Below are 72,089 nucleotides of genomic sequence, written 5' to 3' on the forward strand. Positions count from 1 at the left end.
TGGATTTCCATAGGCTGAATATGATCCTGCTTTACTCTGCTGATGCCATGATGATTTTTTTGGCTTTTCTTTTATACATTTTTACTGCTTCTGTATTCTTAGTGCTTTTTGCCTACATTCTTGGACTTGTTTGTTAAGCTAGGAGACCAAACATTTTAGAAGCTTCATAGTTAGGGATCAATGTGCCCCAGACCCCAAGGTCCTCTCCAGAACACACTTTTTAAACTAAGATAGAACCATCCAGGGGAGGGTTCCTTGGGGAGGGGGGCTCATTTGAGCCTCTCATTGGGGAATTTTTAATAGATATGCTAATTAGTAAGACCTATAATGTTATACCCGATCTTTTGGGGGGATGCATTGCAGTGGGCATTGAGGTGCATTCGACCTGAACGTAGTGAACCTAAAGGTGCTTAAAATAAATACCAAGTTAAAACCCCTTTTTCCCTTCTAACCGTGTTTGACTCTTGATTTTAAGACAGGAAAAGGCATCATGCCTGTGCTTGGTGCACACCGAGCACAGCAGAACCCAGCTAGGGGGAAATACAGGCTGTGAGAAGGATGGGAGGCGGGGAGACAGGCTGTAATAAATCCCCGACTACCATTTCTACAAGTCCTTGCTTGCAGATGCAGTAAAATTGAAGTGCTCATCCATAAATGAGCAACTAGAAGCAAAACCAACATAAACATTCCTGCACAACTAATCAATAAACTCGTATGTCTTCATTAGCAAGGTAGCATTTTGTGTTATTGATATTAAAGATCTACTTTCTGTGTTGGGTCTCACTGCAATTGCTATTGATGAATAAAACTCCCGTGGGCTGAAATTGTTGTCTTTTAAAAACTATAATCTTGATTGGATGGCTTTATTTTCCTTGCATTGCTTCTCACCACATCTCCTATTAAGCCAATAGTGTTGAGAATGTATCAGTTCACAAGTCTCAGTTGTGACTCACACTGGACTCTGCCTGGATGAGACAGTAGCAGAATGCTGAAGCTATATTGGGATATGTGTTTCACTTAGGGCTATTTAAAGAATGGATTTTGATTTGTGTCATTCCTACTTTAAATATTACTTGTTCAATAACATGTTCAGTAGTAATTAGATAATTTAATGTCTACTGACAGGTCTTTTGTGACTGAGACCCAATTTTAGCTCTGCATACCAAGGAGCTTGCCAAGGAAAAGTAACCCTTTTACTTACTAAGGAAGGATAATGGGTAACTTCTGGAATTAAGTGAAAAATTGAATCCAGCTTCCTGTGTGCACTTTAGGTCCCACACTGGGATTACAGAACTAGCTCTGAACTGCTTGGCTGCTGACAATAAAGATTTTATGTGTGTCATGTTGAATTTTCAAAAAAAGTTCTTGAATCAAAAGGTCAGTTTTACACTGAGTCCGGCTGTTTGTTTAGGAATTTAAGTGCTTTGCACTGGCTTGTCTTCTCTGTACCACTCAAGTTTAACTCGTCATTTTGGAGCAAAAATTGATAATATTCCAGTTTAAGGAAAGGAGAGAAAGAAAATAAGGTCATATGCAAACAGAATTTCAAAGTGTTAGCTTACTTTCCATCATGAAGAATTTACCCACTGAAGAGCTCTTATTGGCCAAGTTCTTTCTTGCCAATGACTTCAATACAAGAGAAATTTTATAAACACAGGAATAATTTCATTTAGTTGTATTACTATATATTAATATCTATCCATACACCTGTGTATATTTGATCGATGCAGAGTTGGTATCCTTAGCAATGAAGGTGCTTCTGCCCTTGGAATGAGACAGCAAATGAAAATAAATACGCTTTTTCATGTATTCAACATTTTAAAATATTTATAGGCTGTCTTCTGTGGCACATAACCTATTACAGTATAGGTCATCTTCTCTGTGGAGTGTTTCATCCTGAGAACTGCTTGACTGTGCCATGTAATCACTGGGAGCAGACATGTGAGGCCCCTGCTAAAGGGAAATGCCATCATTTCTAATCTGTGCGTATAAATGGATCATGCAAGTCTTAAGACTTGTGTGAATATCCACTTCAAAAAGTTTTAAAAGTCTGTATTAAAAGCTTCTTCATTTTAACACGGCATTCTCCCTCAGAGACTTTCTGCAATGGTTCATTAATCAAGAAAAGCTTCATTAATCAAGATATAGTCTGAATTTTAGAAAACATGTTTAAATTAAATACTCAGTCCTGACAGAATGTATTTTCTAATGTATTTAGCTAGAACCGTGTGAAACTCTCAGTCAAGAAGTCATCTGATCTTCATTCAGCCTTCTAACAGGATGTCTAACTTTGATTTTTATGTTCTTTTGGTGTGAGACAGATTTAAAATGTTTTTATTTGTAAATGATTTTTTTTTTTTAATATGAAACTCCCGTGTGTACTGATTGGAGAATTTTTTCTTTGAAATTCTGCTGTCTGAATTCCACAAGAAAATAACCAGGAAGCCCTGTGATGTGATATTGTAACCAGACTCTCACTTAACTACTCATTTGTCTTTTAACTTGGTCGTGGGAATAGTAATTTAGTAACCTAATTCAATGCATTTGTTGCCTTTAGAGATCAATGCTGCTCCAAGCAAAGTCAATAACAAAACTTAATTGATTTTCCTGGGACCAGGTCAGCCCTTTTACACAAGTGAGACCTTATAGCATCATAATTTTTCTGGACAATTGCTGAAATATTAACCTGTGTTTTTGTCCTAGCACAGACCATGATACCCTGTGTAAAAGGAAGTTCGGAAGGCAGCTGACTTCTCCAAAGAGCTGTGGCAGGTCAAAAACACAGCCAGGATTTCCAATCTACTGAACCACAGAGCATAGGGGGGCTCCACTCTGAACATGTGGCATGAAGAGGTAGATTATCAATATGTTATTAATATACTTGATAATTATTCCTTTCCACTACTTAAATGACTATTTTTTCTTTCCCAGGCATAGATAAAGACTCAAGTTTTTGGAAGAAATCAAATCTGTTATAAACCAAGTATTTTTGGGAGGCAGTGTAATTTAGTACAAGAACCACCACCCTTTTTGCCAAGAAGTAGGAATTATTGTACTGTCTGTGTTGTTGAACGCACTGTACATCCAGGGTCTTGCTGGACTCAATATGATAAAGAAATGAGGGTTTGTTTAAGGTATCTGTGCCATGACCTCCTGGTATTCAGCTCTAGATCAGTGGTAGGATTTGACAATAGCAACAACTGTTCTAAACCACATCTGTTTTGTCCCTAAAAGCATTTGGGAGCCTTTAATCTTTAGACAGAAGGTCATAGGTAGAGATGCACAGGAGTCAGTAAGGAAACTGCTGGAGGATGCTAGGAAAAATTCAAACAGATGAAGGTACATGGCAGATAGCTTAAGGTAACAGGAGATACCTGTTATCCCAACGTACAGCACCAAAGATGAAAAGAACTACCAGTAAAACATATTTTCAGATGGTCTCTACCTCTGAGATTGAGGGGAAAATCTGAATGTAGTAATTAAAAACTTTAAAGAAAGAATATGCAAAATACAGAGAAATGCAAGTCTGGGAGCTAAGTCAATGGGAATGTAGACAGAATGAGATTTGTCTACTGCCTGGCAGCTTTTCTCTGAACTGCCTCAGCTCTGTTTAGGTGTCTGGGAAATGATTCCTAAGAAATTTTGAGGCTTCAGATCAGGGTCTTACAGAATGAGCAGCAAAACACAACCTCTGCATCTACAAACAAGCCTAGGTTTGATAAGCTATAAAAGCACTGTAGCCCCCAAAGGTCTCTTATGTTGTTTCAGTTTAATCAGGCTATTAAAGGAAGACAAACCTGTTCTTGACATTTTTGAATATGCAGTGTACTGTGTTTTTTTGTGTGAAGAAAGTTCATATCTTCACCCTGTCTTCATCAGTTTTTTGTGTGTGAAGGTAAACTGTTTGAAATTATGCTTTGTTTTATACAAATCAGTTGAGCCCAGTAAAATATTTCTCCTACATACTATTCTAAATACAAAGGCCTTGCTGAAGTACAGCTGAATATTTTGAGAACTAATTTATTAAGAGCAGAACCAGTAATTTTTTTACTGGGGAATCCTACAGCTTTATCACATTGTTCTATGTTAAAGTAATGATGCATCAAGTTCCCCATTAGTTAGTGAGGAAGAAACCCTCAGGGCAATTGAAATAAAACAACTTAATGTATAGAGTACCTGGCAAAAAATTACAAGGCTAGACAAGAAGAATGTGGCTATGCTGGAGGTCTGTAACCGCAGTCTCCAGGAGCCCGGACCCCTGGCCATACCACAGCAGTTCTTTTGGACACTTCTTCCTTGCTGCGGAAAAAGGATTTGTAAATTTATATTTGAAAACCTCTGCACAAGACAGCTTTGTCAATGTATTTCAGCATGGGATATTGAAATAAATCATGAAATTCTCAATTAAACTTTGATGTGCAAACCCCTTGTTTCATAATAATTAAAAAAAGAAGTTGTTTATTAAGCAGGTTGCTTGGGAATAAATAAATAAATAAATGTCAGGAGGTATTCTGGAAAGATTTCTCTACATTGAAACCGGCAGATTTTACAAAGCTAGTTATGTACCTGAATATCAAAGTTTGTTCAAAAAAAATTTTTGTAAAGACCTTTAGTAGGTCTTTCTGTTGGTTTATATTTGCTCCCCTAAGTAATGGAGGTAAGTTTTCACAAGCCAGATTTTCACTGTAACGATTAAACTTATTTTTTTGTTGCTGAAAATAAATAGATTGCTTTATGTGTGAATCAGAGAACAAGTTCCAGTGAAATTATATAATATCTTTTTCTCAGGTTTTATGCCTAAAACATAATTAGAAAATGTGTCTGCTAATTATGGATTATAATAAATGGAATATTGCTGGAATTTACTTGTGAAATTTCAAATTTGTCAGATTTTTAAAGAGCAAATTTGTGCTGCTAATTGATTATATGAGTTATTTTACTTGTGTCAGTGGGCAAGAGAGAGAAATGGGACATTATATGGAGAAACATAGCACAAGAATACAGATATTTTCTACACTGAAATCATAGAGCAACACATAGAACATAAATAAAAGGAATGAAAGAAAGAGTAAGTTTGAGTACCCTGATGCTTTACATCCTATACAGGTCAAAACTGGGCTCAGGTCTTTTCTGTGAGGTTCCCAAAAATTATGATACTTCGCATGAGGTGGCATTACTGGTGATTTATCTTTTCATTAACACACAGATACCTAGCAGGGTGTGTTTGTCTCCCACATACCCTGCTGGGTATCTGTGTGTTATTCTTCATTGCAATTAAAGTTATGTTTGTAGAGCTGGTATTTCTAGAACTATATATGTTTTATCTATATATAGTATAGAACTAGCAGATAAGTGCAAAAAACCTGAAGGTTCAATTATTTTTCCTTGCCTTATTCCTTTAACTTCTGAAGACAGAGAAGCTGACTGACTATTGCAAATTACTCAGGAGTGGTAGATTGAAGTGGCAATTACTCTTACACCCTTGACTGGAATTCTCACTCCTGCCTCTTTACGGCAACTTCTTCATGTGTTTCTTTCATTGTTAATTCACAGCATGAAAATTCACATCGAGAAATGTTCTACTGCAGTTTTGGAAGTGCAACATTTCTGTGCTGATACATCAGTTATTTTAATGTTCCTTATTTAATTAAATTATTATTATCAATATTGCTTTCTGTCTGAGGCAACATTAGAGCCTCTATTAACGTACGCATTAATATGCATGCCTGAAATATGCTGTCAGATGTTGCCTAAAGTTATTTACTTCTTAAATCCTAGGGATTGAAGTTCAGGCAATAGTTCTGTCTAAGCAGCAAGCTACAAACTTCTGTCAAGAGTAGTAGAACCTACCTGGGATGATATTCTCCTTCATGGGGTCTGGGGTTGAAATTAAAAATACCACTAAAATCAGAAGGAGCAACAATGTGTAGGTGACAGTATTTTTCAATTCTGCTGTTCTCTCAATGAGATCCTTAATGCCAGTAATGAATTATATGGAGAAAAGTACGGATCAGAAAGTCTCTAAATTCAGGTGTTTGTATGATTGCTGTTATTTCACCAGGATCTGTGGTTTAAATACCAGAACAGTAGCAGATGTCATAGCATCTTTAAATTTTACAACTTTGTTTATAATTCCACTCTGTTAAAGTTTTAATGCTTTGAAGTGCGTCATACAAGTGCACGTGGCATAACTATTGCTAGAATCACTTGAAGGGGATTTGAGGAATTCTCTTCTTAGCAATTTCCTACAGGCAGCTTTTCAAATTCACTTTATTGACTCCAAACTATTTCAGTTTCTACTTGTATAATTTTACAAGAAATATGACAAATGTAACTGTTTTCCCCATGTTTTATGTCTCTAATGAGGAGCAAAAGGTCAAGGACTTTGGGATGGAGGGGGAAACCAATTACTCTTGCTACTGTGCTTTGGAATACTGCTGGCAACTTGCACTCATTTTCTACCAGCAGGATTACAGGACAGTTAATTTCCTTAGAAAGTTTATGAGGCTCAAAGGATTGGGGTTTGTATTTTTTTTTCAATGCTTGCTATTCTTGCTTGAAAGAGACTGAGAAATATTCCCTCTTTATATATGCATGACATATATCATAAAAAACAAAAGCTTTTTAGAATATCTACAACTTGAAGGTTAGATTATTTTTTAAAGTCATTAGGTGCTCTAAGCTGCAGATAGATGTCTGACTGATTTTCAAAAGCATTTATATGCCTACCTTATCTGAAGAGTTGATATGCCTAGCCTATGAGGTATTTGTTAAAATCCTAATTGACTATCTGCTTCTTAGGCACATTAATTAAAAATCTGGCTCTAAATGTCATTAAGGGCTATGAAGAAAGGCATTCACTGGAAAATAAATAGTCAGAAGGAAAACCAGGTCAGTGTCATTAGCAAACTTGATAAATTCTTCTCATGTTTGATTTTGCACAGCTGACTTGAAGGCTGGATGCTGAGGGAATCACGGACTGGCTTGGGTTGGAAGGGAACTTTAAAGTCCCCTAGTCCCCTCCCCCGCTATGGGCAGAGACACCTTTCACTAGACCAGGTTGCTCAAAGGCCTGTGATGTAAGAAAAAAGGTGGGTAAGAGCTTTCTTTCCCCATAAAATAACAGATTGGATTTTCCCAGTGCAAGGAGCAAGGTCAGAGGGCAGGGACCTGCTTTTTGAAATATCAGACCTAGCTCCTGTTTAAGTAAAGCTTGTCAGCTCTCACTGTGACATCGGCAAGGCTGTGCAGTGTGTGAGGGTCACTTGAGCTGTTTCAGTTTGTGACCAGGGATGTAGGGCCAGGTAATCAATGTTTGTGCCCAAGCAGCCACATTGTTAAATATCCTAACTGCAGGAAGTCCTCAGACACAGCCCATGGTGCTCCACAGTGTCAAGGGGGGACACAGGGACAAAGACTGGCCAGGACACAGCTGCTCCATGGGTCCCACTGCACAGCACAGGCCAGGCCTCAGTGGGGCTCTTGTCCCACAGGGAGGATTCAGGATCCACTGCTCCTCACCTGATGTCCCACTCAGGTGGAAGTCATGCTTCAGTGACTAGTGAAATGCATCTGTGGGCTTCTGGAACATGCTTTAAACATCCCCTGCTGGCCTCGGAACCTGAGACTAACTCAGAGAGTTTTAAAGATCATTTAGGGAAAAATGTAGTGAAGGATTTTAGCCAGTAGTGAGCACACCTGTTACAGAAAATTGAACCTTCAGCTGGGGTCTACTCCATGGGTCATGGTGGAGAAGAGAAAGGTTTGAGACACTTCAATCTTTCTTCCCCTAATGACTAAAGACTGCAGAGATCTGTCTGAGGTCTGCAGCCCTGTAACCTGTACAGCCTGAAAAGGGATATGCCTGATATGCCAGGTGGCGTTTAAAACACACAGTCCCATCAGACTGGAACAGAGCTGCTTAATGCACTGCTAATTCTTCTCTTCCATTGCTGAGTTCTCTCCTTCTATCACATGTCATCCAAAGTCTATGGCTTGTCTGAAAACTGATACACTTAAATGTCAAAACCATCTGAGGATTTACACAGTCCCTCTGCCCTTTGGCTATTTCTTTCTTATTTTTTTTTCCTCTCACTTGGATCACTCTGTGCTTAACTAAACTACTACTCATAGTCCTAGGAATAGAAATTGGTGGTCCAGACTTTAATATGCCTGTTGCTTTACATGCTCCCAATTTGAATATGTGATTTATATGAATCTGTTCTAAATATTGTGTTCTGTACTCACCTAACCTTTTTCTAACTTTAACAGAACCAAAAATAATTTAAAGCATTTGAAAACAAGCATTTAGAAAAATCACTAGGTGAATGTGGCTATTTAAGTACCGCACCGACTAATTCAGGCAAGAGTGGTTTCTTTCTGAAATAGCCTAGTACTTTGGGTAGAAATTTTGTCTGCAGGGGAGACCGTTACATGAGATGCATGCTGTGCAAAACTTTAAGCCATGATTGAAAAAAAGCAAACTTTAAGCCATGATTCACTGGCAGAACAGAAAATTGTATCATAGAAGATCTAGAATTTATACATAAAGAAAGAGCTAAGCTCTCTCTGGTTAAAGACTGAGCAGGCATCCCTCTGTGATGTGACTAAGCTCAGTCACCAATGAACTTAATTCCTATGACCAAAACTGCTGCTGATTTACTCTGGTGTAAATGAGCAGAAATTCCAGAGGAAGTCTGGTTGCATTTCAGTGTAATGGAGAGCACAAACCTCTGTAATGGCAACACAATAAGGCAGGGTTTTGACTGCCACTTGACTCCAAATGCTGTTTTACTTGACCTTCAAATAGCACAGCCTCTGCCTAGCAGTGTTTTCATTGCTGCTCCCGAGGTGCATTATTTTAGTTTCTTATTTGATTGCAGAGACCAGGAGATAAATGAACGAATAAATGGTAAATGATTACTTGAGTGGAGTTTAACTAGCAGAGTCTAAGCAGTGCAGTGGAGTGATAGGAATGTTTTGGTCAGGTGTTTTCTTGGTTTTATTGCCAGCATGACAGATCAAAGTTTTCCTGCGAATGGGAGTAAGGAGAGAGATGGATGAATTTTGGTCCTTTGTTTGGTCTTGGTTTAATTGAATGGCTTTGGCTTAGGAGGATGCATTGTTTGTTAAGCACAGACCACCATCAAATAAATAAAGACAAATTTCCTGGCAACTGTTTCTGAACATTTTGGGTTTCTGGTTTTGAGTTTTTTTGGGGTTTTCTTTAATATCTCTAAGAACATAAGAACATAATTCTGGTTTTGGTTTCTGTAGCTAAAGATTTGGAGTAGGGTTGCAGTGGGTTTTGTGTATATAGGAAAAATTCCAGCTTTTCTTTGCAAAACATACTTAATGAGACCCTGAGTAGCAACACTGTGAGAAGAGATGGATGCTATTTCCCTTTTAGCCACAGCTACAGTCTCTAGACTAACCCACAGCAGCAATTGTCTACTTAAGACCCACACAAGAAAGCCTTATTTTGCCCTCACTTTCCCTCTCTGTCCATCAGCAGAGGTGACTCCTCTATTAACACTGCATATGGTTTGTCCTCACCTGAGGATATCAAGGAAATTTTGGCTTTCTGGTATGGAAATACATATTTATATGTATGCATGCATATGTATATAAACATGCACACCCATAAATATTGTATTTTCAGAAGGTCTCACAAATACAGTGTTAAATGATGACCATCATGTGTTATGTTGGGCCTTTTCTTGCTCTGTGGTTTGCACAGCCCTTGGCACAGAGGTGTTCCCAGCTAGGAACTGGGGCTGTGGAAGGTCTGTTTGCCCTCTGATTGGAATGGCCAACTACTTTTGTTCTCTTTCCCAGCTGAAGCAGCCTGTGAGAACACACTGAAGTGCCTGGCAAATTAACTTATAAAATATGAAGGAGTTCAGTGTATTACTATCTTTCACATCCTGCACTTGGCATTACGCTTTGGGCGTCTCATTCTGGTGACAGAGGCAGTAAAAAGAGCAGACAATGCAGTACAACAGTCTCTAAATCTGTTGTGTGACATAATGAAAATGGAAAATGGTTCTGTATAAACCTGAGTTATTCTCAGTACAGTCTTTGGATTGCGATTCCTCGATAGGATGACCCAGCGTTCTCCTTTGTCTTAATTTGAACTGGCCACTGACTTGCAGTGTATGAGAATTCCCTGGATAACATCAGTAAGTGATGGATTCCCAGGACCCCTGGCACGTGTTTTCAAGGGATTTGGTTTAATGATAATTGTCTTTGTCCTTTACCAAAATCCAGCCTTGTTTCATGAAAAGAAAAAGAGAAAAGGCTGCCTCTGGAAATGTTGTTCATCTCTGCAGTCATATTGAGAAACAATGCATCTTGCCAGAGTGATGTGTCCAGGCAAGGAATCAAATATTTATTATTTTCTAACCCCTCTCCTTGCAGATAAGAAGCTAAATAATTTTTCAATCAAGTGAGAGTGGAGAATTAAGAAATGAGTGGGGTAACATTGGCTTGATCTAATGTTCACTGGAGACCCTCTTTATTTGCATATTTGGTTTTAGGTTTTCTGACACTCTGTTCTCCCAGCTCTTTGCTAGTGCAGAAACAGCAGTACAGTTCAAATATTTTCTCATTTGAATGTGTAAGCAGCACATGTACTACCTTCTATAATTCTGAAGTTACTGCTTGCGTTTGTGTCTGTTTGAAAATGTGTATGTGAAGCTTAGGAATCAGATAAGTCCCCAAATGGTTTCTCTTTATGTTCCTCCTATTAAATAGCTTTTCTCCATTTCTTAAATTAAGTGTTTCGTATTTGGACAGTAGATCAAGCTGGCCTTGCTGCCATAATTGTCATCTTAAAAGAACAGGTTTTTTATGAGAGCTCATATTGCTAATAGCAAACTGAATATGCATGGGGAGCTGCCTAGTGTGTTTCATCAGCATTCTCACTTGCCTTTCCTAGAATTATTATGCCAAATTTTTCTTGTCTTTTGTGGTTTTGCCTTGTAAATGTCTTAACAGCTCCAATGCTGTAAATTACAAGTTTAGCAGGTTAGTTGGAGGGAAAGTAGAACCACTTGAGTAGAAAAAATGGGGATGGAAATGAAGAAAACCAATTTGAGTGGACACAGTGTGTGGCAAAACCTCAATAGGTGAAGGATGTGTTACCCCAGGGAACAGCTTTATGTTACAAGCTGTGCCTTATAATGCATGTCTTTCTATTTTGACAATCCCTGCCTTCAGCCTGATGCTTAATAAAGCACCTAAACCTATATTCTACTCCCTGTTGTGTCTTGCTGCTTAATCATACAGTATCTGTTTGATATTTGATCATATTTTTCTGCAGGAACAGTTTTTAAAATAATTACTCAACATGAGCATGGAATTATTTTAGGGTAGTTTACACTGACAATTTCCTGAGTGACATCTCTGCAGAGGCAGAGTCACAGTGAATTGTCAATTCATTTAAAAAGTTCAGTGAATGGATGGAAGAGTGCTTTCCAAGCACAAGCTTTAGCTCTTCTCTTTAAAAAAGAAGAAAGACATTTCAAGCAGGAAAAAAAGTTAGAGTCAGGATCCTTTTCTGACCCATTATTGTTAGGTATGACAAATGCTGAAAAGCAAAGCCCAGGTATCTGAGAAACAGGACATCTGACATTTGTATTCCCTTTTTCTTGGTGCTGTGGTAGCTGTCACAAGGTCCAGAGAAGACTGAGACCATTGTATGTTCTGTGGCAGAAAAGGATGTTCTCTGCAGATGGAAGACCTTCCCTAAGGCCCAGTGCTTCCATCTTTAGGGCAGGGGTGCTGAGGACTGTGCTCTTTCCTCTGAGCTAGTGCTCATTTTGCCTGCTGCAGCTGTATTGTTTTAATTTCCTTCAATCTCTATTTTCGAGTTGAAGCCAAATTTTAAACACTGCTACTAGATCATAATGCCTCTGCTTTTCTTTCAGGTTTCTGGGTTTTTGTTTGTGGTGTTTATTTCTGAAGTTAGGCAAGAATACAAGGAGAGTGATTGTGTCAATACCAAGGTCTGTGCAAGTGAGGCAAACTGCAGTGCTTATGTCTTCTGAAAAAGCCATTGGACACATGGAAATAGTAGGAAAAAAACAATTAGAACAAAGATTCCTGTTGCTTCTAAAAGCACCCCTAACTAATATGAATGTTTCCACTTTAACTTCTGTCCTCATCAAAATGACAAACACCAAAAGTGTTTTTCCTCCAATTTTTGAGGGCTTTTGCTTTTGAAATAGACAAGTAGAATTTCCCAAGAAATATGTTTCTTGGGATTTTATAAATGTAAGTTTTTAAACATGTTTTGCCTTACTGCAGCATTCAGTAATGAAAATATTGATCTTATTAACTGTGCTAATTAGAGCTGAACAAAATACCTCCAGCAACAGCTAGTGAATATGCAATGAAATAACAATTCTGAAATTGCTTTGCCAGTGTTTACAGAAGATGAATATTGTCAGGGATAAGTCTGCTATCTGGAACATTGTGAGAAGAGAGCGTGGTAAATATTTGCACACTCTAAATTTTAAATTCATATTTCGGTATAAAAAATTTCCTTTGTAAAATCAAATAATCTGTATATCTTTTTTTCAACTAATCTGCTTAATAGGAGAAAGAGAATTAAGCAGGTTTTGCGATGCAAGTTCAAATGAGAGTAATCCCCTGTTGTCAAAGCCTGTGAGCGGTGTATTTACAAACTGTCTGGAGAAGAAGGGAAGCCTCAGATAGTTTGGAAATGCAAAGTGTTGATATTTGTGAAGAAATTACTTGCTCACTTCTGACAAGGACTCTTTGTACAACACCTGATACTAAATGTTGAATATGCCCAGGGTTTATTGGAAATAGGCTTTAATATATATTTAAAAAGTGGGTTTAGTACACCGGAAAAGATGAGTCTATAAAATACTTTGTGAAAGGACTGAAGAAGATTCCTTCTGTTAACAGTGTAAGATTCTACTGAACTTTGAAGTAATGTCATATTTTCTTTTGAGTACCAGTCTCCCAATACATTTGTCTTGTAGAAGGTGGCAGAAATGCTAATGCAGGGAGATTCTGGGCTGGTTGCTTTGCGATATGGCCAGCAATGTAAGAGCTGAGGTTTCACTCTGAGCTGTTAAGTATTCTTCTACCCTCTTCTTTTACACCACAGCTCTTATGCTGGTACATGCTCCTGCAATAGAGCAAACAGTTGCCTCTGTTTAATGAGCCTTTTCATTACTAAAGTGCTGCAGCCATTTTAAACAGCATACACAGTACTCATATTAATAATTCATTAGTGTATCAATTACTTATTTTTAGTTCTAATTATTTAGTTAATGTTTCAAAGAGTTTTTCAAATGTAAGTATGTTCCAGGGACTTTCATTGGTACTATGAGTCGCTGAAGTTTTTTTGTTTTGCCTATGTGGAAAAAGAGGGAGTTGTTGAGTTTAGAAACAATCCTAACATATGGGGGCAGAATGAAAGATGTAGAAAATTGATGATACTGTGGTAGCCAAAAGCAAGCAGAGCTAAATCCAAAGTCTGGCATGTGCTCTTTAAAACAAGGCATTTTGCCATGTTTTTGTTGGAGAAGCACTGACTGTTGGGTAACAAGAATGAAACTTCTTAATTAATAACATCAACTCTTGTGAGGTGGGTTTTTTTTTCAGAATAAAGATTAGCTAATCTCTTTATTTTTTTAATTTTTTTTTTTTCTGAGTGTTTACTTCCTTGGCCCATGTTATACTGTGGATTTATGTTCCAGTATCTCGGTTCTTCGTGTACTTTCCAATCCTGGTTCTGCAACTCAGAAATGGAATTCATTCATTACGGTTTCATTTTTGGGCATCAATCCCATGAAGTCTCTGGCATATGGGGATGTTGATGGGATGACTCACATGCATAAAATTAAGCTTGTGTTTAACTAATGGTAGGATCAGAGCTTTAGTCACTAGCAGAAATGTATATTTGATTTCCTCCTGGATTTAGCATAGCATATAGGGCAAGATATATTCCCAGTTGGAGATGGAGAGAAGGTGGTGATCAAGGAACAGGGACAAGTCCCTGCCTCTCATGTGTTTGTTTGAACTGACAATTTTTCTTGGAAAATGAGAGGCTTGAACTTCAGGAAGGTTTTTTTCTTAGTATTAGTGGTTATTCTAAAAAGGAAAGCACAAAAATATCACAGTAAGGTAGAATGGTTGGCTAAGATAGATCAAATGCTTGTGTTTCCTAGGTAGTTGTCTCTCCCTTATGGGATTCCTCTGAATGTTTAGTGCTGATGCAAACAACAAAAGCCACTATGAGACTCAGCTGTAGAGAGCTTCTGCTTTTGGCATTGGAAATAAAAACTGTCCAAATAACTCCCAGTGCTGACCTCTGGATGCTCCAAATTCTGTATACTTGGATTTTTATGTTCATGCATGCTGTTTTCATTAGTATAATGCTCATTATATGAGCATATGTTTGTTATGTGTGTAAAACCCTGACCTATATCTGAATATATACCTTAGTACCATGCCATGCTTATATCAATGTTCAGCTGCTTAATGGCTGTGCTGAATTTCTTCCCTGTTCTCATGCAATGGTCAGGTGTGGCTTTGTGTAAAACACAGTAAATTGCTGCAGTGCTCTTCTGCCATTCTTTAGCAGAATTTTTTGTATGTTTTATATCCTGTGTCCCATGTGGTTGTCTCAGCTGGGTGCTGAGCCTGGATATTAACCAGCACAACTCAGAAACTTCCCAGACTCTGTATTGGCCCCCTCTGATTTTATTTTCTGTAAACTCAGATGAGTTTTCTTCCAACTTCTCTATATTTGTGTATTTTTTATGATACTTCCAAAAGACTACACTGAACTTCTTTAAAGAACAAGCACATCATTTGTCCATGAGGGTTTAGGGCCTGAAAGAAGAAGCAGAGGTGGGTAGCAGAAAAAGCAGCATTTTCCAACCTTCCCTTGGAGAGAGCTTCAGAGAACATCGGATAGCTGCATCAGCTGGGAACTCCTGGCTCGCTGCTGATAGTGAGGTTTAGCTTCCAGAAGCTTTTGCTTCTGTCAGCTCTAACAGAGAGCTTCTGCTGGCTGTCTCCTGTTTAGGAACTGCTGCAGCTCTTGCCTCCAGCTGACAGCTGTGCAGGGGAAGTCATGCACTGCTCCACAGGCTGTGGAAGAGCCCAGCTCCAGCCTGTAGCCAGCACAGAGGTCCTGCTTGTAGCAGCACTTGGCAGAGTGGCTGCAGAGTGGCCCAGAAATTCTGCTTAAAACTGTGCAGTGGTAGTGTCAGTGTGCCAAGAGCACCAGCAGAGGGGACTTGGCACATCAGAGGACTGAACCCAGATGGGACTCCCATGAGAGGGTGCTGCCATCCAGGTCCTGAGCTACAGGGGATATCTGATGCATCTCTCTGACTGAGCAACACAAGTTGAAATGAGGTTCCTGTTTGAGATAAGGAAAAAGATTTTTCGCCATGAAGGTTATCAAACACTGGAACATGTAGCCAGAGGGTGGAGATAGTTAAGTCTCGAGTCTCTTGGCTTGAGAAAGCCGTGCATAAACTGGCCTGGGTAGCAGTGCTTTAAATAGTGGGTTGGACTACAGAGGTCCTTCATAACCTAAGTTATTCTGTTGTACACAATGGGCAAGTGGCACAGAGCCTGTGAATATTGGCTTTGGGATTGGCTCAAATGAAAACCTAAAGAATGATGCCTATGTGTGACTAAAAAGAGCTTCAATTACTGATTTCATTAACTCAAAGTGGTGCTTTATGGTTTCTTCTCCCACAACCTAAAGAGGCTTTTGAATTTCTCAGTTTAACACAGAAAATAAAGGTGACTCTCTAATCACTTTTCATGAAATGATCTTGTCAGGTTTGAAGTGATATTGATTTAAAGTTGTAGAGGGAGGGAAAACATTGCAATCCAACTGATGTGGCAGCCTCAATAGACTCAGAGGGATATGATAATTATCATTGCCATTAAACACTAATTAGTACTGTTAATTAGTTAAACACTAGACTAAGCCTGTCTTGTTCTGCCGTTGTGTTGTTGATTTATTTATTTATTTATTTAGAGGAACAACGGAAGGTAAATTAATCAGGAAAATTTGATTTGGTCCCTCTCTCAAGAAGAGTGGCTCTTGATCCTATTACTGCTTGTCTCTTTGTATTTTATGAAACCCTGGAAGTTATCTTATAGAATAGCTGGAGAAGATCAGGAGTTCAGCTATGCACAACTATCCTCCTGAGGAATATCCTCACTCTGCTACTCCAGCTCTGCTCTATAACACAATAGTGGCTCTGTGCCTGTGCAGACCAGTGGAGAGTTTGCCTTTGACTTCAGTGGCCACAGAAACAGGCCCCAAATGTCACAAATGTACTCGCCTGTCTCAGAAACAAGGGAAGTGACAGATCTAGAATATGATTAAATTCTCTGATTGCTCTGAAGTGATTATTATGGGGATTTTTTCAGTGCACCATGTCAAGAAGCACTCTCAGCAACACAGTCCTCCTGGCTCTTGAAGGGTGAGTTTATAGAAATATTTAATTTCCCCTTATGGAGATTTGTACTTCGAAACAGTAGTTGGCAAGAGAGTGTAGTGAGTGACTCATGGTGCCCTGCTCTGCCAGAATTAGGGGAAACTGAAGTGGGTAATGTTGCTCTGTAACTGTGAGAAAGAAATAGGAGCTGATTTTTTTGCTTTCAGTGCTACAGTTTGGAGTCCAGAATTTTCAGAATCTCAGGCAAAATACAGAGATTCTTGAATTGGTGTGGGAACCACTCCAAGTAATATCAGACTGGCATGAGGATGAAAATGTGGAAAACTTTTCCTGTGAAAACATGCATGCTAGACCAAAGGCAGGTTACCTGAGGGAGGAAGGCCTTTAGTGACATGCGTGAAGTCCATGCTTGAAAGAGTTGTTCAAAACAGACAGGGAAGGTCTGTAATGCCTCTACAAAATAAAGTCCTGTAGCTTTGGCAGTGAGTATCCTTATTCAGTGACTGTCCTTTTCTTCTGAAAAGTGTGTCTTTGCTGGGTAAAGGGTTTGCTGCCTGCTGCCTCTCTGAACCAGGAATATCTCCTGTCTTTTGCAGGTATTCTGTCTCAAATACAGGCCACTGCCATGCAAACACTACTGACCAGAAGTGGAAAAGGCAATGACCGTGTCTGAGATACAGAAGTGGCTGGGTGACTCTAGAAGAGGAAAAAACGTGCACTAATAAGGGGAAAATTGTGTATCTGTGTATAAAGTGTCAAATATGATTTGGTATATAATTTCCAAAGTTTATCTTTTAGGATCTATGTTGAAGTTCTTTTTCCATTTTTAATTACTTACATTTGTTATTGAACTTTTTTTTTTTTTTTCCTCATTTGTTCTCAAAGTAAACACTTTTTATCTAGTCAAAGTTTTCACTGTCTTTTTCCAGGTCACTTGATCCTGAAAAATGCACAGAATCCATCTTCATCATGTTTTTAATTAAATTTTCCATTTATTCAAGTAAGTTTGCTTTTGGCTTTTTTAAAAAATTTGTACGTGTTTTACTGAGTTTCTAGACATGTAGGTACAACTTTCGATTATATCAACTTTTTATTTCACTTAGAAAATCTGTCTTTTTTTTCTACTTTACAATCAGATCTAATAGCAAGTATCTAGCAATACATAATAAAGGTTTGTATAGCACTGAGTAATTAATTAACAGAACAGGTACATGATGAATCATATAGCTGTACCTGGACAACTCTATACAGTAACAAACTCTGAGCATCCTGTTTTTTGGTGGGGTGGAGAGACTCCATGAAATCTATTAAAATTTTATGTATCTCTTTCCCAGAATGCAGGTGGGATCTGATCCAAACACTGGAAAGCTGAACTCTTGAGTACCAGCTTCCACTTCTTGTCCTGGACTCAACCGAAGCTTTTCTGGAGAAGAAATCTCTGAACACCATGCTCACTATTTTCACTGGAATGACAAAACATGCTTTCTTTGAATTTTACAATTGGCACAAAAGCACATGTGACAGCAGTTTCACAACACAGTAAGTAGAAATTAAATATAAAATATGCAGGTTTGCCCCTCTGAGTATGCTTGACCTGCCTGTGACACATCCTGTTCAGGGTGGGCTGTACATCACTGGTACCCTTTTTATGGGTGTGGTGTAAGAGGCAAAACACAATGGAATGTGTGAGTACCTTTTGGGCTGGAACTCTGAAGGAGGATGTGATGAGATGGAGTGTTAGCTTAGTATTGAATGGTCCTCCTTTGATTGCTTTGTGTAATTTTCATTCTAATATTCATAACCCCCCCTCAATTTTGGGGGTGGATGGTGTTAATGTATTTACAGTGTGGTTGGTTTAACAGCATGTCCTGCAACACAATCTGGCTTGCAACAGCAGAAACTGAAACTGGAGAAGGGCATTTCATATCCGGCAGACAAAAGTGGTGATATCCAAGACTTCCTGAGTTCCTGTGCCTTGATTCTGTAACATTTTGTTGATTTGACTGTGAGTTATGACTTGCAAAAGCAAAATAGGTAAGTCTTGTTATGGCAAAATCATTAAGGGATAATTTTCATTCCCACTGAAGCCTTTGACAAATGCCCTCTTGATGCTGGTGGGAACATTAATGATCATTAACATCTAATTTGAAGCATTTAAATTATGAGCAAAGGCCCATCTGGGTATTCTTTAAAGTAAAGTACTTTCAACAATGATCACTCAGTTCCCATTCTGCCCCCACTATCATCAGCTGCAGTAGTAGGAGGGGATTACCTGTCCCCAGGAGCCACGGTCGGGCTCCAGCACCTTTCCCTTGGCCTGGCAGAGCTCGGGGATCTGCAGCCAAGGCAGCCAGAGGTTTCTGTGCTGTCCGATGAGGGCTCTGTGCTACCTCCCATTCACAGCTGGAAGTGAACACTTGGGACAAAAGCAGTTGGGGATTTTTCTTGTGAGGAAAGAACAGGGACTTTTCCAAGAGAGGTGGCTCCTGCAAATGCTGGCTGTTAGAGTCAGAAATCTGGCTACCTGCTTGGGCTTGCTGATGTACTCGTTCCTTGTTTTTAATCCTGTCATATGCAGTGAATCATTAATGGGTTCAGAGGAGAGATGTAACCTCCATAAATAAAAATAGCACTTCTACTCTCATTTTTATATCAGTACATAAAATAGCCTCACCTTTGTTTGTCCTCTCCTCTTTCTCCATATTTTTATTTCTTTCCTGTAATCCAGTTTCCTTATTTATTGTGTCATGCATCCTGCTCAGAGAAAACTTATCAGGCTTACTAAATATGAAAATGATAATATCTTTTAGGATTTATGTAATTTCTTCTGCTGTAATGGATGACCATATGCAAAACAATGAGAAACATAAGGATATTGAAATCACCCCTCTGTAATGAACAAGTAAATCATGAAGCTTGGAGTTTAAAGGACTCCTTCATAAGTTAGGAGATTAGTTCCTAATATAAATTGGCTGGTCCAAAAAAAACCCAAACCAAACCTCAAAAAAGCAATAAATTAAAAGCAGCCTTTACTGGGGGAGACCTTGAAAGATCTTTTACTCATTTTTCAGTTATTTTTTCTGTCTTAAAAGTCCTGTCAGTGCTTCTTGTTCTGATTTTTGGCATATTTGGTAACATCCTAGTCTAAGAAGTTTGCTGCAGCAACACAATTCAGAAATGACTGCGTGGCAGGATTGCTCCAGCAGGAGACTCCATTCAGACCATGGCTAACATACATGTTGACTTAAATGAGCTCAAAAAAAAATGCTCGTGGCTGTTATGGATGGGAATGTGAATAATTTTTTTATGTAATGACCTAGTAAATCCAGTACTTACCAAAAAAATTAAAAAAAAAAGAGAACAGCTGGCCCTCCTGTCCTCTTCCTCCTTTAAACCTCTTCAAAAGTTCTGGATGTAGTCCCTGACTGTAAAAAGAGATTGAAATATTTTTGTTGTCTTTTTATTTAGATAGTAAGAATGAAATCCCTGGCTGAAGGAGTTAACAGCATTGTCCAGATGTAAATGAAAAGTGAAACAAAAATATCAACAGCACCAAAATCAAATAAATTCTTTAATATATTGCCAGTACATTGAATTGAACTGCTAAAAATGTTGTGCTCTGGCTGGCAAGCTGAATGAAATGTGAGACCACATAGAAACTTCTACAGAAAACAGCTCGTTTGAGGATTGTCACTTTGCTCTGAGAGAAATGTCTCCTTGTTTCTTTTTGGCTGTGATAACTAGCCTTAAGTCTCCACAGAGAGCTGTATGATGATGAGCTGTGCCACCTGGGAGCCAAGTGTTTGTGCCCTCTTGATCTCTTGTATGAGAAATGAGACTTCAGTTCTTGAGGAGGAAGAAAAGAGTGAAAAAGGCCAGTCCCTCAGGGAATACTATCAGGGCGTTAGAGCAAACAATGCCTGTATCCTTTCACCGATGACACAAACTGGTTCATCCACATCTAAAAGGATAGGGAAGAGAAAAACAGAGTTTGTGGTCTGTATATCTTCATTGAACAAAACCTGTACTCTGGGCCTTGTGGCTGTTTGAATGATTCAGTCATAATTGTAGAGTCCTTATGAAATTCATTTTAGTTACTCCTTTTACTAAACAAATTGGTTATGGTTTGGGACAGCCTGGGACTCCAAATTTAAGTGTGAGAGAAGAAAGAGGAGTGTGAAGGCGAACATGGATTCTGCATGCCACGGCTGAGCAAGGAAGATGAAGTGTGATTCTCATTTTAAATTGGCTCAGTGATGGCACTTCTGTTTCAGGTGAATGGCAATAAGATTTTCACAGAACTCATTCTTCTGTACAGACTGGCAGACATTTAGTTCTGATCAGAGTTGTGCCTGGGTTGGGATGCTCGGCCACTTGCCCTGTCCATTTCACCCCATGCATACTGCCTTGGCCAAGGCTCTTCCATTCTTCCTGCTCCTGGCCTTGCTGGGCTGACAGCCAGGCAGAAGGAGGAGGTCATCTTTTGTTAGATATTTTTCTCTAGAACATCTGTTAACAATCTACCTTTATTTAAAAGTAAAAGCTGGGTAGCTGTAGCCAATTTAAGACCACATCTCTCTGGAAAAGGCAGCTTTAGGGAAGAAAACTAGATAGACACGTGCCTCTTTGTGAAAAAAAGAGTCTGGTGTGAAAACTGTTTGGAAGAAGTATTTCCACTACTCAGAGACAATCACATTGTAAATAGAAGTAGCAGAAGTAGAAAGGGTGCTGGTTATTTGCCTCAGGACTTACTAAGTGGGTTAGAAGCCTAGGCACAGACTGGCTGTAAGGGGTTTAGTCATGTGAGCTGAATACTGACATTTCTAAAACAAATCACCATCTTTATTATTTAAATTCAGACTATATAAAATCAGAGAAAATAAGAGAAGTTTTGAGATTTTCCTGAGATAACTCCATCTATCTCATTTCTTACAAATACTTCTCAAGTAATTTTCAAGATTTTGATGAGACACTGCAACTTCCTTGGAAATTTATTCCAGCATCTAACTTTTTATAGAGACAAGGATTTTCTCATTTCTTGCAGCAATTCAAACCCATTTTTGCTCATCCTGTCTACCAAATATAAACAGTATCCCCTTTACAATAACTTATGTGTTGAAGAATGTGGTTGTGTCTTCTGGGTTTCTTTTCTGCAGCTTAAACAACCTCAATTCTTTTTTGATAGAACCTGTTTTTTAGGACCATTAGTTATTTTATTTTGTCCCTCTGGGAACAACTTTTGCTGGTCCATCTGAATTGCCAAAGCCTGACCCACTACTCCCAGCTATGAATTACAAATGTCCCATTCTAAAGCTTTTTTTCATACATCTTAAATATGTCGAACATCAAATCATCTGTAGGAGCCACTTGTTTTTTAATAGAATGATTTGTCTTTACATGGTTCTCATTCTGGTGTTCAACAGTTGGAGAACTTGTTTACTTCATATGTGTGAACTGTCATCAATAACTGTCATTAATTATTACTCAACATATTTAGTGATGTCTTGTGAATGCTTTTGGAAATATACTTTTAAACTTTAGGTTTTGATATTGGTGACCTCTGTAACATGATGTGCAATTAAAATGAAAGCTTATTAACCAAGTTTCTCACCTTTTTATTTTCACTTAACACTATTCTGTGATGATGCAGGCAATGCAGCCATTCCCTAGATCTTTTCTATACCATGTTTTACTTTTTTGTACTTCTTTTAGGCCTTGCTGAGTCCTTTTGTATCCAAAGAAATCACTCCTGTTTTTGTCAGTCTCATATTTGAAGCATTCTCTTGGATTATTTCCATTTTTCTTCTTGAGCCCCTTAGTCTGTCCATGAACTTTAAAACTAGGCTTACCACCACTCTGAAGGTGTCTCCACATGGAGCCAAAGCACAGATTAGTACTAGAATGCATCTTGTGTCTGGCAATGGGATGAAGAATGTTTCATGTTTATCCTCGTAGGTTATGACACGTACTAAAATTCTGGTGTTAGCTGCAAACACGGTCTTCATGCTTCAAATAGGGTTTTTGTTGTTATTTTAAGTTATTTATATTTAATTCTCTCCTGTCTCGTTTCCGGCCTTCTCCCTTAAAATGAATAGGTGATCATGATGAGTTTCTAAATTTTTAAATAGTCCTAGAGAAGTGTGTTTTTTAATTATTAAAAACACGACATTTTTTCTTGACTTCTGGAACAACAATTGCACAGGACGTGTTACCCAGGCAGTACTCTGTACGCTGAAACACAAGGCCAGACCATAGCTGGAGCTGAACAGCTCTGCCTGTGTCGATGGTAAAGGGGCTGGTCACTGCTGTGAACCTAAACTTCCCTTTGAAATGCTGCAGATTAAGATAGGAATACTCAAGGGGAGATGGCTGTGACTGAGGTAGAGTTGCACATGATTCCCCACTGTGCAGCATCCTGTTCCATCTGAAATTTTTGAATTTAAATTTATGGGTGTTTTTCTTTCCACTTGCAGGGCAGACATTCTGTTTCCTAAACATATCCACTTCCTACAAAACAGGCAGTTCATTTTGCTTCCATGGCTGAACTTGTACTCAGGCAGCTTTTGATGGATGTGTTGTTTATAGTTCTCCTATGGTGTACAGCTTCACCAGAAGTTTGATTGTCTCCTGTGTTTTGTTGTGTTCATTACAGGGGTATGCATACACAGCTTTCTTGAAGCTTCTCTTTGGTAAGAGAATTACAGGGAGGGAGCAGCCAACTCATTTCCTCTTCAAGATGTGCTGAAACAAACAAAAAAAAAACCCGTTGGGCTGCTCCTCTTCTTTTTCCTGTTCAAAGTGGATGACAGTTGAGGCAGGTGCACGTCAAGCAACGTGCTGAGTTCCTTAAATATCACAGTGCAGATTTCCCCTCATTTTAGGGTTTGTGTCACATGTCGTGAGCTGGATGGTGATTTTTATTACGTGCTCAGACATGTATTGCTGACTTCCTCTGATATCCTCTGACAGCTCTATGACTATAAGCTTCACTGGTCCCCTTACTCAGACACATGCACTCACCTGTCATTGGGGCACAGCTTACCAGTATTGCAAATTTTGATTTATTAAAGTTCATGTTGCCACAGAAACACTTTTATTTTCAAAATTATTTTTATTTTCTTTGGGACAGCTGACTTTTCTGTATTTTTCATCATGTCTCTTATTTCATTTTAAAATTAATTTCATGGCTAGGTGCAGTACCCTACTGCGCACAATTATTGCACCAATATAAAATCTAACCATCACAAAATAATTTCCAAAATCTAGGCAGTTGTTGGAACCAGTGCAAGAAAATCAACAGAAAAGTCCTCTTGTTTTTGCCTTAAACTGAGTCACCTGACATTTAAAATATTGTCTTTAATATTTCTTTCTACCTCATTAGAGAGTTAAATAATCCATGAGATAGTATGTATTAAAAATCTATTCAAAACATTACAATATTGCTTTTCAAAAAGCCTCACAAATCTACCTTGTACATTGAGCCTGTACCTCATATGTTGGTTAACAGCCAAATGGAGCTATGTCTTACGGTCTAATTAAAGGCAAAAATCAGGACAACCACAGTTGTCTTTTGTAAATTAAAAGTCTTCTTTTATGTGCTGCAGAGGTGTCAGCACTATTATAAGGACTAATCAGGCATTTTACAATGTCCTGGTACCAGGGAGGAGGTGGTATTGTGTGTAGTTTAAAGATTATTAAGTTTCTTTAGCACACTGGGGTTAGATTTTTAAGGATGCCTTCAGTGCTTACCTGCTGCTATGAGGGGAAGTACTTTATTGTCTTGTAAGAAGGAACTGGGCTTTTTGGAGAATTAAATGCTTGTGTATAATGGCAAGCTTCCACTTCTAAAAGTCACTAAAAAGAACAAGCAAATTGTTGTAAATATAGTGGGCTTCATGTGTTTGTGTGCACTCATAAATCCCAGCCAGAGTATGTATCTATAAATCCAAACTCACCTGCTGATTGTTTGTGGTATTTCACATCCGTTTCCTCTGTAAAATATATATTTCTATCACTCATCTTCTGTCCCCCAGCAAACACCCAGATAATTCTTCTTTGCTTTCCTTAACAAACATGATTAGCAGAAAGCCTGGGCCAATGGTGTGTGCCTTTTCAAAATAAAATTAGATTATCCCTTTCATGCATAGATGTTTTATTTAACATCCTATGATTTACAAACCAGACTCATGCTTAAATTGGGCAGTAGGAAAGATGGGGACCAACTTGTTTTCATACTTTATTTTTTAATGCTTACATTCTTGTCACTCAGAACTTGGTTATAATCATAATCTTGCTTGTTGCTTCCATTTTGCCCCCCCCATATTCTACCTGATTTTATGTGCATTCACATCTTGAGTGTGAAATTCCTTTTTTCTTGTCAATGCTTTATATGCCTAGCTAGAAAAAGAAAAAAAACAAACCCAAGACAAATATGCATACATTCATTTTGTCTTAATGATAGGAAAAAATTGTGACAAAAATTATATTTGATGTGGTCCCTACTGTGCTTGTAAACAAGTGAGCATCGTCCTTTGTGAACAAAATTTGTAGTTATATCATAGATTTAACTGAAGCTTCTAGTATTTATGAGTAGATCTTTAGATGAGGCATTCTGAAGACATTAATCAAAGTCAGCTCCAAAGAGTAATTTTAAAAATTTCATTTAGTATATGAACTTCTTGCAAAAATATATCTTCTGATTAACTGTCTAAACTGAAATGAAAAGTTCTGTCTGCCTAGTGTGAGAGCAATCAGTATTTAACAGACTAACAACTGTTTCAAAAGAATTCAACACCCAAATGTAATGGGCACTTTTGAAACTAAATTTTCCACGTGGTGTTTAGGGATTTAACCATGCAGTGCACATTAGTGTTAATGGGAAATTGTCCGGACAAATCTCTGCACATTACACTGCAAATGCACTCCTTAGTGTTTAAAGCTGGCCTGTTAACACCCATTATGGAGCCGAATTCAGGAAAGGAGAGGAAGAAATATGGTACCTGAACATCCATCATGCAGCAGTACAGTCCTCCATTCAGCCCCTCTCCTCCCCACTCCCCCAGTTTTGGGGGGGGGGGGGTATTTTATTTTATATTCTTTTGTTTTTTGGGTTTTTTTTTACAGAAATTCTACAAGAAGACTGTATGGGGATATTCTTCCCTATGGAAAGGCATTTTCCCAGATTGAAAAATAACTGTTTTTCCTAGGGGCCCAGTTGAAGTTGGCATGGAACCAGTGGAGGGGTTATAAATACAGCAATAGGCTTTTCTGGTTTTATTTTCCTATTTAATTTCTTTTCTTTTTAACTAGCCTTCATGTCAATCCCAGCCATTCTTATGCTGATTCTGGACCCGATTCAGCTCCAGCAGAACTTAGAGATGAGTGAGGGTAATGTGATGGACAAAGCCTCGCATAAATTTGACAATAGCATTTTTTAATCATACAATGCTGGTTTGGTAAAATTGGACTTGTGTTGAGAACACCTAAGTTTAGATAAAACTTTTGCTACCCACTGCTCAAATTTTCAGTCATTAATCTTCCTAGATAGCATATCTAGGTTCAAGGTCTGGTTTCTCCATATTTATTTATAGGTAATGGAAGAATTCCAATGAGAAATTTTGGAATTTGGTCATCTCAACATAGTTGTTGTCATCCTGACAATAAAGACAGTGAATCTGGAATGTGGGCAAATGACTGAGAGCAGGAAGCTGAAGCTGCTCTGTCACACCTATACTGGATGTCCCAGCCATCAAGTTATGTGGAGAAAAGGACTTTATAACACCTGTGAAAAACAGGAAATGTCTTTGCTTTGTTCCAGGTTACTGCTAACATTTTGAAATACCAAATTTACTCATTGTAGGAAAACCCCTTACAATGAGAATGTGGAGAGCCAAGAACTGGGTAGGGAAAATGAAGAATAAGTGTGTGAGATACGACAGAGATTTTTTCAGAAAAGCATAGTTACTGAAGAGCTGCATTTCCATCTGGGATTTGCAATTTTGTTCAAGGTCTTGTGCTTTACTTTGTTTTGGTATTCTGAATCTTGCCTCTTTAGGAAAAATTGAAATGAGGTAGAGTAGAATATTTTTGCTGTGGGGTGACTCAGCAGAAAAGCATAATTGCAGCTGTTTCTTCTTTTTTGGTCATTGAAATGAATGAAATGTATAAATACAACCCAAATCCACTTTGGTAATATCTCTCCCTTGGAGCATTATGGACCTTGGAACACGATGTCTGATGGCTCCTATCACTTTTCTGAGAATTTGTGCAAGGAAACTGAACTCGGGTTAAACCCCTGTTCTTTGAGGAGCTGACACAGGTTTTTGTATCTTCAATGATAATACAGTTGTGTGATAAAAATGCCTTCTTATTTTTCCAGTTCACAATGTGCATTTTATTTTTACTGGTGCAGAATGTGTGCTCTAGAGTAAATACTGCCTTGTAGTTTTCAACAACTGAAATCTCTCAAAATTGGCAGACAGATTAATAACACATGCTCAAGGTGCCCATTAGTTATGTCTACAATTAGTGGAAAAGTGCCACAGCTCATTCTAAGGAGTTATTAGGGGCATTTCTGTTGGAATGCAATCAATTCTTTGCTCCATATGGTTAGCCAAAGCCAGCAGAGCTAACTTAAAAAGTCCTTTTACGGATCCTTTAGAGACAAGTTAAACTAGCTTTGAAAGACTTACCACAAAAACACTGTTGATCCACTAATGTGATTGAGGCTCTGGCACAGCGTATTTAACTCTTCCTCTTTACAATACTTTTTCAGGGGAATATGAAAATGATGTATATGAGTTTCCCTTAACTTGCTGAAGTGGCTTATGACAATTTTTTTTCTTTTCTCCTCCCTTCTCTGTGATGTATGCAATGACAAACCATTCCTGATGAACAATTATTTAATGCTGTTCTCTGTATCTGTTCTTATTACTCACTAGAGTACCACTCTTCCAGAACTATGATTCCTCTCTGCCTTCACTTCCTTTCAGGTTTTGTAATTTCCTTGATTTGTCCCTTGCTGGTCTCCTGTTCCAGCTCTGGCACACAGTGCTGCCCTCTATGCTGCTTAGCCAGGGATCTGCTCGCCTGCCGCCCAGCCAGCCTGTGTTCAGTGCAGGCACCTGTTGGGATATCTTTCCAGAGAGCTCCTTACAGCCCCATCACTGACAGCAGTGGCTCAGTGTCACATGTTATGCGGTCTCTTTGCTTTACTTGTCACCCATCAGCTTAGCTCTGCTCCTCTCACCTGTCAGGCCTCATTGTAGGATCCTTGTGGCCACCAACCCCACTTTGACATTGGATGCTTTGCTTTTCTAATTCCTTCTCCAAATCCTGCTTCACCTAACTTCCTGATGTCTTCTGCAAGAACTTTGTCATGTTTTCCTGCCTAAGCTGGGATCCTTCACTCTGCTTCTCTGGAGTGCTGCTGTCTCCAAGGACCCTTGGCTGAGGGATTGGCTCCTGACTGGGATCTCATGTGTGACTGCAGTGAGACTCAGGGGGTGCTGAGCTACTAAATGGGGAGAGTGGGATTCAAGACCCCAGAGGCTTTTATTCCTTCAGTAGGACAGCTGTGTGATGCCCTATTGCCAAGGAAGGATTCCTTTATTAGAAAAGTGCCTTATGAAGTGATAGGTATAAGCCTTGGCACTCCCAGGTCTCTTGCTTTCTTCTCAAGAGCTGCGTATCCCACCATTGAGCCACTGTCACCAGGACTGCAGTGAGCTGCAGGAAGCAGAAGGCCTGAACACCTGAAGCTGGAAGCAGGGTGACAACGACACAGCTCAGGCTGTTCTCAGTGCCCAGAATATATTTAAAGCTGCTAAGGTGGTATAAACACTGAAGTAATGAGGCAGCCACAACCACTCTGATCTCTGATTAAGAGAACCCAAACCTCTAAGCAGGGAGGCTTGTTGAAGTAAGATAAGCATGGTAGTTAGTCACTGCTTATTCCACATGATCTTGATATATCAGCTCTTTGTCTTAACCACATACAGCTTGTGGGAGAAGTACTTTTCCATCTGTGCTCTGTTATTGTCAATTTTAAAAGTGAGTTTGAATCCTCTTAAACTGTTATGGCAGTTTCAGCCTCATCCTGTCTTAAAGATCCCATAGATTTTGGTAGCTGCTTTGTTCGATCCTTCTATTGAACACTCAGAAATCTGCCAGTACACCACAGAGTAGGTGTACTCAGAGTGGAATACTCTGCATTTACCCCAGTGCAGGGGAATGGGTCTGTGGTGTGTCTGTCTGTGCTCCAGCAGAGTGGCAGTGCTCTGATTAAACAGATGGATAATTGAAATAACTGCTCTGGGAAATTCTTACCCCTGCCCCATATAGGCATTTGGTTTATTTAAATAATACATATTTCACATTTCAGTGGTAGAAAAAAGACCTTTGAAAGCACTGTATTTTGTCCAAATTTGTGTTCTTATCTGCTGGTAGGTTCCAACTGTCCATGCAATAGCACAATTTCTTATTACCTTACAGCTCTGAATTATGGGGTTTTTTTCACTATTAATTTGACAGCCCGTTGGAATACTATTTGAAAATATCCAGACATTTTTAATAAAATATTTTTGGTCATAAATGCTATAGGGAAATTTGGCACAATATATCCTACTTTCAGAAGACAAATTTGCATTTTTACAGGAGCAGCTACAATGAGAGAATAATTTAGGTGCAGCAGAAATTTGGGTGAAATCCAATTGCTACAGTGAAGGTACTATTAGTAATGTGCTTAAATCAATACCATTTATCTTTAACTTTCTAAGAACAACTAATTTACAGACCCTGAGAAGAAACAGTAGTAATTGGCAGCAGTGTGAATTCTCTTTTTGTCTGTCGTTTTTTGAGCTCCAGTGAGAATACTGCACATTAATTTCTTGGTTACTGAGAGACTAATAGATCTCTCTGTATTGTTAGCTTTTAAATTTGTCACATAACACTTCTTTATCTCTCCCTCTTCCGCAAGCCCTTCAATATAACATCCCAGGTGTTCTCCTTCACTGTGTTTCACCCTTTTCTGCTGAAGTTGTCACTCAGCCTGCCCAGCACTTTGGCAGACCCATACTGTGGAAGGAACAGTTCCCTAATCACGGGTCGGGTAAGGTTTTGGTAGGGAGGATGACTTGGAAATCAAGATTTGGGAAGTGATTTCAGGGATCAAGAAAGGGTGAGTAAAAACTATGGCACTGCTGCCTTTACCACCCACTCTCACTGGAGCCTTTTGTAGAACTTCCTAAACGGCTTTCTGCTGAGGGAAAGAAGAAATGTTGTGTTTCACTCTCAACAGCATATGCGTTTTTGTTCCTCAAAATATAATGTCAAAACCTCATCTTATCATAATATGCCTGCACTATTAGGAATTGTGATTGTATCTTGATAAAAATGTTACCCCCTTTCAACGGCACCTAGTAAAAATTGCCATTTTGGTCCATTCTAATGCCATTTACTTCACTGGGGATACTTGGTTCTTGTGATGGCATAATGCCCCAGTAACATTCTTTATGGATTTCCAAGCCATAGAACTAATGGAATTCTATGAAACTCAAAATCTGTCCCCTATTTTCAGATATACTGACCAGGCAGACTCCTAGGAAGAGCATTTCTATTTGTACATCATTTATCTACTCTTTTCTGTACCATTTGTGTTTACCTGTAGACTGCAAAGTCATTTTTACCTATTGCAGTTATTCCAGTAGCACCAACAGCCTCTGACTGATCTTGTCTGTGGTTATTCCATCCCCGAATGCAAGAATTGGTGGCCCAAAGCATAACAATATAAACTGACAAGACAGAAAATGGGACAGCGTAAAGCTACCCAGCTCAGAGGCATGCAGCAGGTCAGTGGTGTAGCTGAGAGAGAACTGCAGTTATCTCACTGCCTCTGAGGCTCTGTACTTTGGGAACCTCATTCTCTTCTCACTTCAACAAATGTTCACTCTGCACATAAGTCGTGTAGGGATCTCCAGTCTTCCTCTGAGCTCTTGCCAAACCCAACAGTGGGAAAGCATGGTGAAGTGAATTTAATGAATGTCATTCATTTCAGCAGTGAAACACAAATTTAATATTTTGCTTAGCCTAAAATTTATATGGAAGGAATGAAAGTCATGAGCAGAGCTGGCCAGAATCTTCCAGGTTTTGGGTTTTTTTACAGACAGAAAAATACTTATATTACTAAGACAAAACATTCTGCCCTATGTAGTGCTGTTATTTAAGTTGTGCTAGAATCTGTAATATATGAGGCTTATTTTCTCCCTTCAAGGCAAATGGAAATCTTAGAAAAACAACCTCTTATCCCCCCTGAACTCACCAGCCAGAAACTTTTCCTGTATGGCTGTTGAGTGGGAGTGCACAGTATCCATCACTGCATATCCATGCCTCCTATTCTATCACACTGCCCTTCACAGACCTCTTTTCAATTTTAAATGAATAAAAAGTGCGTTGAATCATCTGACTTTTGTAGATGATGTTCCTTGTTTAGCTTGTAGCAGAAGAACTCAGCCCGAGTGATGTTGGCAGACATGCCACAAGAGCAGCAAACTCAGGAATTGAGCAGGGAGCAGATAGTAGAGTACTGAAGAGTTGTCTGGGTAGCTACTCTGTTCTTCAATCACCTGTTGTGCCGGGACAATATTTGCAGTTTGTATTAGGTGATGATTCAACAACATACGAACTTGGAGAGCAGTGATTCCCCTTAGCAGACCATATACCTCACTCTGATAGGATTCAGGAAGTTCTCCTCATCTTTGACATCCAGAATAATATTTACTATGTTGTTCAAAGCAAGTGCCTTTCCTTTATGGAAGAGTGGCCACTGGGGATGAGTTGTTTATGCTGCAGTGAAGCTGCTGAAACTGCAGTTTAGGGAAGATGCCCCTGAGCAGATTGGCTAGACTTTTGCCACAGTCTTTATGGAAACCTCCAAGAAGCAAGAATTCAGAGGATTATAGGTGCAATTAGTCTTTTTGTAAGTGCTATAAACAGAGAACTATGTGTAAGGATGTGGATGCTGAAAGCTGGATTGCAGAGAAATTTTCCAGCTTTCTGCCAGCATCCGTGTGAAAGTCTTGCTTTCACACGCACACTAGCTGGGAACAGTGAGGGGTTTTTGTAAAACAATACTTTTATCTTGCAGATGCAATTTGTTATGTAGTTTGTTATGTTACTGACTGGAGAAATATTTTGAAATGGGTGTTGTAAGGTTTAACCAATTATTCTAAGAAGTGGATGGTCAAAGGATCAATAACCTTATGCCATTCAAGTGAACCAGGTTATATAAACGAGTTTAGAAATTAATAAAAAGCCCCTTCCTCTTGACTGGAGTCTATGCCACTTTTCTCGCCATCCCCAGTAAGACAGCAACACAAGGAGTATCTGGGGAGAGCTTCAGTCATGGCCAAGCTGCAAAGCTGGTGATGAGAAGAAACCTCTAACTGTCTGTGTGGGATAGATCAGCTCCCACAGTGCCATGAAACATTCAATGCCAAAGTTGGACATAAGAGGTTCACATTCACAGCCATATCACAGTATGTTCCAAAAGCTTTGTTGGCATCCTGCCTTTCAGTCAAAATCCCCATGCATTACCATGCAATCAGTGTTTTCTCCTTCTGGAAAGCCAGCACCCTTTCAAGGCAACAGCTGGTGCAGTTACTGAGAAACTGACTGAGCCTTATCTTTAAGGGGTAATGAAATGATGACATCTCTCCATTTCCTATTTTGTATATAGAACTTTCCATGATCTTGGATCATGCAAACCCCTGGGGATTTGGAAGATTGTGAAGTACCTCATTGTAAGCATTTTGTTTTCTTGCAAACGCAGGGAGGGATATGAGAAAAATATCTGTTGTAGATTTTTTGCAAATGTAGGAGGACTCCTGATGTAATCTTCAAAATATTCTCATTCCCATGTAGTCACCAGAAACATTCTGGCCGTGCTTTTTCTTCCTTGATGCTTACTATTGCTTATTCTTTCCATCTTGATGCCTTTTGCTCTTTACTTCTCTTGTTTAGCTGCTAATTTTGCCTTGTTACATGACAGGATTTTGTGGTATTTCCTCCTCTCTGACATGTCACATCTTCTTAAGTCACAAATGCTCCGTTGCCACCATTGCCCACAGACAGAGCTGGTGGTATCACATGGTTTGTGTTAGTGTGTGAAGGGCTGCATCAGAACTTGTAAAGGATTCACTCCTGGAAAACTTCACTCTTAACAAATATAGTTTGGAAAGGAATAAGATGCCTGACAGACTGAGACTGATATTGCACAGTCTTACTTCTTTAGGAGTCATGCTGAAGGGTAACGCTGTCTCTTAAGCTTTTGACCTCCACAGATCAAAGTTGGTTTAATTTTGGTTTATTTTCCAGGCCCTTCTAAAAAACCTGGTTCAGTCAGCATTGTCCTTAAACACAACAGGGTTCCAGATAACACACTGGGCACTTTGTGTGCATAGCCCCTCAGTCCTGATGTCTCTTCCCAATTGTCTCATCCCACCATGCAGCTGTTTGACACTTGCACTGCTTTAGAGTTCAGTAGAAAACAGCAGTTGAAGAAGGTGAGCTGATCCAATTTCAGAGAGAAAAGCTGGTCTGTTCTGACGGTAAAGATGTGTTTTCTGCAATTAATATTTGCAGACCTCTTTTGTGGAGGAAATAGGAATTGATTTGGAAGAATCCCTGGCATTGTAAAGCTATCAAAGCGAAATTGCTTATTTCAATTTGCCATTCATTTTGAAAGCCTTTAAGCCAATTAGAATTATTTTACTTCAGCACAGTCGTTGCTTCCACATTATAGACACGTAATCTTGTTTCAGTAACTCATTAGTGGTTCATATATATTTTCATATATAGTTTTATATAAACAGTCATTTTCTCCAAATGATTTAATATTCATGAAAAGTATCAGAAGCTACAAACATTGATTACATCTGTAGAATAAACAAAGATAAAAGAGTACTTGAAATACCCTATCTGTGTCCTTCAAATTTCATGAAAAGGACCATCTCTGAGATGACATGTTGTCTTTCCATCCACACAAGACTCCTGATGTTGCCAGCCGGTTGCAGTGAACTTCCACCAAACAGAACAGCTCTCCTCTAGGAAATGAATGAAATTAAACCAGTAAGTCAATGCACACAAGTCATTGAGTCATGATGTGTTGTAACAGCCTTGTCATCTTCTTCTCTTCAGTGTGCAGCTCAAAAATGCATTTCTTTTTCTTTACTAATGCTGTATTTCTCTGACCTTAGCTTAATGAACAATATTTTTTCCTCCTTTTTTCCTCGTCTTTTCTTGCCATGCTAAAGATGGATTTATAAGGCTCATTGCACTGGAAATGAGGTGTGAAAGCTTCTGCCTTTTGTATTCAGTCCAGACTTAACTTTAAGCAAAAATATTTTCATTTTCAGGTGGGAGGGTTGGTATAATCATCTTTGCATTTGGCTCTTGTGGACCCCATCCAATTTGCCACACCTGAGGAAAAATGTAATGGGAGAGTGAATCTTATGATGGAATTGCTTTTCAGGGATAAATTCAAAACTATATTCTCCCTTAACTTTGTGTGCTAGTGGTTATTAATTTCTGATTTGTAATTTGGTTTGTGAGCTGATGATGGAGAGAAGTTCCCCTCTCACTTCCGTGATCAGAGTTAGTTCTTGCAAGCAGATGATGTGATTTGATACCTTTTGTTGTGGTTACTGCTGGTTTTGTCATTGCTGTTCATTCTCTGAGTGAACAAAGCAATGTAGCCTTGATCTCAGATTCAGTTGATATATTTAGTGCAGGCAGAGAATGCTCCAATAATGTCCAGAGACCAAATAAACCTGTAGGTAGTAAACCCTGCCTCTCTTTCCAAGATTTGAAGTAGACCTTTATAGCTCCAGATGCTGTCTTTTGCTCAGTCTCAGACAGCTGCCCGTGGATGCTCTCCAGAACGGTATATCTCTAGTTACAAAGCCTAGATCCCATGAAAGAGCTGTCTAATATACCAGAAACCAGCCCAACAGGTCTCTGTTTCAGAAACCTGCAGACTGGTTTTGAGCAAGTTACATCTTTGAACTGGGAGAACATTTTAAGTTTATGTCCTCATGACATCAAAAACCCTACAAGTTTTCAGATTTTTGTGCAATGTCTGCATTTATAAAATACTTTTAACTGTGGCTGATTAAATCATCTGTCTTAATTAAAAGCAGATTTTAAACATATGAATGTGCGATTGTAACAAAATTGCTGCTTTTCAAAAGTTTAATTAAAAATACTTCTGGAAAAAACCAAACCCATGAAGAAGTGAGGTGATGTCTGTGTGCCACTCCCTCCTTGTTCACTTTCTCCACAGCAATGACTGTGGATACTTATTTGGAAGAATATAGGGCTGAATTGTGAATCCAGCTAATTCAGGAGCCTCCTCATCTCTCAGCCCCTGTTCTCTTCTTCTCTTTTCCTCTTCCATCTTTTACTGTTCTCAGTGTCTTTCTTTTTCAGTGTTAACTTGTACTCTCAGAACCTAATGGAATAAGCTGCTGGCTGCAACAGCTTGTGTTAAGCAGCAAAGATGGTGTGGGAACAATTAATGAGAACTAGCTTGGAAGTAGCTTTCCCAGTTTTGTGATGGCTGTCATTGGGGCAGTTGATTGGAGGCTCATTCCAGTTTTTTGCAGTCTGTTCTGCAGCCACTCAGCAAGTGAAATTGAGATGGCATCACTTATAATAATGCACAATAACCAAAACCTGAGAAAACATTGCTTTCTATTCACAATATTGCTAAAATTCTAGCATGGGAATTCGTCTCACTCCCCTCTTCTCTCTGCTGTCATTTAAATTTTGTTGTTTTGTGCTGTTCTTCACCAAAAAGTAAAATCACACTAACTAATCTGATCTGCTCTAAAAAGGTGGAAAGTGATTAGGGATGGAGATTTATTCTCAGTCTCTATTAAATTTCCTATGCTGTTTACTCGAATTTCCCTCTCTCTCTTTGTTTTCTAACAAGTTTTTCTTTCTCTTTCCCTGCTCTGGGTGAGGGCAAGGGAGAGGAGGGACTTGCTGCACACGAGCTGCTGGTGGAACCCTGTGGAGCGGGTTGCTGCCAGGGGCAGGAAATGGAACACATGCCTTCCACCCAGGCACATTTCTGCCTCTAATCAGAGCTGCAGTCATGCAGGGAGAAGTGGCACTGACAAAATGTCAAGAAATCAATCCTCACATGCACATGGGTTCCAACTGGAGCTATGGATGTATTTCTGACAGAGAGGAAATGGCCACAGCCAAAACTGTGTTGTACATCGTGATTACAGCTGTAAGGAACATTTGATTTAACCCAAAGAGTGGAGAGCCTTTAGATTGTGAGTAACTGATCCAAGCTTCCTAATGGAAAGTTTAAATGAACTTAATTAGCAGCTTCAGCTTGTTGTGTTTCTTGCCGTGCTGTACTATTGCCCTGAGGAATACCTGTTCTGCAGAGCTCTGGCTCAAAGGCTGCTAAGTCTTAAATAAATCAACTGTATTAATTTATGAGCTTTCACATTATTACTTTATAACTAAATATACATACATATATATTTTGGCCAAGGCTGAAGTAATAATTTCTCCCTCTCTTTAACTTGCATCCCGGGGCTTAGCAATAGAGTGCACTGTTCATACATTCTAGTGCAAAGGGAAAAGCAGAGATGCCCTTGAAGCTGTCTTTGGTATGCAGTGCATGCAGCCCTGGTGCTTCCCTGCTGCAGCACTGGAGCCTTTTTCCTTTGCACAGAACATAAAGAACCCTATTTCCTGGATCCCACAGTTTATATATTTTACATAGAAGATGAAAGCCTTGGAATTTGTCCTAGATTGGCTCTCTGAAATGAAAAGTACTGGGAATTTGTTTCTATCCTTTCAGGGCCATAAAAATCCTAGGTTAAGAATTTCATAGCAAAAGTACCACAATGTCATAGTTCTGTGGGCCCTTGATGTAAAGTATAATAAAGAGCACAAAACCAGTTAAAAAACAATTAAGGAGTTTCTTCATGTAAAACTGTCATTGTCTTTAGCTTTGATAATGATTTAACATCTAACTGCTATTAGAAAAATACTAATATTTCCATCACATAAAAACAAGTTACAAGAGAGTTTTCTGAGGCAGAAAATATGTTCTAAAAATATAACTTTGAAGTTTAGGATTAAATAATGATGGAAGATATGATGAGTTATGAAGTCTCTCCCATACAGAGATGGAAGAGAATGATTAATTCTAGTAAACACGAATTATATGAACTGGATTATTTATCTATCTGTTTATGTGGAAGTTGAAGTGAATATTACTGAGAATGCTTCTGGTTTTCTTTAATGTATTTAAAATAGTGATATGTAAAATGAAGCATGTCCTCTTAATTAACTTGTGAGCCTCACTGCTACAAGATATTGTTCAAGGCAGAACATAGTAATAGTTTGTAGAAGGCCAAATAATTTTTTCAGTGAACAGAGATGTGATAGGTGAGGCCAAGGGCTGGAGATCTGCCTGTGACAAAGCACATGCTGATTATGATTGAATTTGTTGCTTGACAGACTATTTTCCAATTGTTACCTGTATCACCCTGGTTAAACTGTGCTGCTGCTGTCAGGGTGAGGAGCCCCATGTCACTGGGTCCTAAGGAAGTTTCACGAATAGCCTTTTTTCCTGGGGTGTGTAATGTGTGTGTATGTCAGGCGAAAACAGCTACTTGTGCTGAGATTTCAGAACAATTTTGGAGGTTTCTAACATTGTCAAATACAACTTCTGGAATTTTCTTTCAGAAAAAGAGCTTTTTTTCTACTAATTTTTAAGACTTTAGATATCACCATTTAGCATTTTTTTTTATTTGATACTTATAATCCTAATAGTTGCAAGCAAATATGGGTGTGAATTCAAGTACAAAATGTTACATTTCTCTACTGACTAAGCACAATCTTAATTAACTCTACACAAGCATGGAAATTCTGGGTGAAATTTGAGGGTCCTCTGCAGTGCATCCTAGTGCTTCAGGCATAATGGAAGGCTGCTTGATAGAAGACATCCTATCCATGGGCTCTAGTAGTTGGAGATCAATTTAATAGCTAATTACTTCCAGCACAAGCAAAGGCTAACTCTGAACCTCATGTAGTTTGTTGATTATATCAATGTGGTAGTCACTGAGAATGCAGCACATAGCACATATTATTACCTTTTTTCATGACAATTAACTGTCTGCCTCTTAATAACTCTGCTTTGCATTACCGTGGAGAGCGAACTCCCTGTTGAGGAAGCAGGGGCACTGAAACAGCCATGCAGTGGTATGTTCTGACCTGTTGAAACATTCCATGTACAGTATACACAATTGTATTGACCTGCTGATGATAAAAGCAGTGTATTAAAGGGCATTGCTACAGTACTTTCAGTTCTGCCTACCTCCTCAGTCCCCAGAGTGGCTCCATGAACTGCTGAATTGGTGGCCTGGAGGAGAATCCTGACTTGGTGATGGAGGATCTATTTCAGATGCATAACCTTCAACACCAACCTACCTGTTACATCTTTTAGTTTAATGCTGTGAAGGTTTTCGTGCCTGGCACTTGAAAATATGTGTTACCTAATATGTTTCTTTTAATACATAGTCAAGCCACATACCTGATATCTGATGGCTTGGTGTCTGCCTATTAGTTTTGGAATAAGTTCTTTTTATTACTTGTTTTCCTTCCTCTATCTCCAGGCAGAATAAATCTAAATTCAAATTTTAAAGTGGAGTGGGGGAGGGCAGACAAGAAAAAAGAGGCTAGCAGTCAGCTCAGCATGCCAAGGTTCATCCCAAAGCAATTTTTACAGCTGCATTTTAAACTAATTAAAAAAAAAAAAAGGAAGGGTTTATAATAGAGATTTGAACCCTATCTTAACAATAGAAGAGCAGCTGGGTGCTGCTAGAATATCAGAGGTTGCTGAGCATTGCAGTTTGAATGAAACTGTCTGCCCAACTTTAAAAGAAGATGTCAAGTGTAGACCCTCTCTCACTGAAAAAGAAAAAAAACCATTATTGATCCATTTAGCTGGTAACAGATAGGAATCAAACCAAAAAGTATGTTCTCCAGCATTCAAGTTAGATAAATGTCAAGAGCTGCAATTGATCTGGAGCTCACTGCTAAACTTCATGGCCATACAGAGTTATAGACTGGTGAATTCTGCAGGAAGTGATGGATTCTATAGAGAGATTTTTGTCATGTTTTCCACGAGAAACCCTATTTATACAGCAGCCTGCTTGAAGGAGGGTGTTATGGTACATGACACTGGTCAGAGTCAGCAGAACTGGGCAGAATTCCCTAGGTTTTTGAGAAGGCATGAAAGTTCAGGTGTATGATTTGGTCTGTTGGATTTGCTCAGTTTTCCTGTACTTTTGTACAAGCACTAGTTATCCTCAATTATGACTGTGGTGGCATATTTATCAATTTATTGAGACAGGCACCTTCATATCCAGCACTGCAGAGACTAAGTTTTAAGTTTGGATTTTACTAGCAAAAAACCATCACTAAACAGTCTCTGAACCACACTTGTGTCCAATATGGAAAAATGTCAGTTTCACAAAAATATATTTTTAAAATAGTTAAAACTAGAGTCTAATCCACAAATACAGGCCAGTTTTCATACACTGTGAATTACACAAAATTAATTGCTTCCAAAAGTGTATTTTATGCAATAATGTCAGCAAAAAGTTGACAATTTTTACATTCAAAGAATCCAAAAATATAAATGTAGTATGTTTTCAATGCGATAGCGCATTTCCATAAAATTGATTTTATTTGTAATAAAAAATGGGTTAAGAATCATATGTGTCCAAGACAACCATTTGGAAAAACTCATTACTGTTCTGGACTTCTGTGCTCCTCTCATTTGACCAAATTCATCCAATCAATGTCACAGCAGAAGAATGGGACTTTTTTCAGCAGGGCTGCAGGACAGGAGAGAAACGGGGGGGGGGCGGGGGGGGGGGGAATAAATATGACAAGGGATAACACAGATCCACACTGTTTTTTGTTATTCAACCTGGATACCAATATGAGAAAAACTTGAGATAACTATCTATGGTGTATAAGGAGACCATAAACTGACATTGGGTTATCACATAATCTTTTGTGAAAACTGTGATTATGCACCAGTATGAAACAGATTTGTCACAGCAGCCTCAAGGCCAGGTTTTCAGTTGTCCATGTTTTAAATCAGATTTTGATAATGATTCTAAACCAGGAGTAGGAAAGGAAAAAGTCCGAAGTATTCTCTGTGTTTTACCATTTGTGGATTTTGCTTTTGCCTTTGATGGTTTTCTAGACAATGCAGTCCTGTACTTGACAAAATCCTGATAGGAGTATAGAATGAATATAATTAATATTTTAATGAGGTAACAGTGGGAGAAAGGTGGTAGATTGAATAAACAGGTGTCCAGCTAAGAATTTCTCAGTGTCTTTGTTCCCAATGTAAAACACTTCAAGTTTAGTTGAGTACAAGAAGACAGCATCCTTGAGCCTAAGGGCTCTGTCCAAAGTGCACCATCATGTTTGACCCATTGAGGCAGATGTTTCTGGCACTGAGGGCCCTTTTTCCTCCTCCGCTGTCTTTTGAGATGATAGCATTGGAGAACAATGTGAGCATGTGCTGGGCTCAGCCCACTCCCACCCCTTTGGCATCCTATTTAAAAAGTGCTGTAAAACCATTTTGCTGCCTGAGGAAAAGCCTGTATTTAGTGATAAAAGAAATTACGTTTGTTTTTTTTATGAGATGAGTACACAGCAAATACTTATGAATTCTCATGCTGATGGAGCTGCGTTGTTCTGAAGTAAATCATAGAGCCATAGCATCATTTAGGTTGGAAAAGACCTTTAAGATTATGGAGTCTGACCATAAACCCAGCACCACCGAGCCCACCACTACAATTCTAAATGTTTATTAGTAGATATATATTTGTCTTTTTGATGGACACATGCAAAACCAATTAATGCCAGTGTATGCAGTGAAGGGGAATAAAATACCTCTGCATGTGGACAGAGAGAACTAGAGGGGTTTCTTCAAAGTATTTAAAATATTCTAAAATATCTCCCAATTACTCATTTCATCTTTCATTGTTCTTTGAGTCCCTCCCTCTTCAGAAGATATTTTGGGGGAAGTTAACAAATTAGACAATTAATAAGAATGGTGAGAATTAAACACTTAGATACCCCAAAGTGAGGGGAGCTTTCTCATTCTGTCTAATCTTTTGAGGGTAGAAAAATTCTTCAACCAAAGTCTGTGGCTCTGAGCGTGTTCAGATCTTAGTGGGAGCTGAACACACGCTGCTGACCTACATACAGGTATTTGTTCTCAACTTCAGAGTTTTCAGTTTCTTACTAAGGTTCCTCCTTTCAGTTAAATGAACAACAAATCTATCTGCAGATTTTTTAAATTTTATTTTTAAAAAATAAATGACCATTTAAGGCACAGCAACAGCTCCAGTTGAATTATTTCTTACAAATGACTGTTGCTGTCTTCAGCATCTCTAGTCCATGAAGTTGGCATGGAAGGCATGTAGAAAAATTGAGTGGGAACATTTACTATAATTGTATAACTGCTCTGACTGTATGGTATGTGGTTATGTTTAATGTAATGATTATAATCAAGTGGATGGCACTGGGCTATCAAATCACTGTCTAAATAAAAGAACCATCATTTTTTTCTTGACTAAGTATAGCAGCGCATGTGGCAAAAATAATGTATTTTACTCTTTCTGTTTTCCCCCAAATTGTGCAGAATGAATATTTGATGTGTAGTGATCTTCCCACTCTGCATTTCTGTTGCATTTCATTTCCTAATGGCCCACTGGTAAAGGAAGATAATATTTCCTTAGGCTTAGGTAGGAACACTAATCTTTATATTACATCAGACTTGATGAATGGATCTCTAAAAATTTACAAGCTTTCTGGGAGGATCCAGAGGAATCTGCACAAAAGAACAGTTTGGCATCTGCTTGTGCCTCCAGAACTGTTGGAAGAGAACTCTTGTCACCTCTTTACCCCAAGATATGTCCATAGTCTGTTCTACATGTGTCCCTTAAAGAGTTCATTTCCACACCCAAGATGAAGACCAAGCAATGAAAGAAAAACACAGTAAGAATAATCTGAAAGGGAACAAAAGCCCCTACATTAAAACTCAGCCTCTGCAAAGTCTAAGAAAATGAGCTTCTTTTCATGAAAATTTGAGATTATAATGAATAGCAGAGCACTTCTTTGCCAGATGAATGGCTGCTAAATATAGCATTTCCATCAGAAGTTTCTTAGATAGTGGGTCTCTAGGTAAATGAACATCCTGCTTCTGCCCTGAAGATGTCTTTATCTTTAAAATTCCAGTCTTTAAAATATGCTTTTTATTCTTTAAAATAACTACAGAGCTCACTGACAGGCCAGGCCAGGCCTGAAAGTGCCCTCCAAGATGGCTCTCGCAGCTTATACTGCTCTTTGCAGCAGATTGCTCCAGCCAGGCTGCTTTCATCCCCTCGCACGTGAAGTGCTGTAGAATTAGAAAGAGGGGGCTTGGGACTTGGCATTGCAAATGTTTGCACCCTGCCCCCTTCCCAAAGTCACTGAGTCTGGTATTAAAGATCAGAGAAAACTTTTGGAATGATTCATGAGACACCACTACACTCCCTCTCTCTGGAGCTCCCCAGTTGCCTGATTCCTTCTAGACATCAATGTGGTCTTTTATTGCTGCTTAAAAATAAATGGTATTTTGTTTGCCTACCTGACACTTTTATTAACTTCAGTCATGTGTGTATGTGCACATGTTTCTCCAGGCATGATTTCTCCCCAACACCCCCCAAATTAAAGGGGGGATGGGGAGAAAAAAGCACAACTTTATTTGAAGAGAATTTGTCCCTAATCTGTTGCAGCTGTAGGGGACCATTCGGCCAATTAAACAGAGCAGGCTTTGGCTCCTTCCCAAATGAGGTGACCACATGTTACACTTGGATGGGTCACCTCAGGGGAACTGTGGGTCACAGGGGCATCTGGTTGTCATTTCCTCTCTGGTCAGCATGAGGCAGGCAAGGAGGAAAAAAAATGTGCATTTTATTTATCTCATGTCTTGTCCTGCACCATCAAAAGTTCCAACAGCATCCAGTCAGAGCTGGAGAGGCTCACATGATGTGATGCAGTCCAGGATTTGGGAATGAGAGCTGTGTGATTGATTTGCTTAGCTTTGAGGTGTCATTAACTTATCTCTCTTTCTCTACTGCAATAGCATAAATGTGAAGGTTCTGTTAATATCAAGGAGCTATGGAAGTTTTGTGCTGTTCTAACTGACTTGAGAGTTGCTCTCCTAGGTAAGAAATCTGCCCCCTCTGTAAGAGGACATTCCCTCTGCCAGAGACAAGTGAAAAGTTCCCAGGCTGGGAGGGAACTGGGGTTTGATAGAAATGTAAGAAATTGTGATTTCCAGTGTCTTGAGTGATGTAATCTCATGGTCAGCAAATAGTGTAGATCAGGAATTATGAGCAATTTTATAGCTGATCTGTAGCTTAATTGACTCCCAACCTGCACATACACCTAGGGCTGGAGGGTAACACTGGCTTCAGAGCCATCACAGCAAAGTTGTCTTCAAAAAAATCAGAAACATCTGGTTTCAACTAAACCCAGCCACTAATAAACTAATACTTATAATGAAGGGGGAAATGCTTCAATGAACTAGTAAGGTCAGTGAACTCCTTTTCCTCTGAAGGTGCCTAGCCCTCAGTTTTCAAACTGTTATGTTTAGCACAGACTGGTTATTTGGCTTTGCTAATGAAGTAGTGTCAGTGATGAAAAGGTTTTCTTGATCTGAAACTTTCATCCTTTCAGTGCTATGAATTTAGAGCTGTAAAATTTCCATTCTTGGGTACTGACCATCACAATAGCTAAGGAGTCATGAACAAGTCTGTGCAAGGCAGAGGAGCTGATAAATGTTCTTTCTTAGGCAAGGTGAGTGCAGATGTTGGTGTTAAAAAAAGGCTGTGAGACCCACTCAAGACTTAGAGAAGGAGCATATGGAGCAGCTGATGAACCATGGCAGCCTCCTTGTAAGGATCAGCCTTGATGAGAGGCTGGAAAGGAAGGAGTGGGTTGTTCCCCACATGATAGAACACAGCAGATCATACCATGGCCTGAGGCCTTGGACCAGTGTCAGACCTGACACAGGCTTTGTGGGGCAATCATTTAAAATAAGGGACAAGTGAAGTTATGGCTGTGTGCTATTCGGTCAGAAATAGTTACTCCAGTCCATATGTGAACCTCTTCAATTTCTTTGTAGAGGAAGAAAAATGACCAAGTTTTAATTTCTGTCTGGTTTTACTAACTTGTTTCTTGTCTTTCCCCCAACAGAACTTTGGTTTTTATTTCTGGAAGCTGCCCTGGCCTGAGGCCCAAGACCCAGCCTTCCACTTCCTTCATCAGTCCATACCTCCCACTCTGTTACGGGTTCTGGTTTTGCCATGTATGTGATTTTCCAAAGTGTGCTGTGTACACTACATTTGTCTGAAGAATCCTATGGTTTCTATTCTGCTTGATTTTTGAAATGTTTGCTCTTTTTCTTTATAGCTTCTAAATATCAGAAAACCTGTACAACAAAACTGAAAGTCATATGCAGTTACTAGTTAATGCTTAGTTATCAAATGGCTCTAAATCTGAAAGGAAGCAGGGGGGATTTTACTTTAGCTTTTGTCAATAACTTTTACTTTTTCCTTTGGACTTCAAACCCCTTATCCCGGTGGTTATCAATATCATAACAGCTGGTGAATAAAATTCTATGCGGCCACTTTCAACAAGACCTAGAGGGCTGAATTTTCAGGGTGTTTAAAATATGGTAGCCACCCCCTACCAAGGCTGAAGCTATGAAAATGTCAGATTTTGTCCTTGAAAGACATTCAGATTTTGAGATATTATCATTGAGAAACTTGTCCTCCGATTAGGTTTCAAGCAGATTGAACACAAAACTTGATCAGAGGTGAAATGATCACTTATAAAAATTCTGACTAAGGCAGGCTGTGGGTACACAGGTGACATGGAGTGCTCCAGACAGTGCCCTTGCAGGCCATTTCAGCCGTGGTGCCACCAGGAGGGAAGGTGCTGGCATGCTTGGTGCAGGCTGCCTCACCCCCGGGGGATTTACACTACAACCAACCAACCAACCCCACACAACAGACCCCTGGCTGCTCCTGGCAAACCTCAGCTGGGCAGTCTCTGAAGCAGCTTAGGAGACTTGCAAGATAAGGTTGGAAACTTTTGAAGCTGGCCAGGAATCATTGCACCAGCTGCATATAGTCTTGAAACTTGGATAAAGAGCATTTTGCTCCATTTAAAAACAATCAGGGTAACTACTGCATTTTCAGTCAAATGTCACACGTTCTAAAAATTCAAAAGGGTGGCCTCAACTACACTGTGTTACAATCACCAGAGCTGGGAGGTCAAAGCACTTGCCATGCCCTTGATATCCTTTTAGGGCCTGAAGCTGTCTATCTATGGCACTGATAATAGGGTCTTGCATAATGAAATATTTCTCTTCTCTGATATATATTAATTCTCCAATTAATACTATTTGTTAGCAAAGTTAGAGGCCATTTTTTAATTGTGGTTAAAAATACTTTCATTTTCTTCCACTTGGGAAGCTGGGACAAACTAGGAGAACTCAGTAAGTAAGTCCCATCCTTTTTGACACCTTAATAAAACCTGTCTTAATATTGGGCTCTAGAAAAAGTAAGTGGCTTCCATGGAGATCTGATGGTTTAATCAACAGTGTGCAATAAAAGATGGTAATTGTGCCAATATACTCTGGTATTGTTTCCTCTTTAACATACCTCTGAGTCTTCTAAAGTTGACGACTGGGCTGAGGAGCTTGTAAGCAGTCCCTAGTCAGTTTGGTAGTGAAATTTTGATTAAAACCAGGGTGAGATTTTACATAGAACTCTGCAAAAGGAGTTAATAAATCCTATTCAATGTCATAAGAAAAAAGGAGAGAGAAAAAAAAAATTGAACCCACAAAAGCAGCCTAAATCTTCCTGGGTAACTATCAGAAGAAATGGCAAACTCAAGCATTTTATTTCTTTTCTTTTTCCCTGCATGTGCTTTTGATCTAGAGAGTGGACGTAAGTTAGCCCCGAATATTTCTAAAACATAGTAATTTGTCAATGCACTATTTGTGTAAAATGGATACTATAATAAAAACAAGTGACAAAACACTGGTCCTTTGTAGATCAGATTCAGATTTTTCTTGCATAGCCTACAATTTTCCTACTGTATTTTGTGGTCACCAATGCCAGTTCCAATGAATTTTCAAATTATAAAATGAGAGAGCTAAAACTAAACTCCTTCTGACTTAAGGTATGGATTTCTGAATTTTTTAATTAAATTTAAATTTTAGGGTAATTTAAACCATTTGCAGTTCAAAAATATTGTCAAAATAAATGGCAGATTATAAATAATTGTTGGGAATATGTTTTAATTATCCAAATATTGCAATTGTTTTATCTCAAATACTGTCCCTGAAGTCCAGACAGCTGCTTTTCAATCCCTTTACTGGCTAATATCAGAACTGAATATAAACAAGCTATGCCCTTTTAACCTGTAGAGTTTGATTGGCATTATGTTAAACTAACATACCTCTACCCTAAGAAAACACAAACCCAGCTTTTTCCAAAGTAGAAGGAAAACTGCAGGGCTTTTTGGATAAGGTCATGTTCATCCCCCTTTCCTTCCTTATTTGTAACATCTTCCAGAAGCACAGAGAAATGGCAGAGTGTTTTTGCATCACTAAAAATGGCACAGTTTGACTCAGATTAAACATAAACACAACTAAACATGAGTGGCAGAAGCAGGAGTACTTCAAGCTCCTGGAGTGAAGGTAGGGAAGGGAGGACTTGTGGCTTTATCTGCACAGAGTAATCATATACCAAAGAGTTGAATCATTTTCTGTCTCTTTCTGATTGCCTCTGATCAGATGAGAGTTATACGTCACAATTGAAGAATTTGTTATCCGTCTTTAAAAGTTCAAGTAAAGCCTAATTCTGAAATTTATCACAAAAATGTCCAAGGCTTTTAAGCAAATAGACTTGAAATAATAAAAATAATTTTTCTCTTAAATCTGTCTTGAAAGCGGCACTGTAGTAGCAAAGTCCCTGTTGAAATCAGCATCTGGCAGGGTTAGTCCTTCAGGTCCGTATCCCACCCTCATTTGTATGCATGAATTTAACTTTTTGCAGGAGAAGGCTTTTATTGAAAATTGTTTATAAAATTGACACAGGTTTATAGGATGTTAGACTCTTGTGCATAAGAAAATATTACAATTTGGCCATATGGAAAATGTATTAGAATAAATTAAAATATTATGAAAAGGTTGTAATACCTCTGTAAGTCACTTTGAACAATTCTGTGGTATGTATGAGAGAATTATGTACCTTTTAGAGGTTTCTACAACTTACATGTAAGCAAAGGAACCAATATTTTTGCTACAGTACTGTGATTTTAGGAATATTTCTGCATCTATCAATATGCAGTTAAATACAGTTCTTAGTCCAATTGATCATTTCTCTCTAAATTAAAATCCCTGATCCAATATCTCACAGGTACTTATGACCTAAATGAATTTCCAGTCCACTAACTGGCTCTTTGGTGGACCAAACTGGGGCCCCGAGTACTGGCCGACACAGAGGAAAGTTTGTTTCATCTGAGTCTGTTCAGGTTCAGCTGCACAAGCCCAAAGGCAGGAAAGTAAATATTTTGTGTACTGTTCCTTTTTTTCAGGCCCTAAATACATGGAAACAAGAAAAAAAAAAATTACAAAAACTGAAATAAAGTTACCATCGGTTGTGTTGACAGAATTGTTGTGTAGTTCAGGAAAATTAAATTGATGTAGTGATCCACAGCGCTCTTTGTCCTCTTCTTGAAGTAAAATAAGTTCTATCTTGTATTAACATTATTGATTCAGCAAGTAGTGTTGTGATATCTTATCCAGTAAAACTACAAACTGTGGTGGCAGTTTGCAGCATGGCTGAAAGCTGATTCAGCTCAAGTATCATGAGCGCGGTTAAGTAGATGAACAAATGAGAAATCTGTGTCAGGGGTGTAATATTTACAGTTTGTGTGCCCAGGAGCCCCACTGAGCATGCACCGTTTGTTTGGACAAGTGCTACTGGATTTCAGAACTGGCCCCCAGGTCAGTGTCAACACTTCTCAGCCACGGGTAGAAAAGGTTTCAGGAAATTTCTATCCAAGGCTGCAATCAGGTTTTCCCATATTTTCCTGAGTTGGTAGCTGTAGCTCAGTAAAACAAGGATGTTACTCTTGTCATGTTCTTCATGTTTTGTACTTGAAATATAATGGCAAGAACTTCCTGACATCTCTGTTATTGATTCTGCAATGTCAGAATCTGCTTTCCCTACAATCCATATGAAAATGAGGAAGTATCCTTAAACTCACAAGTTAATAGGCTCAGCAGCAAAGTCTCACAGTTTTTTGAATGTAGTTTTCTCTATCCATGTTTTCTCTAAGTGGTTTTGACAAGGGACAGAAGAGGAATACAGATATTAAAGATATATCTAGTGAGTTGTATGTGGAAGTAAAAGTGGTTTTTTGTCTTAGTTTTATGGATTTTAGAAACTGAGATGGAAAGGAACTCCTAGGGGCATTTAAATAATAGGTGAATTGTATGCCAATGCTTTTCTTGGATTCAAACCTGTGACTTCTCCTTTTAATTATCCATATTCTCAATGTTTAAGACAAGCTAACAGCAATCATGAGGTAAAGAATCATTTAACTAGGACATACATGAACAATATTGACAATATGTCAGAAAGTAAAAGGACTTTTAAAATCGGGAAATAACCCATAAAGATATCTTAGAGAAGATATCTTAAAGTTTAGAGAATGGTATTTGAGATGATAGCATGGGGAATAAACCAGAAGGAAAAAAGAATTTAGGCTTGGTGATATCACTAGATAGTTTCCAGTTCTGCTTGGCTTTCAGGTGCAGAACTTGGATTATTGCAGCAAGAAGTGGATGTGCACACCTGTGAGGAATGATAAAGTTATTTAACTTGGCCTAGACTGTAGGGAAACATCTCAAGTTTTGATTTCACCACAAACTTTTATTCTGGACATGATCGAGGTATTCAGAACAGAATTCTGGAAATGTATGAACATAATGGACAACTCCTTTGAACATAATAAAACTCTTTTAAACACTCTGTGAAACTTCCTAGTTTCTTTACCTGTTTTTCACTACTTTTTCCATCAGAAAGTTGGGATTTTTTGCTTTGCTTTTTCCTGAAGATGAATTATTTATTTTCTGCATCTGAAGCCCTCTGCTCTGTGTACTCTAAGACAGGCTATTCCTATCTCTTTTCACCAGACTGTCACACACTTGATGACTTACATCCACTGTCATTCTTCTTAGGCAAAACAAGCCTGTTTTCTCAATCTGTACTACAGGGGTTTTTTGGGGGTGTTATATAACTCTGCTTGCTGTTATTGCACCCACGTAACTTGTTTATGACTCATAAGCTTTCTTTACAGGGATTTAGGTAGAAGAAACATCTTTTCCAAACTCCCAAGTGTATAAATGATGAGCAGAATCATCCCTTCTTTATTCAATCACATCACTTAAATATTTTACTGGCAGAAATGGAATGTCCTTGGGATGCTGTGTTGTACAGATGTATTACAAACCAGTTAACAAGGACATTTCATGTAATCTAATTTTAATTTACATAACCTTTTACAATTGGATTATTAAAGCCTAGGCATTGTAATGCATGTGTGGAACAAGGTGCACCCCTGCCTAAGGAGCCAGAGTCACTTGGCTGCTAAGGAGAGTGCAGCATTTCATCTCACGCTTGGAGGATTCCTGCAGATTTGTGTTCTTTCATTCGGAAGAACAAACTGGCTTTAACAAACTGAAAAGTGTTTCAGGAAAGAGTTAATTAATTTCTCTATAGAAATTATGTTTCCCAACTCCATGCTAGAAAGGATTAAGTAAGAACTTGCTAATTGGAGGAGGTGGGAGGGCCGCGGATTTGTAGGCAGAGCAGGTGATAATGTAACTGGTGGAGATTACAAACTAATTGTGTGAACCAGCAATTGCCTGCCAGGTGTGTGAGATGCACAGCAGGGTGGAGCGAAGGGGTAGCTGGTGGGGAGCAGGCAAGGAGGAATTTTACATGCACTTTAAAGCTCCGAGTGAGGAAAGCCCTGATTAGCACTTTGCTCTAGGTGGCTTAGGCATGAGAGGGAAGGACAAACGGGCAGTGTAAGAAGCTGGTTGTGTTTTTACAGATTTGTTTTAAAGCATGACTCTGAGCTTCTGGGTTACATTTGACCACTGCTTGATGTTGTGTAGTCTGTTATTGTTCAGCAGCCACCTATAGGTTGGTATGAATGAGCAAGAATTTTGCTTGGTGGTATTAGTGAAATATGCCTGATTAAAACCGTGACAGTTGTTCTCTGCCGTAGAAAGGTCAGGTTTCATTCCAATTTAGGTTGCCTTTCAAACAAATCCTTGGTATTAGCTACAGCTTTAGATAGTATGGGGATTGCTGGGAACACTTTGTTATTCTCAAGTACAGGCACTGAAGAGTAATTCAGTCATTACGTATTTTAATACAAATTACAGCTTCCTGAGTAGCAACTATAAATAAGCTCTGCTGCCATGTGTGGAACAGGCAGATGAGCGTTGTGCTCTCACAGAGCAGTCCCATAATTGAGAACCAGATGCTCCTAAGCTCCAGCCCTGATTCTGGTCTTCATGTGCGTGCTTGAGTGATTGCCTGCATCAGTGAGTTGTAATTAATTAGTTAGTGCCTGGGAATGTGCAGAAGGCATAAAAGCTCTACAGAAAGTATTTGAGGAGGTGTTTTGTTGCTCCACTTCCTTCCCCTCAGAACTAGGTGGTGTGACCTGTTGAAAAGCACCTAGGTAAATATGTGTTTCACAAAGAAGGGGTGTTAATATTTGTTCCATTTTCTTATTAAGTGAACTATGAAAGTGAATTGTTAAAGCTTTCTATATTAGACTGTAATGAAATTATATATTTTATTTGATAGGCAGTTAATGGTGATGTGTTTAAAGTCTCAGCCGTCAGCTGGTGCTTTATTTTGAGCTCAGCTATTATTATGGATGGTGACTTTTTTTTTATCACTGTAAGTTTTATTAATAACATTAAATACTACCATCTATAGATGATGATGGTACTGTAATAATATAATGAAAATATAGTGTTTTCAGAGTGGCCCAGAGATGCAAACTGCACACATCTCTGTGTTTTAAATGAATGACTGTGCTAGGGAAAGGACCAATCCTGTTCACTTATCACTGGCTATTTTTAGGTATGTTGTAGACATACCACATACTTCTAGAGATGTTAAAGACAGTAACTTCATTTTGAACAAGGCTGTTTCTTGCATTTCTAGCAGTTATCAAAACATTTAGTGAAATATGAATTCTGCGGTTCTTGTATGATTTAAGAAATGTGAATTAATTTTAGTATTCTAACATTAATATTTCTTGGAAGGCTATTAATCACTTGACTGCCAGGTGTTTAAAAACAGTCTTTCAAATGGGATATGTACAAGGAGATGAATGTGTCTTCTATCTTCCTTTCAGCAAAGAGACCACAGCTTTTCACCCAGCCAAGCATAATGCAGGGAGGTCTGGTGGCTGAATGGCCTAGTGTGAGTAAATAATGGATAACGCAAGTAACTCAACAATAATGTAACTGCCTAACTACTGGATAACAGCTCTCTTCCCTGCCCTCCAGGCTATGCCCGGGACTCTGTTACCCTGTGGAGTGAATTTTAAAGGAGAGCACTATCTCTGTACTCAGGCTCAGCTGAGAGAGCCAAGAGCTTTGCCATGTGCCCTACGAGCTTGCCAAGGGTTTTGAAGACAGGGCAAGTTGATAAAGAGGTCTCAGGATCCGCTGTAATGCAAACAGAAACACCTTGCCTGGGAATGGCATGCCCCCAAAAGTGGTGATCAGGGATCAAGTCGCAGCTGCTAAAAGCATTTCTGCCTCAGAAGAGACAGAGTGAGCTGCAGGTGTTTGTTGTCCATGGCCCAGCTCGTGGTGCAGGTGTGAGCCAAGCAAAGTCTTTCTGCTCCACTGCTGCAGTGTTGCTGTGATGTTTCCCTGTTTTTCTAATGGCATTTCCATTATGGATGTGGAACTGTGATTGCTTGGTTTCAGTCTCTGAAGTTTCAATACTTAGACTCCTTGGAATGTGAGAGAGCAGGGGCTGGGCTCGGTGTGGTTTTGCTGGTGGCATGGAGGTAGAAGAGAGAAATCTTCCCTCTTTTTAGCAGTTGAGAATATTGTATTAAACACTTCACTTCTTGGGGAGTAGTCTGCTGTTATATGGCAGATCTTTGCTGCACTAAGAAAGTGATTCTTAAAGGGCACCAGTTCTAAACCTGGGCCATGAAGAGTAAGTAAACCATCTTAATTTATACAGCACTGCCTTTGAAACATGGGTGCCACCTATCTATTTGCCAAGACATAGGAGTGGCACTGCTTTTTTTGGAAATACTGGGTGTTTTTACTCCTCTTATTTTACATTAGAATAAAATTGTATTTTTTTAGAAGTGGGCTGTAAAGTGGACCAAAGATTTCTGTTGCAATTTGTGACTTTGCATCCCTGTCTCCTCCCTCTACCCTGGGGAAGATCCTAAAGCAACACTTCAGATTGCTGTAAAATGATAATGTGTCCCAGAAAACCTTCCCTGCTTTTCTGAGCACCAGTTTCTCTGAGAAGGCAGTTGTAAGAAGGGCTCCATAACCTTGGGAAGATGTCACAACAAATGAGCTTTTTGTGCCTGTTCTTAACCTTTCTGCTGATTATTTTAAGTATAAATATGAATATAATGAAATATCTTGCTGTACATTAAGATGTTAAGGGAATCCATAAATCTATACACCAGGCTGAATCTCATCCACACAACTTTATATGGCTTGAAACTATTGAGAAAAAAAAATAGTGTAATCTTCCTTTTCCTATAGTTTTACAAAGCATATTCTAAGTCTGTGAAATGAAGTCCACATGTGGGGTATCTGGATTCATTGGTTGGAGTTGTGGGGGGTGGGTTGGGGGATGGATAATGTAGGGTCATCAATTCTTGAGTGCACAGGAGTGCTTGTGTGAGATTAGAATAGAAGACAATTCTGAATAGAAGATAGTGCTGCATTGTCATAAAAATTAAATGAGAAGATTGCAGTGTTATCAAACTGTGTGCCTGACACTTATATAGTATAGTTTAAGTCTATTGTGAGTCCAAAACCAGTGGATTCAGGAAAAAAAAGGAAGTTTTCCATTTTCAGTTCTCTGTATCTCTCATTTCAGATGTGTGCACAATGCTCTTATGAGGTTTTGATTTGTTTTGTTTTTTCCTGTTGAATCTTATCCAGAATGCTTGAATGTGTTAATGACTCATGGAGTACAGACCTTGCCTTTCAAATGAGTTCTATTTTGTGGGCTGGTGAATTCTTAGCAGAGCACATCATCTTGATTCATTTGAAGATGATATTTAACTTCTTTTCTAAATCAAATCAGTTTCATAAAAAGGTATAGCTGACTGAGACTTACAGATAAGACCAGAACACTAGATTCCTTTTTTTTTTTTAAGCTTAAATTCCATTCAATACTTTTTTAAAAGCTGTAGGAGTGGGAAAATAAGAATTTTCTCTTTGACTCTGTTTCCTGAAATTATTTTTAACTATCAGTTATGTATGAATTTTTTCCCCTTCTTTTTGGAGTTGAATACTGCTCTGCTCACTTTTGAGGGGTTTTTGTTGAATTCTTGTAATACTAGTCCTATGTGAGTTAATCTTCATGATGTCTGTAAGGATAAATATTTCTCTATAAATCTTGCATGCACCTCTACCTTTAAAATACAAAATGAGTTCTATTTGTAGATTAATTGGTACCCTTTCTCATACAAATGACAAAAGAAACCTGAAGTATATTAGTAATGTGATGGCAGTAGTACTTCAAGCCCAATTACTTTGTCTTAAATTGAAGATAAGCAGAATTGTAGAATTCACTCTAGCAATAAAGGCCACTTCTTCAAGTGGAATTAGGAAGAAATTAAAGGAATGTTTGGCAAATGTAGGTCTTTGCATGCTTTTTCATCTTGGGAGGTGTGTGGAAATAACAGAATGAAAAACAGAGTCAAGTGGGGTTTTTTAGAAGTATTATTCTACAGTTTGTGGTTGTCGTGGTATGGTCCCTCAAAACCAGATCCTGAGGCTTGAGATAAGACACATCAAATCTGGTTATCGCACCCTAATTGTGTATTAGTTTTTTCTGTTTGGATGTATTCTTGATTGAATTCAGTCAGCGCTGACTGCCTCTGGGAAAACAGTTTTTTAAAACTTTGTGCAGGCCATTTTAACAAATGGCCAACAATGGATTTACTAAAAGGCAAGTTACAAATCTCTATCAGTGTGACACTGATAGAGATTAAAATTCAGCTGTGGGGCATCTATGTGAAACCAAAGTTGATGTGTGCTAAATAATGTGTATTTAAACTTAGTGTTTGTGTCAATCTATAAACATAAGCTTTGTGGATCTGCTTGAGTTTCATGTTAGAATTTTGTTAGTGTTCATATCAAGAAGTTCTAATGAAATTCCAAAGGAGCATAATGAGAAATTAATTCATAATAATACACGGAGCTCAAACACTGTTTAAAAATAGCAGCTGAACTACAGAAATGTGAAATAACCCTTTGTGTTATTTCCTGCAGACATATCCTTATATGTCTGCAGAACTAATCCAGGAATGTCCCCAACAATAATCTTATCCACAGGGTCAGTAACCTTCTAACATCTGTGTGTCACACTATTTTTCTTTTCCTAAATCAGAGACTCTTCAGGATCTGGTAGATATTGCCTGTCTCGAGGTAAAGAACTGATGATCAATCCTTATGCAAGGTCTGGAGTTCTCCGATAGCAGGGGTTGATAGGAGGGAGAATCTAGAGTCACCTGCTCTGCTGTAGGACATGAGTGGCTCTCAGTCTCCTGGGAGCTACCAGGTCACACAGGACAGGCTCTGGTTTTGGACCTGGGTGTTATTTGCTGCTTTAAAAACCTGCTGAGGTCAGGCTTTTGTGCCAGGGGGTGCAACTGGAGGTGGTGAGAGAGAAGACTTTCCTGTAGCATTGAGATTTCGGGTTGTAAGATAACCGTTATGGGGATTTTTGATAGTGAAGGACTTTAAAGAGCTTGAGAAGCATTTTCATTGCATGATCTGATTCACAATATACAGATACTCTGACTACTTAAGCAAACTTCTGCAGTGGTATTGTTGTGTACTACTTTTCACATGTTCCAAAAAAAAGTTTTTTGATTAACTGCTCACATTCAGCATAAAAAAACCCTTTTGTCTCAGAGTCACTCCATCAAAAAAACTACTGATGAGGAGGAGAAGTTCAAAAGATAATTAATGTTTTAGATTTCTTTAAATTGTAAGAGTAGACACCTGTCACTTGAATGGAGAAGACATTGTGCTGCTTCTGCTCTGTTCTCATCAGTACAGCTTTGAATATTGGCAGTGGTAAGATTTCTTGGGAGGAAGGTGGGAGGATCACTGAGCATCATTCATAAAAACACCACCAGGAGCTGTTTGCTCTATCAGGGGAACTCATTCTGAAAGCAAAAGTCTGCATGTGCAGAACCTGGTGGACAGTCAGGGGCAGGTGCAGAACCTGAATACTGAGGGAGTTTTCTACCCAAAATTTCGTCTTTCATCTGATTTCCTATCTATTGTGGATACTGCCTTTGGAGCTCATAGAAATGTTGAAAAAAGCTAATAACTCTGAAAAAATGCTACACGTGAAAGCAGGAGCGACTACTGGCTGTGAGAAATGTGGGGTTTAAAATGAACTGAGAGAAAACCACTTAAAGGACATGGGCAAAGAGAGAACTATCAGAGAGAGGAGTCCCAATATCTGTGAGTCCTCTGATGACCAGTACAAAAATTTCTTTCAAGCCTTGAGCCCTGCATGAGAAGAAAGCCACTGAAGATTTTTTTTCTTTAGTTTTTGGCTTTTTTTAAAAGGAGAGGAGAGCTGTTTAGGATTTTTTTCTTTTTGCTTTGGGTTTTTCTTAAAGGACAGGAAAGCTGTTTGACCTGGTATCCTATCTAATTACCTATTGGACTCCTCTAATACTTAAGCAGAAAGAAAGGACTTCACAAGTAAAAAAAATATATATAAAATTTAAATATGCTTAAATTGGAGATGCAATTATCTACCCAATAGTTTGAAAAAGTTCCAGGGGTCTGATGACAAATCCATTCAGTTTAAAGCAAGTCTTTAATGGGCTCTGGATTATACCTTAAAAGAGGAGACCCACCTTAGTCTGCTTATTCCCTCTTCCTCTCAATTTCCTGATTTGGAAAACTTAACACTTTGCCCCTGTCATTTGAAGTAAAAGTGAATTCCTTTATGATAAAAACACTGGAGAGGACAATAAAGATTTAGGTGAATTAAGAAGAGTTGTATCCATAAAATTCTTTCCAGTAGCCAGCACTTGGGTGGTCATCCTCTGTTCTGACTAATCTCTGCTTAGTACCACCATGTTCTCACACCTGTAGATGGAAGACTGGGCAGTAAATGAAGGGATCTGTTGGTTTTGCATCTTGCTCTCTTTGTAGAAATGCAAAGTGTGACCTTCTCTGTCTTTGTTGCCATTGGTATCCTTTGTCTGATATTGTGTGACTTGTTGATTCTCCTCCCATTTGATATGAAATGTTGATATACCGAGCAAGTTTGCAAGGGAACCCTGAAAAAACCCTCTGGGTCACCATAACCAACAGGACTGCATCTTCAAGATGGCTTGCCCCATCTTTTTAAGAGGTAGGCATTGTAATTCTGAGAAGGATAATGAATATTCTGTAATTAGGTGACTTTTTTTTGCATAATCCAGATGCAAGGTCAGATAGAACTATCATAATTACTGTAGCACAGTTCCATGTATTCCTAGAAATACATGGAACATGTACAATACAATATTCCTAGAAATCTTACTCTCCTAGATCCTAGTCTTTGAACTTGGGGGGTTTTGTGGTGGGTTTTTTCGGTTAGGTGTTGTTTTGCTTCAGGCTTCTGTTTGTTTGTTTTGGGGGTAGTTTGTTTGTTTTGTATTAGACTATATGATTGCAGGGATACAAACAAAAATATCCTGAATGGTTTTGTTGTTAGTGGTAACACTGAGCCAGTGCTATTGAGGAATAGCAGTTCCTCTCTGACTGGAGCTTCCTGTTGCTAAAATACACATCAGTTCTCACCTGTCCTGGAAGATTCTGCTTCTGGAGACAGGGAGACACATTAGATTTGTTTGTGTTTGTTTTGTTTGCTTTCATAAAGCAGTTTGGAATTGTAAACCCAAGTGTAATCAATGTTACATGACTTTGCTGTGAATGGCATAATTACATTCACATGCCAAGTGTGAAGTGCTTTGACAGTCTCGCAACAAAATTCATTCAAAGCTTTGAAGCAGAAGAAAGAAATGAAAAATCAACTATTGTCTTTTGGTGAGAATAATAACATCTGAGACTCCATCGTGCTTATCCACCAAATTCTAAGTGGAACGGCTTTTATGTGCAATAGGCTGTTTACAGCGAGCCATTTAAAATAATAGCCCGTGAGACCATTCCCTGATGCACGCTGCTATACCTGGAGAGCCTGCCAGATACCATCAGGAAAATGGACCATAAAAGCAATCCAAAACCTACATTCTTAGTGGAATTTATCTGATAAATACCTTGCAAAATCCTAAGTGTTTCATTCATCTTTTTTAAGTGTGATACACTGATCTGCTTATCTGTTTAGCCTCACTGGCAGCATTCTCTCCCGAGGTTAAAACACGTAAGGAAGACACATCCATTCACTTTAATAACTCTTATGTCCCGAAGAATAAGAGCTGCAGAATCATTAATTAAACATGATTGTTCTGGGGAAGGTCTCCTGATGAAGATGTATGTATGACTCACTCGGTGTCGGTAAACTCTATTTCAAATACAGTTTTTCACGTTTGACCATTTTCAGTGTCAGGTAAAAACTTGTCAACAAAAGAGCCTGTGTATCTAAAAGCATAATTTGTAATAGATGTTCAACCAATCCCTTTCACCTCCTTCTGCTATCTGTAACATTCAATAATGGAATTATGGCAGATGAATAGTCCTATATTTTTGTCATAAGACTAGAAGCTGGGAAATTTTTGGCATCAAACTCTGTGAGAGATGGAAATTTTTTAATGTAAAATTTCTGTTTAAACACAGGACTGTGTGATTTCAAATTTTATTTTAATGCCACTTCAGAATAAAATCACAACAATTTAAAGTTTTTCTTGAAGACATTTGAAGAAAAGTATCTTAAGCAAAACACTATTTCAGACAAAATCAAAATATTTCTGTCAAGTATAATATAAATCCCAGTGCCTTACTAGAAATATCCAAGTGTTTGATAATAATGTGCTTCTGATGAAAAGAAGCTGCATTTCTGTGAAGTATATTTGAAGTCAGAAGAGGTTTCATCTTCCTTTTTTCCTCGCCTTATATTTCACCTTATATCCTTGATTCTTTCTTATGTAGATGTCCACCTTCTGTTTCTTCATAATTTCAAACACCCCTGCCTTTTCTTTGATGTGTTTTTTTTTTCCCATCTATAAGATATTTCTCACAAACTTAATTAAGTAGACCTTTGTCTTTAAACTGCATGACTGGGAGATACCAGAAGCTACTCTAATAGAAGCATAATAAAATAGAGGCACAGAGTTTTTTGCCTGTGCTTGAAAGTGGAAGGGCAGCCATGTACTTTGTGACTCTGAACAACAGGGTAAATTTTCCCTTCCACCTCTACACAGTTTTAATTAATATATTCCAATATAAGTAGTAAGCTGAAGGCCTCCTTTTGCTTCTCTTCAAGACCAGTAGTAACTAACAAAACACCCAGAACAAAGTGTGTAAGTTTATAAACATAACTCAGTGGATGCTGGATCCCTTAAAACTTGGGAAACACAAAGGTATCATCTATTAATTGATGTAGTTCTAAAAGTGTCCTTTGACAAGGTGAGCAGAGGGTGTTTTTGTTCTATTCAAGGTATCCTTAGGTTACCTACCTGGAAAAAGAATTTGATGTGTATGTGAATATAAAGTTGTGAGTGGTTTGTAGGGTAGAAATTGTTAATTCTGGCCAAGAACACAAACATCTGCCATCTATTCCATGAGAATTTTGGAAGTAGCTCCACCACTGCATGCACAGACCAACAGACCCTGTCTGTTCCTAGCTATGGGGCCATGTGTATCTATAGGAGCAGTTAGGTCTGCGTGCCTTTTTTTGTTTCCCACTAAAAACGCAGAGATGACATGGGGGTTTATGTTCCAAAGTACTGTCCTTAGACTCTTTCTCAAATACGTTCTGCTCCACAGCAGCAGTACTGGAATTGTGAATTTCTTGTGGTCAACTTTTTTCTATCAGCCTGAACAGAGGGAGTGGTTTCCAAGTAAAACTGCAGATGTGCAACCTGGCACTTCCAGAGAATCTTTTATCAGGACAAATGCTTCTTTGGTCAGTGAAAATATTTGCTAAAATGGAGAAAGATAAAAGAAATGCCCTGAAATAGATGGTAAGTGAAACATCAGCTGGGCTGGTGGGCTGTGGGTTGGTGCTGAGACTCAAAAATTCCACTCAAAGATTTGAGCCTCTCTATTTGCAAAGGAGTGACCTAAATTTGTTAATGTCTTTTTTGAGGCTGACTCTTGTACTTGGAGGAAAATCCTCCAGAGATACTGATTTCCCTCACATGTAGAATGTGAATCATATGGAAAATCTACCAGAGCTGGGTGGGAGCAATTCTTTCAAGCTGAGATAGGATGCTGAGATTTAGCCCTTTCCTTTGGGACCAGATGCCAGATCTGTGTTCTGACTATCTTTGGTACATATGTGAATCTCCAAAAGGGCTCATTTATAAAAGGAGTAGAATATCTGATCTGAGATCAGTCATGTAGATCTAAGGGAAGGATTTTGCCTTGAGTGTGAATTAGTCTCAAAGACAAAATTCACAGCAGCCTACTTGTTAATGAATTACAAAGTCTTTATTTTTAAACATTTTAAGTCTTCTTAAGTTCCCACAAGGAACTCATTATGCTTTGCACTTGGAAGAAAATGGAGAAAGCGTTAAGTGGTGCTTTGGAGGGTGGGGAGTCTGGTTCCAATACAGATGAAGTTGGTGCAATTTTACACATGTAATATAAATAAAGGTACTGATAAATAGGGCATGCACAGTAGGTAGCTGCATGCCCTAATCTGTGATATGATGCATATTTATGAATGTGAATATAATTAAAAGCTGGTGCTCCAAGTGTCAATCAGCCCAATTTATACACAGATCATTAGAGGAAATGTTTCTCTTGAAATGGCAGAATATGTGGAGTGCGGACCTGGGCGTGCAGATTATATTTTTTCCCATTTCTTCATTTAGAGCTTCCTTTTATGGCTTGAGACCTGGAAAGTCCTTGAAAAAAACATTAGGAAGATATTTATCTAATTAATTGCTTTTGAGTCTTGACTGTGTGTGTGGGTTTTCAGGTTTTTCTTTCCTTTTTTTCTTAATGTGAGTTGCAAAGCAACAGAGGCATAATTAGTTGAATTTGGAGGATTTGTTCAAAAACTTTTGAAATAACTTAAAAATAAGCAAGTTTTTCAGTATCAGTAGAAATTTCAGATAATGTCTAGGGATACTAAGTTTGATGAAAATACTCTGGAAAATTATGATTTTGATGTGATGATGTTCTCTCCTTGTAACAGCAGTTATTTCAAGGAGATTTAGGGCCCTGGTCAGTGAGGTGGCACAATATTATCAAAGCTCATATCAGGGGCCCTTGGGATTATTAGGGGTTCAAGGGGAAGAGATATGGACTGGAAGCCACTTGAAGCTTCATGTGGACAATGTGCCCAGCTTATTTTATAGCCACATTTGTGAGAGGGGGAGGATGCTAATTCTCCATCCTCTGGGAAATGCTTGCTCTGGATCAGAGGCTGCAGAGCATGTGCAACTGGTACCTGAAGGAGGCCAGCGTTTGTCTGGTTATGGGAGAGGAGGGAATTCGTCTCACACATCTAAAATTATCTTGATTTTCATTTCAGCTTTGTATCTCACCTTTAAGAACATGAGCAGCTGTCCAGTGAGTGATTCTGTGCCAGCCGATGTGGAATGTGAGGTCTTTTATGTAGCTAAATGCAGTGATTTAAAACATCTGCCCATATCCCTGTTTTTTCTATTTGACTGTTGTTCCATAGTGGAAACTTCTTAATGTGATGGAGACTTTTTATCACGTAGTATCAAATTTCCAGAGTTATCTTTTCCCTCCTTTTTAGAAGTAGATATGTATTTTCTTGTGAATGATGGCTTATATCTCAAATAATTTTGGGAATATATTCTTATAGAATTGTGGCTGTTGAAAACTTCTTGTATTTGTGTTTTGGGTTATTTTGTTGGTTTTTTTCTTCTGTGGGGAAAAAAAAAATGTTACGTACCATATTACAATGACAGGGATGAATATTAATAGAGGAATATATTTACCTGTAGAGGTAAAGCAAGAGTAGTTTACAGGTATAATTTTGGGAGCTTTGTTTAAGGTTTTTGTTTTTTTTTTTTTTTTTAAGTCCTCTACAAATAACTGCAATTCCAACGTGAGTGTCCTGGGTGTTAAAATAAAAAAAAAAATTGCTAATCCTGCTGTAGGATACATGCTCCATTTGTATGACTGTGGGAATCTGCTGTGTGTTTATACTAGGAGGGGTCTGATCCTTTTTGTTTGCTCAGTGCTAATGCCAGAAGTTTGTGAAACCTGTTCACTCGCCCTCGAGATGGAAAGGTCAGTGTTAACTTCTGCCCACAGGGACAGTCTAGAGAATTAGGGTAGGCATGGGTTCCAGTAAATCCAACTAAATATATCAAGAAGTTCTATTTGCAGCTTTTTTTGGATGAACCCTTGTGTGCTTTTTATTTTGACTATGAACACAGTGTTGTGCAGACCTTGTATAAGTGCATTATTTAAGCCAATCCAAGCCCTCTTCTGTATATTGAGATCTAATGTGGGAATCCCTGGTAAGATGCCTTGACACAAGTGTTCCCTCTGTCAAATGGTACTAAAGAATAACTTTTTCAGTTGACCTAATCCTAACCTTGATCATGTCCAGATATGCTGCTGCTCATAGCAAAAACTGGACCACCTTAATTTATTCTTCTTTTAATTTGTCAGTTTGGGGACATATTACCTTTTAACTTTAGGAAACTATTTTTAAAATTTCTTTAGATTTGGTTTGTTAGAAGCTACCCATTTGCAGTTGATGTTTAATTATTTTTTAGGACCCATGAGTTATGAAAATATTTATATAGTTAATCAATTATACTACTAGTGGATAATGGCTAAAAATATAGTAAGTAACTTTAAAGTTATATATGGCTTATAATCTTTAAAGGGTTATAGGTCTTTAACTACCCAGTAAAACTATAGAGAATTTACAGATCACTGTTTTATTGGTATTATAACTTAACTACTTCTTTGAACTTTCATTAATGACTGTTGAGGCTTTTTAAGGATGACAGTATCTGTTTTACCTTTTGGCTGTTACTTTTAAGAAATCTGTGATGTGAAAGCAATATATACATGTATTTAGGTAACAGATTGAGAAATTGAAACAATCCAGAAAAATGGTAATGGAAGTTGCAAAATATTGATATAGAGAGAGATATGGATATAGGTATTTATATAATATATAAGTAATATACATCAAAAATATGAATATTGTGCTGTTACTCATGTGGGAGTAAATGTATTTTATAGTTTCCTGCTTTGTATTGCTAAGAGTGAGGAAAGAATGAATGTTCAGGGTTAATCTTCCAGTCCTAGGAGTAGCTTCTGGGTCTAATTTACCACCAAATGGGTGTAAATAATTGAAATCTTTTTGGCCAGAGGGCTGTGAGCAGTGAAAATAGGAAAACACTTGCATTTATGTAGCTGGCAGAGCCACTACTAACCCCAATTACGTCTTGAGTAATTAAGGCTATTCTCACAACTAGTTAGATAATTTCTTGCACATCTTGTTGGGTTAGATCAATTCCCCCAAAACCCCTGAAAACTGAAATGTAATACCTGGACTTCCTGGTGAAGCAGCAGCAGCTCATGCTGTGCAGGGCCTTGGGCTGAGTGGGCAGAGCCCAGGGCTGGATGGCCCCAAATCTCTTGAGTTACAGGGCTGGAGGAGCTTCCATTACCCAGAGTTGAAACGGAGATAGAAACCCTTGGGGTGGAAAGAGAAAAAGCCACCTCTATCTGCAAAGCACTGTAAGAAGTGCTGTGAGAAACGTTCTTCTGTTCTCCCAATAGTCCTAAATCCAGCTCTAACATGTTCTGTTAAATAAAATTCAAAGGGTCACTTTCTCCTAAAAAGTCATCTAGGATTTTAGTGTTTGTTCAGCTCAGTGTCTTATAAAATTTACTCTGTTCTGAGACAAAAAAAATTATGAATACGAAGCTGTACATAAAACATGGTTTTCAGCTCAGAACAACAGCACAAAAATTTACTTGAAATAATTGTGTGGACTGTCTTCTTCAATTACTTTCAATAAAACTGAATATTTGCAGTTCATGTTATACCAACACAGTCCCAACCTGCTGGGCCAGGTTTGGTTTTGAGCAGCCCATAAAATGGTCTGTGCCTTCTTTTAATACCTTTTTTTTCAATACCATTCCTCTAACTTTTAATCTCTACTTCAAAAAACAGTCAGCCATAGATATGTGTAATGTTTCTAAGCACTAAACCACACTGAGTTTCCTAAGTACTAAACCACACGTTTCATCTGAAGCCATCAAGAAGGAACAATGTTTATGTGAGTCTGCAACAAATTCCACGTGTGAAGTCTCTCATTTACTGAAAATCTTCCATTCACTGAGGCCAATGGCTTGTGCCAGAGCTTTGTGGTGTGTCAGCCGTGCAGATTGTTTCATTGCATCAGGAGTTTGCTGTGCTGTCCATTTGCCAGGTGTATTGAGGAAGAGGGGTGGGAAATGATGTTACTCCAAGGCTTTGATCTTTTTTTGTTAATGAGCTGGTTGACACCTTGGGTATTAAACAGTTGGAGGCTTTTTTTTTTTTTTTTTTTTTTTTGCGATGAAGGCTGCAGCTGATATGAAAACAACCTAAATTTGGAGTAATACAAGCTAAGCCAAGCAACATTTTTCCACCTCCAAGTAATAGATTCTATTGCCCCATAAATTTGGGGGCAATAGACGAGCAACTCTTGTTGCTCGTTTCTTGTTTCCTCCTCCCATTCATTCTTTTTCTTACTCTTAACATCCTTGGAATATGGAAAGCATTTGGATTTAGTAGAATGGCTTTTGTTCTCAGTTTTAAAACACAACATCTCTCTGCCACCCATGTGCTAACTGCCTCAATTTGTGGGTTTAACCTTTTCTAAACACACACACACATGCACAGAGAAATCCTGCCTGTTGCCCTTCTTTTTGGTTTTCTGCAGGCAGGCATGGGTAATCTCAGATTACTGAATATAATTCCTGATTGTTACTGGATTCTCTGGATTAACCATTGTGTTGTAGGTTGAGGGAAATGATCTCTGGTTCCACTTTGGTTCTGTTTTCTTACCCAGGGGCAAAGAGGAGACTCGGGGAAATGACATCTCCTTAACTCTGCTGTCTTCTCCTCCTTTAATAAACTCACTGAAGGATGTTGATGTGTACCAGGGAGACATTATACCTCATTTTGGGTGGCCATATTCCTGGGTAATTTGTCCAGTGGTTTTTGTTTCTGTGAAAAATGGAAGTCTGTCAAGTGAGAGGTTTAGCAGAGGATGTTGTTGATGACAAGATTTGTTTTACCTGCTCATCTGTGCAGCAGTATGTCAGGTTGTCTTACTTACCCAAGGATGATGTGCACTCTGTGTTTTTGGTAGTTAGAGGTTTCCAGTTTATTGTAGTCTTGGAGCCCCAGCTCTGAGTGTGTCAGCTTTAAAGTTTAGCTCTCTGGTACGCATCCAAATACCTGAACATCTCTGTGTGAAAGACTGGTTTAATAACCCCCAAAGGGGCCTCAGGTTTAGTTGAGGAGAATAAATAAATAACATTACATAGAAAATAAAATTAGAATTAGGTCTTCTCTTTCTCATATGTCATGTCATGAGGAAAAAGTTTGGTATCCAAACTTAATATCATATTCAATTTGGTAGATCAAAGAAAAGGTGTGAAAAGTTTCATATGGGGCTATTAGAACATTTTATTTAAAGTTCAGGTGGAGCTGATGTGTTTTCATGTTTTTATGGGGTTGAGGGACAAGAGTTTTTTGGTTTTGTTTTTTTTTTTTTATTTTTCACAGGTCAAGTTGAATAAAAGCTGGAAAAAAAATTCAATCCTCTTGCCCTTCTGAGGGTGAACAAAGTATCACTGATGTCATACAGGTAGAGTGACTGAATGATGAGCACATTCTGCAAAAATTTAATTTAATCTCAGGTCACCATTTGATTGGAGAGATTAAGAGTTCGGTTAACCTTTGGTGAATTCCCAGGGCTGCCTCTGTGTGCTGACTGGAGGGAGCCTTGGGCAGCTGTCCTAAGGACAGGCACACCAGTGCCAAATGTAACTTTAATCAGGTGGATTTAGTTCGTCTGCCTCTATAAACCTCAAATCAGAGAGGGGACCAGTGCCACATGATTGGGAAAGGAGTGTATGTCCATGCTGACAAACCTCTGTTGGCAAAGAAGGTTTTTTCTCTCTATAGAAATGTTCAAAATTGGGTTTGCTTGGCTATATTCAGTGCAAAGCAGTAGGTGTGGAAAAAACCTGAAATAATGGAGAGTGTAAATTAATAATCTAAATGCTACTTTCTGATTATCAGCACAAAATTAGACATTAAATAACACAGGAGGCATTCATAGGCATCAGTATTTTTCCTTTGCTTTTTTCTGAAGTCTGATTTAGTGTTGATATGCTTAGTATCATTCTTTTTTTCTCCCCTTTTCAATGTCTTTGATTTTAAAAATGTGGATAACTTTTTGCATACTGAACAAAAATCTATAAACCTGTTCCTTGCTGAAGCACTGAAATAGTCCTGCTCTTACGTCAGTGATGTCGATAATGCTACTAGTTCAGACAGTCAAATGGAAGTCTCTTAAAGGAAGAAAAGTAAAAGAAAAAAAGGGTGCTCAGGACTCGTGACCCTCAGTGTATATTTGAAGTTTAGAAAAAATAACTGAGAAATAAAGATATGTATACATTACTGTATCTCACATTACGAACGTGATATGAACTGTCAGGTCTGACAGTTTTATTTCTAATTCTTTGTAGTTCCCAAGTTTGTTTTTGGTCAGCATCTATGTCTGCTTAATCAAGACTGAAATTTTCAGTTTAGTTTTGATGGCCAAATGTATGACCTTTATATTTTGGGGGGAAAAATGTCACACTTTGGCAGTTGACTATGCAGAGATGTTTGAGTTACAGGCGCATATTAAAAGCAAAGAAAACAAAATAAATTTCATCCACTGATCAACATGGTTTTTTAATAAGACCAGTACACTATAGCAGCGATAAAAGGAAAAAGGTATTAAGAAGGTGGGGCAATGTGGGACAGAAGGAAAGGTAATTAATTGTCACTCAGGTGCTTTACTTCCATGTAAATCTTGTCAGTGTTGGCTCTTGCAGCCCCAGTTTAACAACATTATTATAATATAAACATAAATATGTAACCTCACATGACACTCATATGGGAATCTCATTCACAACACAAAACTAAAGAATCTGATTCCTCTGAGCTGCCTTTTCTCCCATGGGACACCTGGGAGAGCAAAGGTGAATTTCTGAAAGGAGAGCAAAGACCACTTCAGAATTTTTTCTTCACCTTTCACCATTCATTCTTTGAATTTTTTTGTTCTACTCTCTCTTTGCCCCATCTCCTGGCACTTCAGGGAGTTGATTTGAGACCTTGCCACCATTGGAGACTTCATATTTTCAGCACCCTGTCAGCATAATCTTACTAGCCTGATGCTTATAACATGGCTGTAGAAGTGCTGTAAGTGGTATCACCCAAAAAGAGCTGTCTGTGTAGGTGAAACAAACTTCTCCATTCTTCAGAGCAAAACTAGTATTTATGCTATTTACACTTTCCTAAATGATCTCTCAGCATTCATTGTACATGCATTGTAGATACTACCAAGCTTGGGAGCACAGAAGAATGGCATAGGTAGAGATGTTCAGATGCATTGCAAACCTTTTGTTCAGCTGTCAGACCATCTGAATGAAGATGGTTTGTGTCAGGCATCCTATTACAGCTACTTCATGCTCAGGCTTGTTTCACCTGTTCCCTGGGTGAAGCTGGCAGGAGTCACTGCAACGTGAAGGATCTTGCAGCTGCAATCCTGAGCTTTTGCCCAGGAAATCTGCATAGAACCCCTATATTAATGAAATGGCTCACGTCCTGCTTGGTTCATGCTAATATAGATATCATTAATATCGATCACAGATTAAACTTCTGTCTTCAAAGAAAGATAGGTTTAATTATGGTTGAAATCCTTCTCTGTACTTTAATCTGTAATATTTTACTTTGAAGTTATAGTGTTTCTCTGGGTACCGTTTTCACATCTGAATATATTGTCATGTAAAGCCCACTAAGCTGCTTCATGCCCATTTATTGCCCTTAAGAATTGATTCCGTCCCCTCAAGCATTTCCTTATTTTTTGAAAGTGTGCCTTTGTAGACTTTACAAGATGTTACCACCTTAATCACTATAAATTCCAGTGTGTGCTTAAGGTCTTAAATGTTTAGTCCCAAGAGGCTTCACATTTAATACGTGAATTAAGCACTCTTTACATACTGAAAAACGTGCAGAATAAAGACATTCTGTAGAACCTGAAACACTTTAAGAAGAGGTTTGTGCATTATAAGTGCTGCTCTGCCTCACATTCCTCCTTTTGTAGCAGTGCTTTTTGACAGTTTCTTGGTAAATTGGGCTTCCATGCTGTGTAATTAATTTGAACATTCATCTGTGCCTGACTGAAAATTTTTGATGGCTTCATCTTTTAATAAGTAAATCTGATTGTCCTAAATTCCAAAGCAAATAAAACAAAAAGTATTTGAAGGTCCTAACTGCATTTTTCTCCAGTGAGATCTATATGCTCTAATGCTCTGCTTAAGAACAGAGCAGGACACATCAATCAGAAATGCAGATACTGATTTACAGGGTATTCAATTAGAGACCTGTTTTAGAGAGGAGAAATGAACTGAGCATTCAGCTGACCACAGTGTGTTCTTTGAGAATTCATTACTTGCTGTGTTGGAAAACTAACTGGTCGAGGAAACTTACCTTACCTGTCAGGGTTGCTATTTGAGAAAAAACCTGCCGTCAGCACGGCTGTTTAGATAAACCGATCACTTCTCTAATCGATTCTGAGTGCTGAAAAGTTGCCATGGATACAAGATCCTGCAGCAATCAAAACAGAAGGTAAGTTTAGAATTGGAAGTGACAGATTTATTCATCACATACTTAACAAGCCTTTGAAGGGAAAGAGAGAGTTTGTCAGAGTCCTTAGGCTGTGTATAAAAAGATTGTGGAGAAATACTCAGAGAATTGCCAATAGGCACTTCAGTTGGAGAGGACTGGGTAATATTTGCATTAGAACCATTGCACAGATGTGTTTGCTTGAAACTTTTGCTCTGGATGACAAAACCATCAAAGTCTGCAAGCCTGTTACCATTTATCTTCTGTCTTGCAAGAAATGGTCAGCTGCAAATTTCTGTCTTCATGATGGAGGGTTTCAAACTGTTCCAGGCTCAGCTTAGGAGGCAAGGAATGCAGGGCATCCACTTCTGAAATCAAGCCTTTGGATCCTTCTCTCCTTCAAAGTAAATTTCAGAAAGTGAGTTTTTAATGTCCCCTACTAAAAATTGCTAGAATCCTGCAAAAGAGTTTATTGGATTTCTTTGTGATCCTGCTGAGCTGCCTTCTGCTGTCCTGTTTTATAGTCTTCTGAGTTTAGTGTATTTTTCAGCTGAATGTTGCAGGGATGTCACTCCTTCATTTGCTGATGATGTCGCGTCGCAGTTTGGTACACAGGACTCAGTCCTCAGAAATTCACTTACTTGTATGAGTGAGATGGAAAACAAAACAACAAAATCTACTTTAAATGTGAAAGGTCATGGAAGACAAATAAAAATAACCAAAAGGAGAGGGAAGTGTTGCAGTCATTTCATTCTCCTGGGTAAGCTTCTTGCAGTCTTAGAACTGTGCTGAAATTAATTTTCTCTCTTAGTTCTTTCAGACTCCTCAGAAATCACCTCTCCCCCTCCCACTTCTCTAAACCGAATGTATATGTAATAAGAGGACATGTAAAACCAAACTCATTTCCTGCTTTCTCCTATGTATAAACATACAGTGCTAATTGAATTTTTTTGGTAAATCAGTGTGCACCAAAAAATAAAGCATATTTCCTTAGTTCAAAACATGTCTGGGTTGGAGGGTTTTGTGCTCAAATCAAGAAACCTCTGTGGCATTATATAAACATGCAAAGAAAGTCAGTATAATCGATAGGATTTGCTTTTAATATTTTTTTGGTTTTCTTTTCAACCTGTGGCTTCCTAGTAAAACTTGGAGATTGAAATTCACTTGCAAAGAGCCAAGAGAAAGCATTTAGTGAATCTGTATGCAGCAACCCAGCTGTGTTTAGCTGGCCTCTCATCCCAAGGAGGTGAGCTGCCAGAGAGGTGCTGTGCAGCAGAGAGGGCACGAGGCAGGACTTTAAAGCTCACAATTGGTGTTTAAGTGCTCGATAGAACTGTTTATCTCTGAACCAGTGTGGTGTGGGGCTCAGTCATGTGTTCCCTGGAGATGCTCTTCAAAGCAAAAAAGTTCTCATTTCACTGCATTCAGGAGTGCTCTTGCTTTTGCTTAGCAATTCAACTCTTGTACATTCTGTGTTTGTGATCACAAAAAAGTTTTTCCACAGAATCTTCAGTCTTTGTGTCTGAGTATGCATCATTCAATACTTATGTCTTTAAGCTCACATGCACATTGTAAACTTAAATAATGCATTCTGTTACTAGACATAAATAATGATACAAATTTTGTTTCAATTTAAGTGGATCTGTCTTAATTAGTATACTATTACGTATCTTCCTCTTCAGCATTCTGAGGGTTACAAATTAATGAAGTCCATCTCATAGCAAAAAAGAAAAGTTTTCATTAAAAAATTGAGGTTTTGTTTGCTACTATATCTGAAGCTAGTGCTATTCACGAAAATTTGGGTGGCTGCCCAATATTCTTTTGAAAATCCTCAATCCTCCAAAGATATGCAGAAGAATGTGATTTATGGTGCTCTCCTGTATGCTGTGTGTCTTTCTCTTTTGCTTCAAACACTCAGTCACAGAGGAAGAACACCTCCTTATGGCCTTCAGAATCATAAAAAAATGAATAGCCAGCATTTGGTGGAGGGCTGGGGAGGGATGGAATCCCTAAAACACCTGGAATGCATTTGCCAAAATATTAATCCTGGGAGTAATTTCTAAGAAGTTTGAGAAGGGTAAAAGAGTTTAATGCTCCCAAGACAGTTGCATGGGTGTCTCTTAAATGATACTTTTTTTTTTCTTTTTTTTTTTTTGCTTCTATAACTGCAAAGAATTATTGCTCTAGTTGTCCATTGCCCCACTGCAAACATTTACCAGCTCCTCTGTGAACACTCCTGGTCTCTCCTGGTGCACAGCCAGCCTTGTTAGTGTAAATTAATGTTTTCTGGAGTGTCAGATATATGTAAAGAGACATGGTGTTAGAAGGTTATTTAGAGAGACAGAGATAAGTATTTTTTTAATCCATTAAAATAAGTTTAAGTTGATGTTTTGCTCTGAACCAAACTTGCAATCTTCTATAGAATTTAATTTGTGAGGCTGCAACATTTTAGGCTATTCTGCTAGACCAAATCTGTCCATATCCTTCATGTACAAGGGAAGAGGGACCATTGCAAGGGTTGATCTCAATCTTACATCTCCGCTCTCAGTAATTTATAAATAATCACTTATTATATGAATAGAATTTTTTGTATTTCCACTTAAAATTTGCTATATTTCCACTTATAATTAACTCTCTAAAATCTAATACCTACTTAAGGAATGATGTAATTAAAAAATACAATCTATATTCAACAGGGAAATACATTGTTTGGATGTTTGGATAAGTAAAACATGAGAGAGAATGTTATACATATCACCATGCATAGCATGTAAGGAGAATAGTTTTGTACTATTAGATACAGGTTAATCTTTACATTATGAAATTAAGTAATTTTGCCTCACTACTTAGATCTACAGCAATTTTTCCTCAGTTATTGTGTTAGCAAGTACAGCATGACCTTATTGAATTGGAAATCCTGTTAGTCCTTTGTACCAAAGTCACAAATCACAAAGAGAGTTGCACTAGAATACTCTGGGGTAAATACTCAGGTTTGAAAACTGAATTTACCTTACGTTGGCTATCCTAGAGGTATAATACTCCTTAATGTATTTTTCTGTGTGTATCCTTGGTGGACTTTATAAAAGGTTTAAAATAAGAGGTCTGAGATCAAAATTAATTTTACTCTCTTTATACAACATACAATAAATCCATTTCAACAAACATGGAAACTGAAGATCCTATCCTGGGATGTAGTTGTATAAGTTAGCTAATGCATCAATTACTTCTCTACTGTTTTTTCATTGAAATTCATGATAAGGTTCTATTTAGAACTGTTACAGTATAATATTTCTAAAGAGAGGAAGGAAATTATTTTATGCTAAGGAATGGACTATAATTCCTGAGAATGTAATGGAATTGTCCCTTGAAAACCTCAAGCTGAGATACAACAACTTGCTTCCTGCCTTGGCAGGCTGTTCTAAGAGCAAGGGGCTGAAGTGGCCACTGATTTGAACTGTACCCCCTGATCAGCAGTTCAAACTCTTGGCAAGTTTTGATTTATAGCCTTGCAGGTTTAGGAATTAGGAGAAGGGAGGGAGCTGCTCCATTAAGCTCCATTGTGTCTGATTATGCACTTTGCCCTCTGAAGAAGGATCCTGCAAAACAGTATTGGGAGTTCTATATCCATGCTGGTCTTTTTGTCGGGCAATTTCAACAGAGTCATACAGGAATGGAAATTTCATCCTGACAAATGAGTGAGCCGTCTTTTAATTCTGCCAGGACTGAAATGTATTGCTCTAAAACTAGAATCTCTAAAGGTATGAAACTCATTACCTCTTCAAGCTGTCAAGTACAATTAAAGTCTAAATCTTTAAACCCTTTTTTTTCCAGGCACTAATTTCCTTTTTGGGGTGAACTGTTTTAATGCTCTCTGCAAGGCACTGAACTGAAATCTGAGTTTCTGGAGAGTTTCTCAGAGTTTCAGGTCCTGATTAACAGCAGGATGATGCTCATTAGTATGACATTATTTTATTACCAGATAATTAGGCTGATAATGCCAATTCAGATCTTGATCACTTTGATAACAGCACAGAATGAAGCTGATAATTAGGAATTCTAATTTGTTAACTGGATATTTGTTCACAGACCCTAG

General features: G+C 38.5%; 2 long non-coding RNA genes across 2 annotated transcripts; both read left to right on the plus strand.

Moving 5' to 3' along the window:
- Positions 1-17,430: 17,430 nt before the first annotated feature.
- LOC121671162 lies at positions 17,431-18,901 on the plus strand. The gene is made up of 3 exons (XR_006018407.1): positions 17,431-17,469; positions 17,804-18,008; positions 18,332-18,901. It is a non-coding gene; the product is annotated as an uncharacterized LOC121671162 (long non-coding RNA).
- A 20,562-nt stretch (positions 18,902-39,463) lies between these two features.
- On the plus strand, positions 39,464-48,682 carry LOC121671212. The gene is made up of 2 exons (XR_006018428.1): positions 39,464-42,793; positions 43,827-48,682. It is a non-coding gene; the product is annotated as an uncharacterized LOC121671212 (long non-coding RNA).
- Positions 48,683-72,089: the final 23,407 nt, after the last annotated feature.

The sequence above is a fragment of the Corvus kubaryi genome, unplaced genomic scaffold (assembly GCF_017639235.1).
Source record: "Corvus kubaryi isolate FWS band 111438036 unplaced genomic scaffold, C.kubaryi_AGA036_p1.0 37397, whole genome shotgun sequence".
Classification (NCBI taxonomy): domain Eukaryota; kingdom Metazoa; phylum Chordata; class Aves; order Passeriformes; family Corvidae; genus Corvus; species Corvus kubaryi.